At 43.8% G+C, this 72089-nt stretch overlaps 1 protein-coding gene across 1 annotated transcript; it reads left to right on the top strand.

Moving 5' to 3' along the window:
- The first annotated feature begins 30605 nt into the window (after positions 1-30605).
- Positions 30606-39775, top strand: LOC122022998. Its single transcript, XM_042581101.1, has 5 exons — positions 30606-31116; positions 34809-34936; positions 34997-37056; positions 37129-39505; positions 39611-39775. Exons 1-5 carry the CDS (start codon positions 30606-30608, stop codon positions 39773-39775), a joined length of 5241 nt encoding a protein of 1746 aa, XP_042437035.1.
- The last annotated feature ends 32314 nt before the right edge of the window (positions 39776-72089 follow it).

The following is a 72089-nucleotide window of genomic DNA, read 5'->3' as shown; positions in this document are numbered from 1 at the left end:
TGAAGAACCAATTACTAACCCAAATATAAGACCAACAAGAACAAGCACCAATCACCCATCTGACAAAATTTTGGGTGATCCATCTCTAGGAGTCAGAACTAGGCCATCTTATAGGAACCTAACCCAAATAGCCCTCATTTCTAAAATTAAACCCAAAATTATAGATGGAGCCCTAACAGACCCAGACTAGACCTTAGCAATGCAAGAAGAGTTAGCCCAATTTGAAAGAAATCAGGTCTGGGAATTAGTACCTAAACCCATTAACAAGACCGTAATTGATACTAAATGGGTTTTTAGAAACAAATTAGATGATCAAGGTGAAATATTTAGAAACAAAGCTAGGTTAGTAGCTAAAGGGTTCAATCAAGTAGAAGGGTTAGACTATGATGAGACCTATGCCCCTGTAGCCAGACTTGAATCCATTAGGATGCTGCTAGCCTATGCAGAACACAAGGGATTCAAGCTATACCAAATGGATGTAAAATCTGTATTTTTAAATGGATTTATTAAAGAAGAGGTATATGTAGGTCAACCCCCAGGATTTGAGGACTTAGAACATCCAAATCATGTCTTTAAACTAAAAAAAGACCCTATATAGACTAAAACAAGCACCTAGGGCATGTTATGAACACTTGTCTAATTATCTAATATCAAAAGGGTTCAACCAAGGTCAAATAGATCCAACCCTTTTTGTAAAAACCTTAGAAAAAGATATTTTTATAGCCCAAATTTACGTAGATGATATAATTTTTGGATCAACCAACTCTAAATTTTTAAAAGAATTTACCAAATTAATGAAAAATGAATTTGAAATGAGTCTGGTAGGTGAACTTAACTTTTTATTAGGTTTACAAATTAAACAAACCAAAGATGGAATGTACATTTATCAAACTAAATATGCTAAGGAATTAGTTAGAAAATTTGGAATGGAAAACTCAAAAAATATTAGTACACCAATGATCACTAATATTAAAATTGACTCAGACTTAGAAGGTAAACCAAGTAGACTTGAAATACTATCGAAGTGCAATAGGGAGTCTACTGTACCTAACTACGAGCCGACCAAACATTTTTTGTAATGACCCGACTCCTCGACCCCTTGGGCGGCCCAACTGGCGACCCCTTATGTCGTCGACCGACGATCCTCGGTCGTGTCGTTACTCACTAGGTCTTCCCACCCCTCTCCAGTGGATTTTTCTTTCCCCAGGATTCGAACTCTAGACTAAGTACTAGAGTTTATGAATCCTGTAGCCAAGTGAGCGCCACTCACTTGGCTACCAAGATTCATAAACTCTAGTACTTAGTCTGGAGGTCTAGAGTTCGAATCCTGGAGAAGGCAAACCTTTTTATTGTAACGACCCGACCCCTCGGCCCCTTGGGCAGCCCAACTGGCGGCCCAACTGGTGACCCCTTATGTCGTTGACCGATGACCCTCGGCCGTGCCATTACTCACTAGGTCTTCCCACCCCTAGCCAGTGGATTTTTGCCTTCCCCAGGATTCGAACTCTACTCCTCCAGGCTAAGTACTAGAGTTCATGAATCCTGGTAGCCAAGTGAGCGCCACTCACTTGGCTACTAGGATTCATAAACTCTGGTACTTAGCTTGGAGGTCTAGAGTTTGAATCTTGGGGAAGGCAAAAATTCACTGGCCAGGGGTGGGAAGACCTAGTACCAGTTAGGCCGCCCAAGGGACCGCCAAGGGGCCGAGGGGTCGGGTCGTTACATTTTTTTTACAGTAGGTATGTGTGCAAGATACCAATCTTGTGCAAAAGAGTCTCAGTTAACCTTTGTCATACTGAGGTATATTAAGGGGACCCTAAATGTAGGATTATGGTACCCTAGATCTTTCACCCTTGACCTAACCGGCTACTCTGACTCAGACTATGCCGGGTGCAAGCTAGATAGAAAAAGCACAAGTGGTAGCTGTCAATTTCTAGGTCAGTGCCTAGTAAGTTGGTCAAGTAGAAAGCAACACTGTGTTGCTTTATCTACCACTGAAACTAAATATATAGCCGTAGGTGAATGTGCATCTCAACTATTATGGATGATGCATACCCTAAAAGATTATCAACTAGAATATCAGAAAATAAAAATTTCAATTGATAATATAAGTTTAATTAATCTAACCAAAAATCCAATTCACCACTCAAGAACTAAACATATTGAAGTAAAGCACCACTTTGTAAGGGATCATGTGGCTAAGGGTGATATTGTACTTAACTATGTTGAGTCAAAATCAAATCTAGCTGACATATTCACAAAGCCCTTACCAGAACTTAAGTTTAGTTCACTTAGAAGACAAATATGGATGTGCTTAATAGAATAGAACTTAGTAAAATATTTTCTGCTTACTATCTTTTCTCAACATATTTTTAAATTTGGTTTTAAAATCCTAGGAAAAATATTTTTCAAAATTCCAACTTCTGTTAGTTATTTCAAAAATTTGGTTTAGCCTAGGAATTTACCCCTTAGATATCATGTACCCCTAGTTTCAGCCTGAGCATCTCACAAGCACACTAGACTTAACTTGTTTGTGTTTGAAACACTTAGAATGGGGTGAGATGCATAGGGTACAGTCTAAACTTCAGAATGCTTATTTCTGTGCATCGTAGTAAGTCTAGACAATAAATACCAAAATACATTAATCAAATTAAGTTATCCAGTTTTAGTTAAATCTAACTGGAATTCTAAACTTAACTTGACTAACCAAGTGAAAGTTGTTGTCCTCTAGGTAATTAGCTAGTAACTAATGGTTAGACATGTGACCAAGAAATTTAAGTAATTACCTTTCAGTTACTCATGCTTGGACTTTAGGAATATTTTTTGCTTGTTTTATTCTCCACAGTGAAAATGACCTTAGTTAAAATTTTACAAGTTTTTAAAGTTAAGCATTTTTCAAAATTATCTGAGTATTATTTTCTAAAGTTTTTTCCAAATTTGACTAAGTTTTTTTTAAGTGTTTAAAAGCTTCTCAAATATTAGCTAAGTTACTTTTCAAAGTCAAAATAATTCACTTAGCTAAAAGTGTTTCAAACTTAGCATTTAAAATGATTTCTAATAAGAAAATAAAAATTTTATGCTAACTGTCTTTCAAAAGCTTATTAAATTTGGCAAAGTACTTCCAGCTAAGTTACTTTTCAAAGTCAAAATAATTCACTTAGCTAAAAGTTGTACAAGAGAATTAAATATAAGTGTTTTTCAAAGTATGTTTAAACTTTTTAAAACCCTTATGTTTCTAAAAATTTCTTTCCCTCTTTAAAAGCAAAATATTTATTTAAACGCTCTATCTTTCTATCCTTTTGAATGACAAGGTAAATATTATTTCTAAAAATTAAGGTTTCGCAAATCTAGTTAAGGCCATTTTTAGCTTTCTTTACTCTCTTGGTTATTTTGATATATGGAAAAGGGGGAGAGTATAAGAAAAATCAAAGAAAACTCTAGAAATTTTAAAATTTTTATAGTCTAAAGGGGGAGCTTTGTATGTGCTAAATTTATGCTTATGTTAGTAATGCTTTGTATCTTTTCATTATTATCCTTTTGCTTAACTTTGAATTTCAGTTGCCATAATCAAAAAGGAGGAGATTGTTAATGCGGGAAGCATCCGACGATCGAACCTTAGTTTTGATCATGGAAAAAGGGATTCAAAGTTAAGGTTAATTGTTATCTAACGAGCTTAAATGAGGTTTCAGGAAAATCCTAACTGCGGTCGAAAATCCTAAGGGGCGGTAACCTTAGGTCCTAGGGGGTGATAACCCTAGGTGGAGGAAAACCCTAAGGGCGGCAACCTTAGGTCCTAGGGGATGGTAACCCTAGGTGGTGAAAAACCCTAGGGGGTGGTAACCCTAGGTGGAAAGTCCAGTCGGTCTGGAGGACTGGACTGGCAACAGGTATGCTCTCTTGAGTGGAGTAGGCGAGGATGCGTTCCTCAGAAGAACAAACAGTAGGCGTCGGTTCGATCTAGGGTTTTTGGTTGGAAATCCGAAGTCAGAACCAGACAGTCCAGTGACTGTCAAATACTTTGTTATGTGTATTATGTACTAACTTTGTGCTACAGGGTATTTTTGGGACTTACATATTTTGTAGGGACTAAAATACAAAGTTTACCTGGAATGAATAGTACCCGAGGTGCCCTCCATGGAGCTTGGAGGTGCCTCGGGTGCAAAGGTAGGCTGGCTGCGCAGCGCGCTTGGAGGCGCCCTCGAGGACAGCTAAGGCGCCCTTGACGCTAGCTTGAAGGCTCCTCAGTGGTTGATGGAGGCGCCTCCAGGCGGATAAGAGGCAGCGATGCGACTGCTTATCTCAGCGCAGGAAGCGGGATAGATTTTGGCGTTTGAGATGCCTCCATGGGGCATTGGAGGCACCCTCAATGGCCAATAAAAGCACATCTCGACCAACAGCTAGATGCATCTTCTTCCAAACGATCTTTCTACAACCAGCTGCTAACAAGAAGTTCCGACGAAGCAACAACTTGACACCGACGACCCAGAGCTCAGAATTTGCCATTTCTCTTGTCGTTGGTATATTTAATTACTGTATTTAATTGTACTTTAAATTGTAACACTTTAACGATATTATAGTTGTTGCCCACCAAAAGTGATCAATGATCGCGAGTCTTGGAGTAGGAGTCGCCCGAGGCTCCAAACCAAGTAAATCTTGGTGTCCTTGTCTACTGTGTGATTGTTTCTTTTATTATTTCCGCTGTGCTTAATTCTCGATCGTTTTACGAATCCAAAACGTGTGAAAGCCATGAGCGCTATTCACCCCCTCTAGCACGGTCTCGATCCAACAGCTAGCATTCTGACTAGTGGAGTGTTGAAAGTTCATGAGTCATGCTGACCCGACATAATAAGGAAATGGGTCAATCGGGCCCAAGCCATACATGATCATCCTGATTGACATATTTTGAAACTTTTTTTTGCTTATGGAGTTTTTCAATGTTATCCATTAAGGCTTCAAATCTCTTCATTAAAGTAAATCATTGCTCTATATTTATCATGAAAAAATTTTCAACCCTAGCATTTCATTGGTCAAATCCTCCCAATCTAAAAGGTGGAGGTGCTTGGATGTCATATTCGAACCTATCTTGAGAATCTATTTTCAAACTTGAGTTCCCTTGATGATTTATCCTTTGACTTTTGATAATTAGGGCTCAAACTTTCACTATCTTGCTTCTTCTTCTAGCTCTTGCTTCTTCCGACAGTTAGTCCGATGAAGGACGGCCTTGCTCTGATACCACTTGATGGGATTGATATGAGCTAGAGGGCGAGGGGGAGGATAGATTTGTTCATTTCTTTGAACTTGTTGTTGTAGCGGAAACTTGAAGCGAAGATTCCATAATGCTAATGCTTGGATTTTACTTGGTATCTACCTCCTTGAGATGACTAATTCAAAGATCCACTCCTTACACCCACAACTCCACTGTGAATGCCTCCTTATCAGAAACCTTCGGGAGGTAGAGAGACATCACACAAGCTTGATGTAACGCCCGAAAATTCTCAAAACTATTTTAGAAATATTCTATGATTTTTCTGGAATTATTAAATATTTTTCCGGAATTTTCCGAGTAGCGGAAGTAGCAAAAATTATTAGAAAAGTAAAATGACTTAAGCGGGAATCGAACCCGGGACCTCTCGGGTCCGCTAAACATTTAGTTAGCCTTAGTAACCGGTGAACCCAGCATGGCCGTGCTGAAAGGAAAGGGAATCAATTATATTTATAATTGGTTTAGCCGAATTAATTACTTAGTATAAATAGGAAATTTAAGTTGGTTTGGGTTATTTTGTGTTGGTTCGGCAACTTCTCCTTCACCCTAACCTCACCGACGCCACCTCTCCCTCTCCTCCCTCTCTCGGCGCAAACCACAAGGAGACCTAGGGTTCTCTCCCTCGGGCCCCAAGGACATCTTCCGGCGACGATTTCAGCACAAGGACGTTCCCCTCCGCGAGTAGAGCACGTGGACGCGAGCGAATCGTCGAGAAGTCGTCTCCACCGGAATTTCTAACGAATAGAATTGTAAGGAAATTAGCGTACCAGGTAAGAAACCCCTCACCTGCAGTATAAGTAGCTCTCGCGTGTTTTCTTTTATGCATTAGATTAGTTTTATTGAATTTTGTCAGCATATAGTGTGTATTTTAACTCTTCTCACAGATTTAGGGATTAGTGAGCATCTCAAGATGGGCCGAGCACGTGTATCCTCTGTAGATAGGGGTTTAGACGCTGCTGGGTGCCTAGAGGTGGTCGCCCTGATCGCGAGGAGAGTTAGAGAGCGCCAAATGCTCGACAAAATGCCTAGCACAGCCTTATGATACAGTGGGCATTTAGTAAATGCCATAGAACATGTTAATTAGCATGATCAGTTTTTATTTCAGCTTTTACGAGACTAGATGTCTAAATGGGTGGGCTCCCACAGTCGCCTCTAGGTTCCTACAACCTAGTTCTAGGTTCAGATAACCTAGATTCAGTAAAATAGTATTAGCTATTTCAGTATTTTACTTTTCAGTGGCACTGTACTGGATTAGATATCCATTGGGTTGGGCTCCCATAGTCGTCCCTAGGTTTAGCTAACCTAGTAAACCCTACTAGATTCGGAACTTGCAATCCCGGGTCTAGTCAGGGATGCGCGCACAGCAAGTACAGTTGCCTGGGCCCATCAGCAGCATGTTTAGTATTTTCACTTACTATATGTATATGGTTTTCAACCTTTCACAAATTAGTTCGTGAATTCAGTACAGTCCTAGCAGTAGCTCAGTTTTTAGTATCAGCTTAGTTCTTCATTGATACCATGTGATTGATATCATGTTCAGTTTTAGATATGCCATGATTGTATGCTTATATGCCATGCCATGTTTAGTTTATTCAGTATACTTAGCATATCCATTCAAATAGCATGATTTAAAATCATATTTGCATCGTATGCATGTTTTAGTGAGGTAGATGGTTTCTTACTAAGCTTTTTAGCTTACAGATACTATTTTCCTTATATTGCAGATACAGGTAAAAGGAAAATGGACTGGCAGAGGAAGCTGGAGGCCAATGCAGAGATGGTGTGTGTGGCAGGAACTGGAATAAAAGATTCTTAGGGGACTTAGCAAGTTTAAACCGTAGAACTCTTTAGTGTTTTACTTTCATGCACGTTTAGTTGTGTAATGCTATGAATCAGTGAACTATGTGTCATGTTAAGTTTAGAATACTAGTTTTATGTTATTAGAATGTCTCTCATGTAGTGTATAACTCATATGTGAGATTTTGGCACGCCCAAGTGCTGAAATCAGAGTTTCAGGCTGAAATCAGAACTCTGATCGGTCTACAGACCGATCAGGGAGTGGGTTGTGCCGCTGGATCGGTCAGCTGACCGATCCATGCGCGAACAGAGAGTTGGCCTCTGTTATGGATCGGTCAGCCGACCGATCCATTGTGCGAACAGAGAGCACCGACGCTCACTGATCGGTCAGCCGACCGATCAGTGAGCTACTGGATCGGTACTCCTGGATCGGTCGGTAGACCGATCCAGCCGCATACAGAGGCGAGGGAGCATATGGATCGGTCTGCCGACCGATCCAGAGAGTTTTTCCGTTCCAGTAACAAGCTGGATCGATCACGGGATCGATCCGACATCCCAATCGATCTATGGATCGATTGAAGTGCCTGATTACAGCTAGCAGGTCATCCGAGAGGCATAGATTATCTTCCCTAACATGTGTACAACTCCTAGGTACACCCAGAACACTAAGTTAAATTTTACAGCATTTAGTTCAGTAAAATTTTAAATTAGCCTGTTTTCATTCCGCATTAATAGTCCAGCACAGCATAATGTAGCGATCGGCTTCGCAGCCTAGCTAGTAGGAGGCGGGTCGTTACAGAGTGGTATCAGAGCAGTGTTCCATACTTCCTACACACACATCAGCATTGAACCTACAGCTTCCAAGTAAGAATACCTCTACTTTATGTATACTTTTTGTTTCCTTGTTTTGGATCGTGTTTATAGATAAACTGCTGCATGATAGTATGTGATAGTATATAACATGATAACGATAGTTATACAATTATGATTGTAATAGTTATTCATGTTCTGTCCTCTATGTCTTTAGTAATGGCACGAGGACGCCCAGCTAGAAGGGCACTAGCTACTGAGCCCCAACAAGAGGCAGGCAGTTCAGTGCCTCCCCCAGACCTTACAGCATTAGTGACAGTCACCCCGGAACCGAACCTGACGACTCCAGAAGTCTTAGAGGTTCCACCAGCCCAGCCTACAGCGCCAGCGCCAGCACCAGTACCAGCACCAGCAGTCCCAGCAGCTGAGCTAAGAAAGGAAGCTTATCTGATCCAGTTGCAGCGAGTCAAGCCAGAGAACTTCTCAGGCACTAGTGAACCATGGGATGCACAAGCCTGGTTCAAAACACTGGAGAGCACGATGGAGCTTCTGGACTGGCCAGAACACGAGAAGGTGAAGTGTGCCTCCTTCTGCTTGACAGGAGACGCACGCATATGGTGGGAAAGAATAAGAACAAAGGCCCCAGTGAACCAGATGTCATGAGCTGACTTCGAGAAGGAATTCTTCGAGGAGTTCTTTCACATACGGGTTACAAACCGCCACTATGACGAGTTCACTGAGTTTCGTCAGGGCAACCTTTCAGTTGAGGAAGCCGTGAAGAAATTCAACAGGTTGGCTCGTCTATGCCCAGAGCTAGTCAACACAGAGAAGGAACGAATCCGGTTGATGCTCAAGATGCTGAGGCCAGAGATAGCAGTGAATGTGGCTGGTGGCATACATAGGCCACAAACCACAGAGGAGTTAGTGAGCAGTGCCTTGACCACAGAGCATTACCAGAACAGCATAAAGCAGCAGAAGCAAGTCTCCTCAGAGTCCAAAGGCCAAGGAAACTCTCACACTCAAAAATAGCAATGCCACAGCTCTAACTGGAAAGGGAACTCCAACAGCAAGCGCAAATCAGGGAGTGACCCAAAAGGAGGACTATCTAGCAAGCGACCCAGTTATCCAAAGTGTGCTACTTGTGGGAAATTCCACCCAGGGGTTTGTCGCAAGGGCACACGAGGATGCTTTGAATGTGGACAAGAAGGGCACATGGCCAAGCAGTGCCCGAACAAGACCGGTCTTCCTCAGCCACATCAGTATGCAGGCCAGCCAGCTCAGTTATATCAGATGCAAGCCGCTCTAGAAGGTCCACTTATCAGCCAGGGCAGATTAGAAGCCCCTCCAGCTATGGCGAATGCGAGGATCTACTCACTCACCAGAGAGGACGTAGCCAATGCCTCGACAGTTGTCACAGGTCAGATTAGCATTTTACAGTATAGTGCTACTGTTCTATTTGATACTGGGGCAACCCATTCATATATAGCCAGGTTGTTCTCCGAAAAATTAGAAATACCCTCAGAGGTACTCAGTGGTCAGTTTTTGATGACACTACCTTCAGGAGAGATCATGGCATCCACGCACTGGCTCAGAGCAGTGCCGGTCATTATAGCAGACAGAGAGCTCTTTTGTGATCTGATAGTGCTAGAGATGACCGACTATGACGTTATCTTTGGAATGGACTTTCTGATCAGATACGGTGCTACCATAGAGTGCCGTAAACAGAAAGTCATCTTCCAACCTGAAGCGGCAGTGCAATTTGAATACAGCGGGGAACCAAAGAGAAAGGCCAAGAAGTTTCTCTCAGCTATGAAAGCACAGAAGCTACTGGATTCAGGATGTACAGGATTCCTAGCACACGTAGTCAACGCCAGCCAGGACAAGAACCAACAGCTAGCAGAGGTTCGAGTCGTATGTGACTACCCAGCAGTCTTCCCTGAAGAGTTACCAGGCTTAGCACCAGACAGGGAGATTGACTTTGAGATAGAGCTCATTCCTGGTACAAATCCTATCTCCAAAGCGCCTTATCGCATGGCTCCAGCAGAACTGAAGGAACTTCAGGAGCAACTACAGGAGCTGCTTGACAAGGGTTTCATACGCCCGAGTCACTCACCATGGGGAGCGCCTGTATTGTTCGTGAAGAAGAAGGATGGAAGCATGCGACTGTGCATAGACTACAGATCATTGAACCAAGTCACGATCAAGAACAGGTATCCCCTTCCCAGAATCGATGACCTGTTCGACCAGCTGAAGGGAGCAGCAGTGTTCTCTAAGATAGATCTCAGATCAGGTTATCATCAGGTGAAGGTTAAAGAAGGGGATATACCCAAGACAGCATTCAGAACCAGATACAGACACTACGAGTTCGTGGTCATGCCCTTTGGTGTGACCAATGCTCTAGCTACATTCATGGATCTCATGAACAGAGTATTCAAGGAGTATTTAGATAAGTTTGTTATTGTGTTTATCGATGACATTCTTATCTACTCAGGAACTCAGAAAGAACACTCAGAGCACCTGAAACTAGTATTGCAGACCCTTCAGCAGAACCAGCTATACGCCAAATTCACGAAATGTGAATTTTGGCTAGATCAGGTGTCCTTCCTGGGTCACATCATCTCAAAGGATGGTGTTATGGTAGATCCCAGCAAGATAGAAGCAGTAAGTAACTGGAAGAGACCTAAGAACGCCAGCGAAATCAGGAGCTTTCTGGGATTAGCAGGATATTACAGAAAGTTTGTAGAGGACTTCTCCAGGATAGCCTCCTCACTGACAGCTCTTACCAGAAAGAACAGGAAGTTTCAGGACGAGGAATGTGAGAAGCTTCAATGAGCTAAAAGGAGATTGACCGGTGCTCCCATTTTGGCTCTACCAGACAACACCAGCAGCTTTGACATCTATAGTGATGCCTCTAAGTTGGGACTAGGAGCGATCTGATGCAAAGCGGCAAGGTGATCGCCTATGCCTCGGACAACTCAAGGATTACGAGAAGAATTACCCTACTCATGACCTTGAGCTTGCAGCAGTAGTGTTCGCTCTCAAAATTTGGAGACATTACTTATATGGAGCTCAGTGCAGAGTGTATACAGATCATCAGAGTCTGAAGTACTTCTTCACTCAGAAGGATCTGAACATGCGACAGCGCAGATGGCTTGAGCTGGTCAAAGACTACGATATAGACATCCTCTACCATCCAGGGAAAGCCAATAAGGTAGCTGACGCACTTAGCAGAAAATGCTACCTTATTATCTCTTACAGCCATGTCACCGCCCCTACAGAAGGAGATTGTAGATTTCGGTCTCGAACTCATCGTTGGACAGCTCTCTACTATGACCTTAGAGTCTACCTTGCTTGGTGATATTCAGTCAGCTCAGGAGCAGGACCCTGAAATTCAGAAAATCAAGCAAGGGCTAGCAGAATCAGAGAGTAGAGAATTCAGAGTGTCCGATAGCGGGGTGTTGTATTTTGGTGACAGACTCTGTGTTCCAGATCAGGAGGAGCTACGGAGACAGATTTTAGATGAGGCTCACAAGACTCCCTATGCGATGCATCCAGGTTCCACCAAAATGTATCAAGACCTGAAGAAACGTTTTTGGTGGCCCGGGATGAAGCGAGACATCGCCAGATATGTTAGCATCTGCCTCACCTGTCAGAGGGTCAAGGCAGAACATCAGCGACCAGGAGGAGTTCTGCAGCCTATACAGATTCCAGAATGGAAGTGGGAGGATATCTCTATGGATTTCATAGTGGGACTGCCCAGAACCACGAATGGTTTTGACGCCATCTGGGTAATAGTCGACAGGTTGACTAAATCAGCCCACTTCTTAGCTATCAAGATATCCTACTCCATGGAGAAGCTAGCTCAGTTGTATCTCCAGGAGATCGTCAGACTACATGGAATCCCACGAACCATCATTTCAGACAGAGACAGCAGATTCACATCACACTTCTGGGAGTGTGTACAGTCAGCATTGGGCACTAAGTTAAAGTTCAGCATAGCATTCCATCCTCAGACAGATGGTCAGACGGAGCGATAAATCAGGTACTCGAAGATATGCTCCGAGCGTGTGCCCTAGACTTCAAGGGAAGTTGGTGCAAATATCTGAGCTTAGCAGAATTTGCATACAACAACAGCTATCAGGCCACTATCGGCAAGGCACCTTACGAGGCTCTCTATGGGAGGAGGTGTAGATCTCCAATCTGCTGGTATGAAAGTGGTGAACAAAAAGAGCTAGAACTTCAGACAGATCTAGTGGCAGATACCACAGCAGCTATATAGCATATCCGCCAGAGGATAGAGACAGCTCAGAGCCGCCAGAAAAGCTATGCTGATACACGGCGCAGACCATTAGAGTTTTCAGTCGGGGATACAGTGTTCCTCAGAGTAGCTCCCATGAAGGGAGTGATGCGTTTTGGGAAGAAGGGCAAACTTAGTCCCAGATATGTGGGGCCATACCTTATCAGCAGAAGAGTGGGCAAGGTAGCATATGAGCTAGAGCTACCCCAGGAAATGTCAGCTGTCCACAACGTATTTCATGTCTCTATGCTGAAGAAGCATACCCCAGATGCCACCCAGGTGATTGAGCCCCAGTCGGTACAGATCCGCGAAGACCTCAGCTATGATAGTCGGCCTATTCAGATAATAGACCGAGCAGTTAAGAAATTGCGGAACAAGAAAGTACCATTAGTCAAAGTCATTTGACACAGTCACACAGCAGAAGAGGCAACTTGGGAGACAGAAGCCAGCATGAGACAGAAGTACCCAAGTACGAACTTTTTATAAGGTATGGGGGATTGTAACGCCCGAAAATTCTCAAAACTATTTTAGAAATATTCTATGATTTTTCTGGAATTATTAGATATTTTTCCGGAATTTTCCGAGTAGCGGAAGTAGTAAAAATTATTAGAAAAGTAAAATGGCTTAAGCGGGAATCGAACCCGGGACCTCTCGGGTCCGCTAAACCTTTAGTTAGCCTTAGTAACCGGTGAACACAGCAGGGCCGTGCTGAAAGGAAAGGGAATCAATTATATTTATAATTGGTTTGGCCGAATTAATTACTTAGTATAAATAGGAAATTTAAGTTGGTTTGGGTTATTTTGTGTTGGTTCGGCAACTTCTCCTTCACCCTAACCTCACCGACGCCACCTCTCCCTCTCCTCCCTCTCTCGGCGCAAACCACAAGGAGACCTAGGGTTCTCTCCCTAGGGCCCCAAGGACATCTTCCGGCGACGATTTCAGCACAAGGACGTTCCCCTCCGCGAGTAGAGCACGTGGACGCGAGCGAATCGTCGAGAAGTCGTCTCCACCGGAATTTCTAACGAATAGAATTGTAAGGAAATTAGCGTACCAGGTAAGAAACCCCTCACCTGTAGTATAAGTAGCTCTCGCGTGTTTTCTTTTATGCATTAGATTAGTTTTATTGAATTTTGTCAGTATATAGTGTGTATTTTAACTCTTCTCACAGATTTAGGGATTAGTGAGCATCTCTAGATGGGCCGAGCACGTGTATCCTCTGTAGATAGGGGTTTAGACGCTGCTGGGTGCCTAGAGGTAGTCGCCCTGATCGCGAGGAGAGTTAGAGAGCGCCAAATGCTCGGCAAAATGCCTAGCTCAGCCTTATGATATAGTGGGCATTTAGTAAATGCCATAGAACATGTTAATTAGCATGATCAGTTTTTATTTCAGCTTTTACGAGACTAGATGTCCAAATGGGTGGGCTCCCACAGTCGTCTCTAAGTTTAGACAACCTAGTTCTAGGTTCAGATAACCTAGATTCAGCAAAATAATATTAGCTATTTCAGTATTTTACTTTTCAGTGGCACTGTACTGGATTAGATATCCATTGGGTTGGGCTCCCATAGTCGCCCCTAGGTTTAGCTAACCTAGTAAACCCTACTAGATTCGGAACTTGCAATCCCGGGTCTAGTCAGGGATGCGCGCACAGCAAGTACAGTTGCCAGGGCCCATCAGCAGCATGTTTAGTATTTTCACTTATTATATGTATATGGTTTTCAACCTTTCACAAATTAGTTCGTAAATTCAGTACAGTCCTAGCAGTAGCTCAGTTTTTAGTATCAGCTTAGTTCTTCATTGATACCATGTGATTGATATCATGTTCAGTTTTAGATATGCCATGATTGTATGCTTATATGCCATGCCATGTTTAGTTTATTCAGTATACTTAGCATATCCTTTCAAACAGCATGATTTAAAATCATATTTGCATCGTATGCATGTTTTAGTGAGGTAGATGGTTTCTTACTAAGCTTTTTAGCTTACAGATACTATTTTCCTTATACTGCAGATACAGGTAAAAGGAAAATGGACTAGCAGAGGAAGCTGGAGGCCAATGCAAAGATGGTGTGTGTGGCAGGAACTGGAATAAAAGATTCTTAGGGGACTTAGCAAGTTTAAACCGTAGAACTCTTTAGTGTTTTACTTTCATGCACGTTTAGTTGTGTAATGCTATGAATAAGTGAACTATGTGTCATGTTAAGTTTAGAATACTAGTTTTATGTTATTAAAATGTCTCTCATGTAGTGTATAACTCATATGTGAGATTTTGGCACGCCCAAGTGCTGAAATCAGAGTTTCAGGCTGAAATCAGAGTTTCAGGCTGAAATCAGATCGGTCTACGGACCGATCAGAGATGGGTTGTGCCACGGATCGGTCAGCCGACCGATCCATCGCGAACAGAGTTGGCCTCTGTTATGGATCGGTCAGCCGACCGATCCATTGTGCGAACAGAGAGCACCGACGCTCACTGATCGGTCAGCCGACCGATCAGTGAGCTACTGGATCGGTCAAGCCGACCGATCAGGGTACTCCTGGATCGGTCGGTAGACCGATCCAGCCGCATACAGAGGCGAGGGAGCATATGGATCGGTCTGCCGACCGATCCGGAGAGTTTTTTTGTGCCAGTAACAAGCTGGATCGATCACGGGATCGATCCGACAGCCCAATCGATCTATGGATCGATTGAAGTGCCTGATTACAGCTAGCAGGTCATCCGAGTGGCATAGATTATCTTCCCTAACATGTGTACAACTCCTAGGTACACCCAGAACACTAAGTTAAACCTTACAGCATTTAGTTCATTAAAATTTTAAATTAGCCAATTTTCATTCCGCATTAATAGTCCAGCACAGCATAATGTAGCGATCGGCTTCGCAGCCTAGCTAGTAGGAGGCGGGTCGTTACACTTGAACACTAGAATACAAACAAAAAATGCAAATACGATTACAAAGGAAATCGAAAAACAACTTTACAACATGAAGCTTTCTTTGCTTACTCTTTTCTTACTTTGGATTGCCTCTTGGTCTGTTGGAAATGCAGCAATACTTGTCTCCTAAACACCCAAGAACTGGCGACTCAAAAATATTATGAAACCCCCTTTTCTAGGGTTTTATCTCAGACTAGAAAATGCCTTCCAATTGATTGGTATTACCCCCAATTGATTGCCACGTCAAATTAATGGTTCAAAACTTGTAGGATGACTCTTTTTCATCTGGCCAATTGATTAGTGAGCTATATCAATCAATTGACAACTTCTAATCGATTACTCCAATCGATTCATAAGTTTTGTGTTCTTTGCGAAACCACTTCAATCGATTAGCTCAATTGATTGACTCATGTTGAATCGATTAGGCTAATCAATTCAACAACCTACTGTGCTTCACAAAAAATAACCTCTCAATCGATCATGTCAATCGATTGGTAATGATGAATCAATTGGATTAATCGATTCAACAAGCTTCTGTTCATGAATCAAACATTGCCTAATCAATTTCCCCAATTGATTGACATTGATTCCGACATCTTCTGTGCTCCACTAAAATTTCCCAATCAATTACACTAATAGATTACTTTGGGTCAATCGATTACACTAATTGATCGCCCAACCCTAAACTTTGAATTTGAGTTTAGGGATCGTTTGCCCAACCCTAAAATCATTTATGACTCATTGCGACATACCGTATCCTAGCATCTAGTCAACCTTGACTTGTTAGGGCTTCTTCACCAAGTATCTGATCAACCTTTGACTTTTCATTTCATGTCAAGTGTCCGGTCCTCCATGACCCACTTAGATATTTTCCTTGCTTAACCCTGCTAGGACTTCCATTGCCTAGTTCCCAACTAGGTCTTCCACTGCCTAGTTCCCAACTATAACTTTCATTGCTCAACTCCGCTAGGACTTCCATTGCTTGGTTTCCAATTAGGTCATCCACCGCCTACCCTCACTAGGACTTCCATTGCCTAGACCCACTAGAACTTTCTATTGCTTAACTTCCAATTAGGATCTTCCCTTATTTAGCCTCCAGTTAGTGTTGGTCCCGTGCAACCGACAAGAGGGAGGGGGGGGGGGGGTGAATTGGCTGAAATTACAAATGCACCCTTCTTAGAACTTTGGACTTTAATTAGAAACACTTGTTAGGAAAATAAAACTAAATTTCATAAAATGAAACGAGGCTAATGGATTTACTTTATTTGCAACTGGGGAGGTTGCTAATCAAAGACAAATGAAGTGAACTAGCATAACTCCTTTGAGCAAACTCTCAGAGGCAGAGAAGCCTCGTACAACGATTTACAGCTAACAACAATGAAAATAGAAAGAAATAATTCGAATGCAAGTGTTGTTTTTAAATCTCAAGCACCAGGGCTCCTTTTATAGGCTCACTGGTCGAAGTGTCCGTTTGATGATGTGGCACGATCCGGATGCCCCTAGCTAGTCACCTAGCTGGTTGTCACAATCCTCTTCACAACGGTAAAGGGATAAGTTTTATCCACTCACAAGCGCCCAGACCCACTTGGGCTCCCGAACCATTGCAGATGTGGACCTGAAGTTGATCCACTATGACGAGGTGCGCTTTCGACACCAAAGTAGTCTGGGCACCCAGACCATCTTGTCTGGGCGCTTGGATTAGTTAGCTATGTGTTGATCGTCTGACGCCTTCTCCAGTCACTGACTTCTCCGATCATTTGGGTGATCCTCTGGTCTTCCAAAGTTTAGCTCACCCGAACCCAACTTCGGCCTTTTTCTCAATCAATTTTTCGCTTCGGCTTCTCGTCCCTTGGAAGCACCATGCACGCCCTTTTTGCTCCACCGGTGGACTCTTCCTCAGCTCGTCGACTTGACTCCCGTGCCATCCTTCTCGTCTGTTGCATCTTTCACTCGATTTCTTGTGTTCCTAAATTCTAGCACACTTAGACACAAGGATTAAAATACCACAGGACCTAACTTAACCTGGTTGATCACATCAAAACTTAGTCGGGGTACTTACAATCTCTCCCTTTTTTTGAGGTGCATCAACCCTAGTTAAAGTTAGGGTAAAATAGATATATAAATTTATTTAACAAAAAAAAATTGACATGAATAAAGCAAGTTTAACTTAACATTTTACAAATAAGTTCTAACTTTGCCCCTCAAATTTCTCCCCATGTGATCATATTAAAAATAGGGGTAAACATAAAAAAAAAAAAAATTCTAAGAGATACATAAGTATTGACTAACACTTAGAAAAATTCTGGGAATTATTTTTCAAAAATCTGAATTTTTATGATTTAAAAAACCATTTTTTTGGAAAAATAATTTTTAATCTTTAAAAAATTATAATTTTTTTTATTACTGTTAAACAAAATAATCCAGAATTGTGATAAAATTTCATGAGTAAAAAAGATTAAAATAAGAAATTATAAATTATTTTATCTAGATAGATGTAATTTTCTAAAAAAATGTTTAAAAATAGATTTTGAACTTGAAAAATCTTGTTACTTTTTCTATGTATATAATATAGAGAATATATATATAGTAAAACAAAATTTTTAAAGATTAATCTTTTGAAAATTTTTAATATTAAAAATTAATATTTTGATTAAAAATTCATAGAAAATTAATTAATAGCCAAACATTTTTGAAAATTTTTTTATCACGCCCCGAGGGTAATGTTGTCCGATGAAAATCGGACAAAACCTCTCATGTAACAACGACAAATGAAACATGTATACAATGCCACAAGACTACTCACAAGTTATCAACAACCCACACTACTAAATATAAAATATAACCACGTAGTTATATATTAAGCAGCCTACATGGCTGTAGTAAAACACAGCGAAAGTCAAAAAATAATGAATACGAAACCACAATACAACTAACTACGAGCCAACCCGGCTTGATGCAACCATATCAAAATAATTATAAGAAGCCACAAAGCTAAACTCTATACAAAGGATATATATGCATGAAACAAATCCAAAGCTAATAATGTGAACAGAAGCAATAACAGAAGAAGTAGCTCAATGTGACATGAGACTAGCGGACAGGATCTCCAGGTGACTCCATAAATCCTTTACCTGCTACCTAACTAAAGAAAACCAATTCATGGGGTGGTGAGTGCTGAGACTGAGTGGGTAATAGATAGATAGTGCATAAACATAATAAAGAACTAGAGATAAAAAGGTATACAGTCTCATAGAGAAATAGCAGATAATACCATGATATCATAATAAATGTCCATACCGAAACTCATATCCTAGGCTAGTAATAGAAGGTCAGGAGTAGTAAAGATATGCTACAGTATATGCTATAGTACTGCTCATAACTACAAGGGTAACATGTAAGATATATGCATATTACCGATAAGTAAGCTAGTGTCTAAACACAAACAACAGGTATCATATGGATACAATAAAAACAACAGCATAAGCTAATATAATAACGAAAGCGTATACACGGATAGTTACCTTGCCCACCTCTCTACTCCACGACCCCTGTATGGTCGAGAGGCCGGATTAATGATAATTGTACAACACTCCAGCTGCCACTACTCTCGAGTGATCGAGTGGATAGGCGCATAGTAGATAACTAGCTACGTAGCAATGGAGGTCCCTGTTGCTCGCATCTCCAGCTGCCACTACCCATGAGTGACTGAGTGGAAGCACTACAGGATAAGTGGCATACTCCAACTACCATTACCCATGAGTGACCAAGTGTGCGGTCTTGACTGATGACTTTCTCACACCACAAGGGAGACAATTGTAACGACCCAACCCTTTGGCCTCTTTGGGCGGCCCTTGTGGCGGCCCAACTGACGGCCCTTATGTCGTCGGCCCATTTGGCGACCTCTCATGTCGTCGACCGACGACCCTTGGCCGTGCCGTTACTCACTAGGTCTTTCCACCCCTAGCCAGTGGATTTTTGCCTTCCCCAGGATTCGAACTCTAGACCTCCAGGCTTAAGTACTAGAGTTTATGAATCCTGGTAGTCAAGTGAGAGCCTCTCACTTGACTACCAGGATTCATAAACTCTAGTACTTAAGCCTGGAGGTCTAGAGTTCGAATCCTGGGGAAGGCAAAAATCCACTAGACAGGGGTGGAAAGACCTAGTGAGTAACGGCACGGCCATGGGTCGTCGGTCGACGACATGAGAGGTCGCCAAATGGGCCGACGACATAAGGACCGCCAGTTGGGCCGCTACAAGGGCCGCCCAAAGAGGCCAAAGGGCTGGGTCGTTACAATAAAAGGCGCCTTTTTATTGTAACGACCCGACCCTTTGGCCTCTTGGGCTGCCCTTGTGGCGGCCCGACTAGCGACCCCTTATGTCGTCGGCCCATTTGGCGACCTCTTATGTCTTTGACCGACGACCATCGGCCGTGCCGTTACTCACTAGGACTTTCCACCTTTGACCAGTGGATTTTTGCCTTCCCCAGGATTCGAAACTCTAGACCTCCAGGCTTAACTACTAGAGTTTATGAATCCTGGTAACCAAGTGAGCGCCGCTCACTTGGATACCAGGATTCATAAACTCTAGTAGTTAAGCCTGGAGGTCTAGAGTTCGAATCCTGGGGAAGGCAAAAATCCACTGGCCAGAGGTGGAAAGTCCTAGTAAGTAACGGCACGGCCGATGGTCGTCGGTCGACGACATAAGAGGTCGCCAAATGGGCCGACGACATAAGGGGTCGCTAGTCGGGCCGCCACAAGGGCAGCCCAAGAGGCCAAAGGGTCGGGTCGTTACAACAATGGTCGTTAGCATGCAAGCAATTATATGATGCATAAAATGTAACATTCATCATATATATATATAAATAGAAATTAGGTATGCTACAGTAAGTTAGCATGCTCAATAAGGTATGTGAATAAATAGTAAACAAAGTAAATAAGCATAGTATCTAATATTTGCTAAGTATCATAGATGACAATGAGAGACTGTATAGATATGGAATCAATCAGCTCAAAAATCAAGTGGATAAGTATAAGCACAGGAAAAATATGAGTGGAGTCAAGATAAATACAACATCTATCCGAATGTAAAGCTCATATACTAAGGTCAAAGTACTAAATAATCAAAATAAAAAGTACCCGCCTTAAATGTAGATCGTCCTGAACTATCTCCATGTCGGGATGTGTCTCCGACTAATATCCTGCAACATAAAATATATAGTACTGCTAAGTTCTATCATAAGCCAAATAGTTAATCCTTATCCTAATCCTAATCTGATTAGGCTTCCACATTTTAATTCTATTTAATGATCCAACACTTCCTTCATAGCTAATCTCTGTATGAATTAATCCAATTCAATTAGTTAACCCTTCTATATTAACATACTTCAATTATCCAACAATATATAAACTAGCAAACCAACTAATCCATTATCTCTTATCACCATAAATGATTATCCTACCAATAAGAATCAATCCACTATATAACTCAATTATATATCAATTAATCCTCAATTAGCACAATCATCCTTATGATCAATTTCTAACTAATCCATTAACTATTCAATATCCACAATTTACTACTCAATGATCAACACATCCATAACAATCACCACTGCATTGGATTCAATATCCCTAAGCATTCTACCATCAAAAATCAGGATATGCATAATTCACCTTCCAAAACTCACCCAAATCTAGGGACTCCTGAGTTGATCGATGTCGGAGGTACCCGCTGATAAGAATTCACGGCCGAAACTATAGTGAAGTTGTTGCCCCTTCATTTCCAACATCCCAATTCACAATTAATACAACCACATCTAAGAAATCGACCGAATTCTTAATTTACAACATTTAGCTAATAACTTACCCCCTAATTAATCCTTAAAATTTGCCAAAATAGTGTTGCTTGATCGGTACAAGGATTCTGGCCGAGAGCTTCACCTCAGAGCAGAGGGAAAGATCTGACACTAACCCTAGAGATAGAGGGTTAGTCAGAGGGGGTTCGAGGTCGGAGCCGCGGTGCATAGATGCAGCGATGACAGATTGACGGCTAGGGCATGGAAGATGGCTGCTGGATTGTGACGTCGAGTAGCTGGCATTGGGGCAGAGATGGTAGAGGAAGAAGGTGGCATCTATGTCAATCCCATGGCAAAGTGAAGGACACACTGAGCCGGCGATGGGATTCTGGTGACCGGTGATAGTAACGATGCTGGATTGCACAAGATTGTGTCACACTAGAGAGGGGAGATGCCTCCTTGCTCTTGGCTAAAGATAGCCAGCGTAGAGAAGGGTGGCTCCAAGATGATGGTGGCAGATCTGGAGGGGAGGAATGTGCCAGTGACGGTGAATTGGGGGAAGCGAAATCGCGAAGGAGGTGAAAAGGAAGTGTCGGCGACAATGAGAAGAGAAACTTAGGTTTAAGTATTTATAAGCTAGGTTTTAATTAATCAACTATATGTTAATTTAATTAATCAACTACTAACTAAATGAGTATTCCAAACAGACTTTCTCTTAGGCCTAATTGATTCATCCCTTTAAACGTGTCATACGAACTCCGTTTAGATCTCCAAAAATTTCTAGAAAAATCTAATAAGGTTATTTCTCTAATAACAATTATTATTTGATTGTCGAATCTTACATGCTCTCCCACTAATAAAAATTTAGTTCCCAAATTTCTTGCTCAACTCAGGGATTCTCATTGAGGGGTAACAACAAATATTTTCAAAAATATGAATTTTCATGATTTAAAAAAATAATTTTTTGAAAAAATAATTTTAAAATAATTTTTAATCTTTGAAAAATTCTAAAATTTGTTGTTATCACTATTAAGCACAATAATATAGAATTGTGATAAATTTATCATGAATAAACGAGATTAAAATCAGAAATTATAAATTATTTTATCCAGATAGATGTAATTTAAAAAAAATGTTTAAAAATAGATTTTGAACTCGAAAAATCTGGTAACTTTTTCTAAGTATATAAAATAGAGAGTATATCTATAGTAAAACAAAATTTTTGAAGATTAATCTTTTGAAAGTTTTTAATATTAAAAATTAACATTTTGATTAAAAATTAGAAAACTAATTAACGGCCAGAAATTTTTGAAAAAAATTTATTTTTCCAAAGAAAATAATATTTTATCATAAGAAATAAATTTTTTAAAGAATAAATCTAAAAATAAGATTTTTGTTAAAAATTTCATAAAAAAATATAGCGTTAAAAAATTTTATTTTATTTTTGTTAGTAGATAATATTTCCATTTTTAACCAAAAAAATTTTTGAACAAAATTATGACAAAAAAGTTTATGAAATAATTAATTTTACTAAAATATAATTAATTAAGTAAATTAATTTTTTAGTATGCATATGAAATTAATTTATTGAGCTAATCATGATTTTGATATTCAAAATAAATTATTTTCTACTGGATTAACCAAATATTTTCTTAGAATTAATTTTATTGAAACATTTACTGTAAGATATGCAAATTTATCTTAGGGCTATCGTGAAATAACCTTATGAAAATTTTAGGAAATTATAGAAATTTTTCTAGAGTTTTTCGGAGGTCGTATGACTAGTTTCGCGGGGATAGAAGTGGAGGTTCGGTTAGGTATACACGTGTGAGGGATTAATTGAGGAGTTACTTAGGGTTTGATTTCCTTAACCCTAAGTGGGTGCTATTAATAGGTTTCATTTCCCCACCCGAACCCTAAGCCCGACTCGATTTCTTTCTTTCCTCCTTCTCTCTCGTGCGACCTCCCCGACGCCGACGCCGGCCGCGACCATCGGCGATCTTCTCCTTCTTCTTCTCTCGGAGGCACCGGTGAGGAGGGATCCTGGAGTATTAAGGAGGAGGGGATACTATTCCGTTCTTTGACCCTTCCTTCTCCTCTGGACTCGGCGAACCGCGGCGACAGAGCTTTGATTTGGGGTTTTCGCCTACTGTCGGAAAGAGCTCGAGGGCACCGGCGTTGGATCTGGCCAGCATTGGCCGATTGGGTGAGGTAAGATCCACTGCCTTCTTCCCGATCTCTTTCTTGGTTCGTCGACAAGAGCAGATCGTGCCCTAGCCGCGACCGTGAGGTAGGTGTTTTGGTTTTTGGCCGTGGATTCGGACCTTTACTCTTCTCCTAGTATTGATTCAAGTGATCTTGATGAGGAACAATACCTGCGTTTAGGTTCCGGCCTCCAGCTCGATCGGATCATCTTCTTCATTCGGTTCTGTGATCATCTCCGACAATTAAAGGGGAAGCAGGTAACGAGAGCAACTGTTCTTACAGATCTTCTAGTTCTTTTCTGTTTCCTTTTGATCCGGTTGGGATTGATGCATTGGGTAGTTCACTGCGGGTAGGAAATTGATATCTGGTTAGTTCATGTTCTATCCCCTTAATCTGACAATAGTTGCAGTAGTTCTGTACATTCCTTTACCTGGATTATTGATGGAATCAGTGTGTTGTGGACTGTTCTGTTCGGTTGAGGGTAGGTTTCTGATGACAGGGGTAGGATACAATGCCTAATTCTTGTTCTTCTTCACCAACTAAGCGTTAGGTGCAATGTATGCTATTTAATGGGGTCGATGTTTTCCTTGATCCAAATCTGTGATGGAACAACAAGGGTTGTGAGTTGTTTGGATTAGTTTTAAGAGGGTTAAGAGTAGGCGGTTTTAATTGCTGTCAGTGTTGGGTTTCAAAATAAACTGTTGTGTGGTTTGTTATATCGGGTAATTAGAAGTTGAACATGTAAATTAACCTAATCTGAAATAGATTTAGTGGTGATTGGGTTCTTTTTCTTCCTGTTAGGGGTTTTAAGAAAGGGAGTAGTAATTGTATTAATTAGGATTTTTAAAGTTGGTTAATTGTTTATAGGTGATTCACTTATTTGTTTGTATACATATATTATATTTTATGGAATGTGTGATACAGGACCTTGATCTATACGGGCAGCGTGACGTGGGGTGGTTCTGTTGATACGAGTATCTCGAGGCGGGTATTTCTTCCCTTTTCTCCTACTTAGTTCTTTGAACTATAAAGCATGGTCGTTTTGTATGCTTAGGTTGCATTACCTTAAATCTGTATATTCGTTTTATTTCCTGCTTGACTCCTTCTATTTGAGCTTTGATATGATCATCTTTACTTCGATACAGTCTCACCCTTGGTATCAGAACTCTGTGCATGTGTATTGATAGAGTTAGTATCATAGAGTCGTCTGACTGGTACAATTAGCGTGTTTATCATGCATATTGATGTCGAGTGTGTATGGGACGGGTATGTGGTATGGGGGTTGTATACCTGGTTGACCACGTTGTGTGTTGGAGTAGGTGTATACGTTTGTGGTGGTTATTGGGGGTGTTGGGATACACTATGGATGATGGTATTTATATTGTGACTATTCACATCATGTCATCATTCATTGCATACTGACGACCGATGTCTTCCTTGTGGTGAGACGGTCGTCAGTTGTCTATAGCTGCCATTCAGCCACTTTTGGAGAGTGGTAGATAGGAGTGGAGCTAGTCCTGTCGCGCTTGCTCAGCCGTTCAGTGATTATACTCTGTCAGCCTCGACCACTCTGGAGTAGTGGGTCTTGAGGGTACAGTAGTCAGAGGGCTTGAGTTGTGAGTGGTCAGGGACCCTTAGCTGTGTAGTTATATAACTACTTAGCTGACCGTCCGCTTCGGCCGCATATAGCGGTGCTTGTACTGGAGGCTAGTACGGTATGTCACAGACCCAAGCCTCTCGGCCATACAGGGGTCGTGGTGTCTAGAGAGGTGGCGGGGGTGACCATGAGGCATGCATGCACTTTTGCATATGATGCGCGGTGCATCTGGGGAGATATTGTTGCATACATGCCTAGTAGATATTAGTGCATGTGATTGTGTGCTGTTGCATTTGTTTGCGCTATGTATGTTGCATTTGGGTGTCATACTGCATACATGTCATCTATTTTACATGTATATGCAGTTGTATCTATATTTGCACAGGTGTCTCTAGTTGATATGTTGCTAGTCTGGTGAGTTCCCTGATTTGGTATCATAGTTTTGCTACTAGTCGAGCATGTGTATCTACTGAGTCAGGTATGTTTATGTACAGTCCTTGTATTAGATATGTCTAGAGGCGTTATGTTCGATAGCATGATTCTATTCTTGTTATGGAGACTGTATCCTTTGATTCTTATGTTATGCACTTGCCATGCTTTATTCTGTCCTTACCGCTGAGTTCTTTGTACTCACCACCCCTTCTATACTGATATGTTTTCAGGTAGTAGGTAGTTGATTGGAGTTACTTGGAGTATGCTGCCAGCCGGTCCCACTTCCCGCGTTACATCCGAGGATTCTTACCGGGTTTTAGTCTTTTACTATTCGCATTCTACGTTTCATGGATTTGTTGTTGTCATTTTATACTATGACTTGATACGTGTATTGTGGACTTATACCTGTGGTGTGTCTTTTGTGGACTTCCGATTATGTGGGTTTCATATTCGTTTTCCGCTGAGTTTTTTTTGATATAGCCGTGTGGGCCACATATTCAACTGCGTGGTTGTGTTTATTTTCTGCATATATATCCCAGCCGCATGTGGCTGACGTATTTTTGCATGTATGAAAGTTTCAGATTGTCCCCGGTACAGGGGAGGTGCTGCCGAAATTTTTCGGGAGGTACTTCCCCGGGGCGTGACAATTTAGTGGTATCAGAGCATGGTTTTACGAGACCTATTTCGTCTGTTTTGGATTTTGAGGTTTTACGAGACCTATTTTGCATGTTTTGGATTTTGGGGGTTACGAGACGTAAAAGCGTTTTCGGGTTTTAAGGCTTGTGAAGTCTATCTTACGTGTTTCGGGTTTTGAGGTTACGAGGTCTATTTCTCGGGTCGTGGATTTTCCGAGGAATCCGAGATTTACGAGTTTCGCGAGGATTGCGATGTTTACGATGGTTTGCACTCGAGACTCGTATTTTTCCGATGTGACTGTTCGGACCCTGGGACCAGGCAGCGGCAGGATACCTCCAAGTTATAGGAAGTAAGTTAAATTACTGTCGTATTAAATTGTTGTAGACTTACCTTGTTGCTCATATCAGGGATGAAGCGCGGAGATACGACCCCTCGTCCGCGTCGTGGTCCGGGTCGACCCCGGAAACCACATATTGAGTCGGTAGAGGCTGAGCCAGTGGAGTACGAGGAGGATTCTGTTAGGGATCCTACAGAGGTTGAGATTGACAGCCGTGCATAGACTCCTCAGATTCCCACGAGAGATCCGGGTTTTCAGCCTCAGGCGGTTCCTCCCACCTTACCACCGGTAGCCCCTATTCCTACTTCTACTTCTTGGGCGAAGGACAGGGCTCGGATTCCGTTACTGGCCCGATCGGTGAAAGATCGTTTTACCCTATTCTATGGTGTTCCCGACCCCAGTGTCGCTCGTTCCTGGTTGGGAAATGTGGAGGATACCTTCGGATACTTATCATGTACAGAGGAAGAAAAAGCTGAACTAGCTGCATATCACCTCCGAGATCAGGCTGTTACTTGGTGGAAGATGCAGAAGTCACTCTTCGGGGATCAGAGTATTACCTGGGCTTTATTCAGAGATGCCTTCGAGAGACAGTATTTTCCTGCTCCGTACCGTATAGCCCGCCGACAGGAATTCTTAAGTCTTAAGCAAGGGGATAGATCGGTGATGGAGTATGAGGCAGAGTTTAACCGATTAGCTGAGTACTGCCCGCAGCTTGTCGCTCAGGACAGCGATCGGTTAGACCAGTTTACCCAGGGCCTTGCGGCGTATATTCGTATCAGGATGTCGGGTTTTACTCCCAGCACTTACCGAGAGGCATTGGACAGAGCATTGATGATCGAGATGACACAGCAGCAAGTTTCTCAGGAGCGGGGAAAGGATAAACAGAAGGCTCAGGATACAACTCCAAATCAAAGGCAACAGAATAAGGGTCAGAAAAAGCGGAAGAAATGGCAGGGATCCCAGACTGCTCCGGGGGAGTCTTATCGATCAGCGAAGACAGGACGGTCATCAGCTGGTTCATCTAAATCCTCTCAGAAGGATTCTTCCAGGGAGTATAGATGTTACAGGTGTGGCACTGAGGGGCATATTAAACCTAATTGTCCAATGGGTCAGGACGTATGCTACTATTGTAAACTTCCGGGTCATGTGAGTCGAGACTGCACACTGAAGGCACAGATGGAGGCAGCTAAGAGTACTCCACAGGGGAGCAGTACTACTCAGACGCGACGGTCGAAGAGCGCACAGAGGACACAGAGTGCTCCGTACCAGCAGCGTGTGCCACCTCCTCAGGCACAGGTATATCACATCCAGGGCCACGAGCACTCAGCGGTACCAGTTGCTATACATTATGCCTCTACGGGTTCTTCACATCAGACATATCCGGCACCGCAGACTCTTATGACGCCGCCTAGCTCTTTTCCAGTGGTACAGCCTCAGCAGTATGCTCCTACTCATCAGCCCCAGCAGTATACTACCACTCATCAGCCTCAGCAGTATACTACCACTCATCAGCCTCAGCAGTTCACCACTACTCCACCGGCACCGTTTCAGACTGCTACTGGAGTATCGCCGTCATGCCCTGATGTGGGACGAGTGTATGCTATTACTCGCGAGGAGGCACAGCGGGCCGAGGGATCGGTCTTTCGGGGTATGATTACTGTTTATTCATTTCCTGCTGAATTGTTGATTGATACTGGTAGTTCCCACTCTTTTATTTCCCGGGCATTTCTGAGTAAGATTTGTAGACTACCTGTTCGTCGGACTCACTCATTGGCGGTATCCTTACCCTCGGGAGAGATACTGGATATCAGTCAAGAGATTAAAGAATGTCCGTTGGATTTCGAGAGTCAGACCCTTACGGTGGACTTGCAGGTTCTGGATATGCTAGAATTTGACATCATTTTGGGTATGGACTGGTTGGCCAGACATTATGCTACCGTTGACTGCAGCGCTAGAATGGTTACATTTAGACCTCCGGGTCTACCATCCTGGGTATTCATGGGTACCAAGGATGAGGGGATTTCTATCATCTCGGCGATGCAAGCTCAGCGATTATTGTCTCAAGGATGTCGGGGGTATTTGTTATCTATGATTAAGATTGATCAGTATACTACCACACAGTTATCTGACATTCCTATAGTACAGGAGTACCCTGAGGTATTTCCAGAAGAATTACCCGGCTTGCCCCCGAAAAGGCAGGTGGAGTTCACGATTGAGTTGATTCCGGGGACAGCACCGGTGTCCAAGGCCCCATATCGCATGGCGCCTAAGGAGTTGGAGGAGCTAAAGGTACAGCTACAGGAGCTGCTGGATAGAGGGTTTATCCGTCCTAGTGTGTCTCCATGGGGAGCTCCGGTACTCTTTGTGAAGAAAAAGGACGGATCGATGAGATTATGCATCGACTATCGACAGCTGAACGCAGTGACTGTTAAGAATAAATATCCACTGCCGCGTATAGAGGATCTATTCGATCAGCTCAAGAATACCTGTGTGTATTCAAAGATTGATCTGCGCTCTGGCTATCATCAGCTCAGTGTGAGAGATTCAGATATACAGAAGACAACCTTCCGTACTCGATATGGACACTATGAGTTCTTGGTAATGCCATTTGGGCTTACCAATGCTCCGGCAGTTTTCATGGACCTGATGAATAGGGTATTTCTGGAGTTCCTGGATCAGTTTGTGATTGTGTTCATCGATGATATTTTGATATATTCTCGATCCGAGGAAGAGCATGGGCGACATCTTCGTATAGTATTGGAGACGCTCCGGCGAGAGCGTCTTTATGCAAAATTCAGCAAATGTGCATTCTGGTTATCTTCTGTGGGTTTTCTGGGACATATTGTTTCTAGCAGTGGTATTTCAGTGGACCCACAAAAGATAGAGGCGGTTACCAGTTGGGAGCAGCCAAAGTCTGTACAGGAGATTCGTAGCTTTCTTGGTCCGGTATTACCGCAGATTTGTAGAGGGCTTCTCTAGCATAGCTCTGCCGTTGACTCAGTTGACCAGGAAAGGGGTGAAGTTTTGCTGGACAAAGTCTTGCGAGACGAGTTTCCAGGAACTTAAGCGAAGACTCATTTCTGCACCGATACTGGTGCTTCCGTCCGGAGATGATGGTTTCGTGCTTTATACGGATGCATCATTGCAGGGGTTAGGCGCAGTACTTATGCAGCATGGACGGGTAGTTTCTTATGCCTCACGTCAGTTGAAAGAGCATGAGAAGAACTATCCGGTGCATGACCTGGAGTTAGCAGCTATTATATATGCGTTGAAAATATGGAGACATCATCTATATGGGATCACCTTCGAGATATTCACAGACCATAAGAGTCTTAAGTATCTAGCTACTCAGAAAGAATTGAATTTAAGACAGAGGAGATGGATGGAATTCTTGAAGGACTATGACTGTACGATCAACTACCACCCAGGGAAAGCCAACGTGGTAGCTGATGCGTTGAGTAGAAAATCCCGAGGAGTTCTAGCTTGTCACCGTGTGCTGGTTACTGAACTGGTTCAGAAATTTTCTGAGTTGGGATTGGTAGAGCAGGGTCAGACTGAGCGGGGTATCCTGTTATCTATGGTTGCCCAGTCACCCATGGTAGAGAGGATTAAAGAAGCCCAGGCTACAGATCAGCATCTACAGTTGTTGTGTAGCAAAATCACCCCAGGACAGCAGACGGGGTTCTCTTGCGATGACAGTGGGATTCTATACTTCCAGGGGAGGTTGTGTGTTCCTGAAGCACCTCCTGTGAAAGAAGACCTACTTCAGGAGGCACATCGGTCCAGATTTGCGATTCATCCTGGTGGTACCCGCATGTACAGGGATCTGAGGCGTTCTTATTGGTGGACTGGCATGAAGAAGGACATTGCAGATTTCGTGGCTCGATGCCTTGTATGTCAGCAGGTGAAGGCTGAACATCGAGACCCGCTGGTTTGCTACGAAGATTCAGCTACCAGAATGGAAATGGGAACACATCACGATGGATTTCGTCGTGGGACCGCCCAGAACCCGACAAGCACATGATACGATTTGGGTAATCGTTGATCGGTTAACCAAATCCGCTCATTTCCTTCCGATCCGTAGGACGGAGTCATTGGATCGATTAGCGGGGTTGTATTGTAGAGAGATTATCCGGCTCCATGGTGTACCTCTCAGTATTATTTCAGATAGAGATCCGCGATTTACTTCGCGATTCTGGCAGAGTTTACTGCAGGCTATGGGTACAGAGTTACGATTCAGTACTGCTTTCCACCCCCAGACAGACGGTCAGTCAGAGCGTACTATACAGACATTAGAGGATTTATTGCGATCATGCGTCATAGACTTCGGAGGTAGTTGGGAGGATCATTTACATTTAGCGGAATTCGCCTACAACAACAGTTATCATTCAGCGATACAGATGGCACCTTATGAGGCGTTGTATGGCAGAGCCTGTAGATCCCCCACCCTATGGGTGGAAGTTGGGGAATCCCAGATTTTGGGACCACAGAGCCTTCAGCGTGATGCAGAGATGGTTCGTACTATCAGGCGCAGACTGGCAGAGGCTCAGGATCGGCAGAAGAGTTATGCGGATCGTAGACGGAGACCGTTAGAGTTTGCTGTTGGTGATCATGTATTCTTACGGGTATCCCCTACGAAAGGAGTAAAAAGGTTTGGATTGAAGGGAAAATTAGCACCTCGCTATATTGGACCCTTCCAAATTCTCGAGAGGATAGGTGCGGTAGCGTATCGACTGGCGCTACCACCTTCACTTTCCGGGGTGCATGATGTTTTCCATGTATCTATGTTGAGGAGATATGTACCGCACCCTTCGCATGTTCTCACCGGTGTATCAGTTGTACTTCAGCCGGATATTTCTTATGAGGAGATTCCAGTTCGGATTTTGGACCGCAAAGAGCGCCGGTTGCGGAACAAGACGATTCGGCTGGTCAAGGTCGGATGGCGGCATCACTCAGAGGAAGAAGCCACCTGGGAGTTGGAAGATAAGATGCGGACCAGTTACCCCCACCTGTTTACTGGAGGTGAGTAAAGCTTATTTCAGTAATTAAAATAAAGTCATCTACTACTTCTTGCTGTCGGTTAGTAGTGGTAAATTTGGGGACCAAATTCTTATTAGTGGGGGAGAATGTAAGATATGCAAATTTATCTTAGGGCTATCGTGAAATAACCTTATGAAAATTTTAGGAAATTATAGAAATTTTTCTAGAGTTTTTCGGAGGTCGTATGACTAGTTTCGCGGGGATAGAAGTGGAGGTTCGGTTAGGTATACACGTGTGAGGGATTAATTGAGGAGTTACTTAGGGTTTGATTTCCTTAACCCTAAGTAGGTGCTATTAATAGGTTTCATTTCCCCACCCGAACCCTAAGCCCGACTCGATTTCTTTCTTTCCTCCTTCTCTCTCGTGCGACCTCCCCGACGCCGACGCCGGCCGCGACCATCGGCGATCTTCTCCTTCTTCTTCTCTCGGAGGCACCGGTGAGGAGGGATCCTGGAGTATTAAGGAGGAGGGGATACTATTCCGTTCTTTGACCCTTCCTTCTCCTCTGGACTCGGCGAACCGCGGCGACAGAGCTTTGATTTGGGGTTTTCGCCTACTGTCGGAAAGAGCTCGAGGGCACCGGCGTTGGATCTGGCCAGCATTGGCCGATTGGGTGAGGTAAGATCCACTGCCTTCTTCCCGATCTCTTTCTTGGTTCGTCGACAAGAGCAGATCGTGCCCTAGCCGCGACCGTGAGGTAGGTGTTTTGGTTTTTGGCCGTGGATTCGGACCTTTACTCTTCTCTAGTATTGATTCAAGTGATCTTGATGAGGAACAATACCTGCGTTTAGGTTCCGGCCTCCAGCTCGATCGGATCATCTTCTTCATTCGGTTCTGTGATCATCTCCGACAATTAAAGGGGAAGCAGGTAACGAGAGCAATTGTTCTTACAGATCTTCTAGTTCTTTTCTGTTTCCTTTTGATCCGGTTGGGATTGATGCATTGGGTAGTTCACTGCGGGTAGGAAATTGATATCTGGTTAGTTCATGTTCTATCCCCTTAATCTGACAATAGTTGCAGTAGTTCTGTACATTCCTTTACCTGGATTATTGATGGAAGCAGTGTGTTTTGGACTGTTCTGTTCGGTTGAGGGTAGGTTTCTGATGACAGGGGTAGGATACAATGCCTAATTCTTGTTCTTCTTCACCAACTAAGCGTTAGGTGCAATGTATGCTATTTAATGGGGTCGATGTTTTCCTTGATCCAAATCTGTGATGGAACAACAAGGGTTGTGAGTTGTTTGGATTAGTTTTAAGAGGGTTAAGAGTAGGCGGTTTTAATTGCTGTCAGTGTTGGGTTTCAAAATAAACTGTTGTGTGGTTTGTTATATCGGGTAATTAGAAGTTGAACATGTAAATTAACCTAATCTGAAATAGATTTAGTGGTGATTGGGTTCTTTTTCTTCCTGTTAGGGGTTTTAAGAAAGGGAGTAGTAATTGTATTAATTAGGATTTTTAAAGTTGGTTAATTGTTTATAGGTGATTCACTTATTTGTTTGTATACATATATTATATTTTATGGAATGTGTGATACAGGACCTTGATCTATACGGGCAGCGTGACGTGGGGTGGTTCTGTTGATACGAGTATCTCGAGGCGGGTATTTCTTCCCTTTTCTCCTACTTAGTTCTTTGAACTATAAAGCATGGTCGTTTTGTATGCTTAGGTTGCATTACCTTAAATCTGTATATTCGTTTTATTTCCTGCTTGACTCCTTCTATTTGAGCTTTGATATGATCATCTTTACTTCGATACAGTCTCACCCTTGGTATCAGAACTCTGTGCATGTGTATTGATAGAGTTAGTATCATAGAGTCGTCTGACTGGTACAATTAGCGTGTTTATCATGCATATTGATGTCGAGTGTGTATGGGACGGGTATGTGGTATGGGGGTTGTATACCTGGTTGACCACGTTGTGTGTTGGAGTAGGTGTATACGTTTGTGGTGGTTATTGGGGGTGTTGGGATACACTATGGATGATGGTATTTATATTGTGACTATTCACATCATGTCATCATTCATTGCATACTGACGACCGATGTCTTCCTTGTGGTGAGACGGTCGTCAGTTGTCTATAGCTGCCATTCACCCACTTTTGGAGAGTGGTAGATAGGAGTGGAGCTAGTCCTGTCGCGCTTGCTCAGCCGTTCGGTGATTATACTGTCAGCCTCGACCACTCTGGAGTAGTGGGTCTTGAGGGTCAGTGGTCGAGGGCTTGAGTTGTGAGTGGTCGGGGACCCTTAGCTGTAGTTATATAACTACTTAGCTGACCGTCCGCTTGACCGCATATAGCGGTGCTTGTACTGGAGGCTAGTACGGTATGTCACGGACCCAAGCCTCTCGGCCATACAGGGGTCGTGGTGTCTAGAGAGGTGGCGGGGGTGACCATGAGGCATGCATGCACTTTTGCATATGATGCGCGGTGCATCTGGGGAGATATTGTTGCATACATGCCTAGTAGATATTAGTGCATGTGATTGTGTGCTGTTGCATTTGTTTGCGCTATGTATGTTGCATTTGGGTGTCATACTGCATACATGTCATCTATTTTACATGTATATGCAGTTGTATCTATATTTGCACAGGTGTCTCTAGTTGATATGTTGCTAGTCTGGTGAGTTCCCTGATTTGGTATCATAGTTTTGCTACTAGTCGAGCATGTGTATCTACTGAGTCAGGTATGTTTATGTACAGTCCTTGTATTAGATATGTCTAGAGGCGTTATGTTCGATAGCATGATTCTATTCTTGTTATGGAGACTGTATCCTTTGATTCTTATGTTATGCACTTGCCATGCTTTATTCTGTCCTTACCGCTGAGTTCTTTGTACTCACCACCCCTTCTATACTGATATGTTTTCAGGTAGTAGGTAGTTGATTGGAGTTACTTGGAGTATGCTGCCAGCCGGTCCCACTTCCCGCGTTACATCCGAGGATTCTTACCGGGTTTTAGTCTTTTACTATTCGCATTCTACGTTTCATGGATTTGTTGTTGTCATTTTATACTATGACTTGATACGTGTATTGTGGACTTATACCTGTGGTGTGTCTTTTGTGGACTTCCGATTATGTGGGTTTCATATTCGTTTTCCGCTGAGTTTTTTTTGATATAGCCGTGTGGGCCACATATTCAACTGCGTGGTTGTGTTTATTTTCTGCATATATATCCCAGCCGCATGTGGCTGACGTATTTTTGCATGTATGAAAGTTTCAGATTGTCCCCGGTGCAGGGGAGGTCTCCGAAATTTTTCGGGAGGTACTTCCCAGGGGCGTGACAATTTAGTGGTATCAGAGCATGGTTTTTCGAGACCTATTTCGTCTGTTTTGGATTTTGAGGTTTTACGAGACCTATTTTGCATGTTTTGGATTTTGGGGGTTACGAGACGTAAAAGCGTTTTCGGGTTTTAAGGCTTGTGAAGTCTATCTTACGTGTTTCGGGTTTTGAGGTTACGAGGTCTATTTCTCGGGTCGTGGATTTTCCGAGGATTCCGAGATTTACGAGTTTCGCGAGGATTGCGATGTTTACGATGGTTTGCACTCGAGACTCGTATTTTTCCGATGTGACTGTTCGGACATTGGGACCAGGCAGCGGCAGGATACCTCCAAGTTATAGGAAGTAAGTTAAATTACTGTCGTATTAAATTGTTGTAGACTTACCTTGTTGCTCATATCAGGGATGAAGCGCGGAGATACGACCCCTCGTCCGCGTCGTGGTCCGGGTCGACCCCGGAAACCACATATTGAGTCGGTAGAGGCTGAGCCAGTGGAGTACGAGGAGGATTCTGTTAGGGATCCTACAGAGGTTGAGATTGACAGCCGTGCATAGACTCCTCAGATTCCCACGAGAGATCCGGGTTTTCAGCCTCAGGCGGTTCCTCCCACCTTACCACCGGTAGCCCCTATTCCTACTTCTACTTCTTGGGCGAAGGACAGGGCTCGGATTCCGTTACTGGCCCGATCGGTGAAAGATCGTTTTACCCTATTCTATGGTGTTCCCGACCCCAGTGTCGCTCGTTCCTGGTTGGGAAATGTGGAGGATACCTTCGGATACTTATCATGTACAGAGGAAGAAAAAGCTGAACTAGCTGCATATCACCTCCGAGATCAGGCTGTTACTTGGTGGAAGATGCAGAAGTCACTCTTCGGGGATCAGAGTATTACCTGGGCTTTATTCAGAGATGCCTTCGAGAGACAGTATTTTCCTGCTCCGTACCGTATAGCCCGCCGACAGGAATTCTTAAGTCTTAAGCAAGGGGATAGATCGGTGATGGAGTATGAGGCAGAGTTTAACCGATTAGCTGAGTACTGCCCGCAGCTTGTCGCTCAGGACAGCGATCGGTTAGACCAGTTTACCCAGGGCCTTGCGGCGTATATTCGTATCAGGATGTCGGGTTTTACTCCCAGCACTTACCGAGAGGCATTGGACAGAGCATTGATGATCGAGATGACACAGCAGCAAGTTTCTCAGGAGCGGGGAAAGGATAAACAGAAGGCTCAGGATACAACTCCAAATCAAAGGCAACAGAATAAGGGTCAGAAAAAGCGGAAGAAATGGCAGGGATCCCAGACTGCTCCGGGGGAGTCTTATCGATCAGCGAAGACAGGACGGTCATCAGCTGGTTCATCTAAATCCTCTCAGAAGGATTCTTCCAGGGAGTATAGATGTTACAGGTGTGGCACTGAGGGGCATATTAAACCTAATTGTCCAATGGGTCAGGACGTATGCTACTATTGTAAACTTCCGGGTCATGTGAGTCGAGACTGCACACTGAAGGCACAGATGGAGGCAGCTAAGAGTACTCCACAGGGGAGCAGTACTACTCAGACGCGACGGTCGAAGAGCGCACAGAGGACACAGAGTGCTCCGTACCAGCAGCGTGTGCCACCTCCTCAGGCACAGGTATATCACATCCAGGGCCACGAGCACTCAGCGGTACCAGTTGCTATACATTATGCCTCTACGGGTTCTTCACATCAGACATATCCGGCACCGCAGACTCTTATGACGCCGCCTAGCTCTTTTCCAGTGGTACAGCCTCAGCAGTATGCTCCTACTCATCAGCCCCAGCAGTATACTACCACTCATCAGCCTCAGCAGTATACTACCACTCATCAGCCTCAGCAGTTCACCACTACTCCACCGGCACCGTTTCAGACTGCTACTGGAGTATCGCCGTCATGCCCTGATGTGGGACGAGTGTATGCTATTACTCGCGAGGAGGCACAGCGGGCCGAGGGATCGGTCTTTCGGGGTATGATTACTGTTTATTCATTTCCTGCTGAATTGTTGATTGATACTGGTAGTTCCCACTCTTTTTTTTCCCGGGCATTTCTGAGTAAGATTTGTAGACTACCTGTTCGTCGGACTCACTCATTGGCGGTATCCTTACCCTCGGGAGAGATACTGGATATCAGTCAAGAGATTAAAGAATGTCCGTTGGATTTCGAGAGTCAGACCCTTACGGTGGACTTGCAGGTTCTGGATATGCTAGAATTTGACATCATTTTGGGTATGGACTGGTTGGCCAGACATTATGCTACCGTTGACTGCAGCGCTAGAATGGTTACATTTAGACCTCCGGGTCTACCATCCTGGGTATTCATGGGTACCAAGGATGAGGGGATTTCTATCATCTCGGCGATGCAAGCTCAGCGATTATTGTCTCAAGGATGTCGGGGGTATTTGTTATCTATGATTAAGATTGATCAGTATACTACCACACAGTTATCTGACATTCCTATAGTACAGGAGTACCCTGAGGTATTTCCAGAAGAATTACCCGGCTTGCCCCCGAAAAGGCAGGTGGAGTTCACGATTGAGTTGATTCCGGGGACAGCACCGGTGTCCAAGGCCCCATATCGCATGGCGCCTAAGGAGTTGGAGGAGCTAAAGGTACAGCTACAGGAGCTGCTGGATAGAGGGTTTATCCGTCCTAGTGTGTCTCCATGGGGAGCTCCGGTACTCTTTGTGAAGAAAAAGGACGGATCGATGAGATTATGCATCGACTATCGACAGCTGAACGCAGTGACTGTTAAGAATAAATATCCACTGCCGCGTATAGAGGATCTATTCGATCAGCTCAAGAATACCTGTGTGTATTCAAAGATTGATCTGCGCTCTGGCTATCATCAGCTCAGTGTGAGAGATTCAGATATACAGAAGACAGCCTTCCGTACTCGATATGGACACTATGAGTTCTTGGTAATGCCATTTGGGCTTACCAATGCTCCGGCAGTTTTCATGGACCTGATGAATAGGGTATTTCTGGAGTTCCTGGATCAGTTTGTGATTGTGTTCATCGATGATATTTTGATATATTCTCGATCCGAGGAAGAGCATGGGCGACATCTTCGTATAGTATTGGAGACGCTTCGGCGAGAGCGTCTTTATGCAAAATTCAGCAAATGTGCATTCTGGTTATCTTCTGTGGGTTTTCTGGGACATATTGTTTCTAGCAGTGGTATTTCAGTGGACCCACAAAAGATAGAGGCGGTTACCAGTTGGGAGCAGCCAAAGTCTGTACAGGAGATTCGTAGCTTTCTTGGTCTGGCAGGGTATTACCGCAGATTTGTAGAGGGCTTCTCTAGCATAGCTCTGCCGTTGACTCAGTTGACCAGGAAAGGGGTGAAGTTTTGCTGGACAAAGTCTTGCGAGACGAGTTTCCAGGAACTTAAGCGAAGACTCATTTCTGCACCGATACTGGTGCTTCCGTCCGGAGATGATGGTTTCGTGCTTTATACGGATGCATCATTGCAGGGGTTAGGCGCAGTACTTATGCAGCATGGACGGGTAGTTTCTTATGCCTCACGTCAGTTGAAAGAGCATGAGAAGAACTATCCGGTGCATGACCTGGAGTTAGCAGCTATTATATATGCGTTGAAAATATGGAGACATCATCTATATGGGATCACCTTCGAGATATTCACAGACCATAAGAGTCTTAAGTATCTTGCTACTCAGAAAGAATTGAATTTAAGACACAGTAGATGGATGGAATTCTTGAAGGACTATGACTGTACGATCAACTACCACCCAGGGAAAGCCAACGTGGTAGCTGATGCGTTGAGTAGAAAATCCCGAGGAGTTCTAGCTTGTCACCGTGTGCTGGTTACTGAACTGGTTCAGAAATTTTCTGAGTTGGGATTGGTAGAGCAGGGTCAGACTGAGCGGGGTATCCTGTTATCTATGGTTGCCCAGTCACCCATGGTAGAGAGGATTAAAGAAGCCCAGGCTACAGATCAGCATCTACAGTTGTTGTGTAGCAAAATCACCCCAGGACAGCAGACGGGGTTCTCTTGCGATGACAGTGGGATTCTATACTTCCAGGGGAGGTTGTGTGTTCCTGAAGCACCTCCTGTGAAAGAAGACCTACTTCAGGAGGCACATCGGTCCAGATTTGCGATTCATCCTGGTGGTACCCGCATGTACAGGGATCTGAGGCGTTCTTATTGGTGGACTGGCATGAAGAAGGACATTGCAGATTTCGTGGCTCGATGCCTTGTATGTCAGCAGGTGAAGGCTGAACATCAGAGACCCGCTGGTTTGCTACAGAAGATTCAGCTACCTGAATGGAAATGGGAACACATCACGATGGATTTCGTCGTGGGACTGCCCAGAACCCGACGAGCACATGACACGATTTGGGTAATCGTTGATCGGTTAACCAAATCCGCTCATTTCCTTCCGATCCGTAGGACGGAGTCATTGGATCGATTAGCGGGGTTGTATTGTAGAGAGATTATCCGGCTCCATGGTGTACCTCTCAGTATTATTTCAGATAGAGATCCGCGATTTACTTCGCGATTCTGGCAGAGTTTACTGCAGGCTATGGGTACAGAGTTACGATTCAGTACTGCTTTCCACCCCCAGACAGACGGTCAGTCAGAGCGTACTATACAGACATTAGAGGATTTATTGCGATCATGCGTCATAGACTTCGGAGGTAGTTGGGAGGATCATTTACATTTAGCGGAATTCGCCTACAACAACAGTTATCATTCAGCGATACAGATGGCACCTTATGAGGCGTTGTATGGCAGAGCCTGTAGATCCCCCACCCTATGGGTGGAAGTTGGGGAATCCCAGATTTTGGGACCACAGAGCCTTCAGCGTGATGCAGAGATGGTTCGTACTATCAGGCGCAGACTGTCAGAGGCTCAGGATCGGCAGAAGAGTTATGCGGATCGTAGACGGAGACCGTTAGAGTTTGCTGTTGGTGATCATGTATTCTTACGGGTATCCCCTACGAAAGGAGTAAAAAGGTTTGGATTGAAGGGAAAATTAGCACCTCGCTATATTGGACCCTTCCAAATTCTCGAGAGGATAGGTGCGGTAGCGTATCGACTGGCGCTACCACCTTCACTTTCCGGGGTGCATGATGTTTTCCATGTATCTATGTTGAGGAGATATGTACCGCACCCTTCGCATGTTCTCACCGGTGTATCAGTTGTACTTCAGCCGGATATTTCTTATGAGGAGATTCCAGTTCGGATTTTGGACCGCAAAGAGCGCCGGTTGCGGAACAAGACGATTCGGCTGGTCAAGGTCGGATGGCGGCATCACTCAGAGGAAGAAGCCACCTGGGAGTTGGAAGATAAGATGCGGACCAGTTACCCCCACCTGTTTACTGGAGGTGAGTAAAGCTTATTTCAGTAATTAAAATAAAGTCATCTACTACTTCTTGCTGTCGGTTAGTAGTGGTAAATTTGGGGACCAAATTCTTATTAGTGGGGGAGAATGTAAGATATGCAAATTTATCTTAGGGCTATCGTGAAATAACCTTATGAAAATTTTAGGAAATTATAGAAATTTTTCTAGAGTTTTTCGGAGGTCGTATGACTAGTTTCGCGGGGATAGAAGTGGAGGTTCGGTTAGGTATACACGTGTGAGGGATTAATTGAGGAGTTACTTAGGGTTTGATTTCCTTAACCCTAAGTAGGTGCTATTAATAGGTTTCATTTCCCCACCCGAACCCTAAGCCCGACTCGATTTCTTTCTTTCCTCCTTCTCTCTCGTGCGACCTCCCCGACGCCGACGCCGGCCGCGACCATCGGCGATCTTCTCCTTCTTCTTCTCTCGGAGGCACCGGTGAGGAGGGATCCTGGAGTATTAAGGAGGAGGGGATACTATTCCGTTCTTTGACCCTTCCTTCTCCTCTGGACTCGGCGAACCGCGGCGACAGAGCTTTGATTTGGGGTTTTCGCCTACTGTCGGAAAGAGCTCGAGGGCACCGGCGTTGGATCTGGCCAGCATTGGCCGATTGGGTGAGGTAAGATCCACTGCCTTCTTCCCGATCTCTTTCTTGGTTCGTCGACAAGAGCAGATCGTGCCCTAGCCGCGACCGTGAGGTAGGTGTTTTGGTTTTTGGCCGTGGATTCGGACCTTTACTCTTCTCCTAGTATTGATTCAAGTGATCTTGATGAGGAACAATACCTGCGTTTAGGTTCCGGCCTCCAGCTCGATCGGATCATCTTCTTCATTCGGTTCTGTGATCATCTCCGACAATTAAAGGGGAAGCAGGTAACGAGAGCAATTGTTCTTACAGATCTTCTAGTTCTTTTCTGTTTCCTTTTGATCCGGTTGGGATTGATGCATTGGGTAGTTCACTGCGGGTAGGAAATTGATATCTGGTTAGTTCATGTTCTATCCCCTTAATCTGACAATAGTTGCAGTAGTTCTGTACATTCCTTTACCTGGATTATTGATGGAAGCAGTGTGTTTTGGACTGTTCTGTTCGGTTGAGGGTAGGTTTCTGATGACAGGGGTAGGATACAATGCCTAATTCTTGTTCTTCTTCACCAACTAAGCGTTAGGTGCAATGTATGCTATTTAATGGGGTCGATGTTTTCCTTGATCCAAATCTGTGATGGAACAACAAGGGTTGTGAGTTGTTTGGATTAGTTTTAAGAGGGTTAAGAGTAGGCGGTTTTAATTGCTGTCAGTGTTGGGTTTCAAAATAAACTGTTGTGTGGTTTGTTATATCGGGTAATTAGAAGTTGAACATGTAAATTAACCTAATCTGAAATAGATTTAGTGGTGATTGGGTTCTTTTTCTTCCTGTTAGGGGTTTTAAGAAAGGGAGTAGTAATTGTATTAATTAGGATTTTTAAAGTTGGTTAATTGTTTATAGGTGATTCACTTATTTGTTTGTATACATATATTATATTTTATGGAATGTGGTATACAGGACCTTGATCGATACGAGCGGCGTGACGTGGGGTGGTTCTGTTGATACGAGTATCTAGGCGGGTATTTCTTCCCTTTTCTCCTACTTAGTTCTTTGAACTATAAAGCATGGTCGTTTTGTATGCTTAGGTTGCATTACCTTAAATCTGTATATTCGTTTTATTTCCTGCTTGACTCCTTCTATTTGAGCTTTGATATGATCATCTTTACTTCGATACAGTCTCACCCTTGGTATCAGAACTCTGTGCATGTGTATTGATAGAGTTAGTATCATAGAGTCGTCTGACTGGTACAATTAGCGTGTTTATCATGTATATTGATGTCGAGTGTGTATGGGACGGGTATGTGGTATGGGGGTTGTATACCTGGTTGACCACGTTGTGTGTTGGAGTAGGTGTATACGTTTGTGGTGGTTATTGGGGGTGTTGGGATACACTATGGATGATGGTATTTATATTGTGACTATTCACATCATGTCATCATTCATTGCATACTGACGACCGATGTCTTCCTTGTGGTGAGACGGTCGTCAGTTGTCTATAGCTGCCATTCAGCCACTTTTGGAGAGTGGTAGATAGGAGTGGAGCTAGTCCTGTCGCGCTTGCTCAGCCGTTCGGTGATTATACTCTGTCAGCCTCGACCACTCTGGAGTAGTGGGTCTTGAGGGTACAGTAGTCAGAGGGCTTGAGTTGTGAGTGGTCAGGGACCCTTAGCTGTGTAGTTATATAACTACTTAGCTGACCGTCCGCTTCGGCCTCCTATAGCGGTGCATGTACTGGAGGCTAGTACGGTTTGTCACGGACCCAAGCCTATCGGCCATACAGGGGTCGTGGTGTCTAGAGAGGTGGTGGGGGTGACCATGGAGCATGCATGCACTTTTGCATATGATGCGCGGTGCATCTGGGGAGATATTGTTGCATACATGCCTAGTAGATATTAGTGCATGTGATTGTGTGCTGTTGCATTTGTTTGCGCTATGTATGTTGCATTTGGGTGTCATACTGCATACATGTCATCTATTTTACATGTATATGCAGTTGTATCTATATTTGCACAGGTGTCTCTAGTTGATATGTTGCTAGTCTGGTGAGTTCCCTGATTTGGTATCATAGTTTTGCTACTAGTCGAGCATGTGTATCTACTGAGTCAGGTATGTTTATGTACAGTCCTTGTATTAGATATGTCTAGAGGCGTTATGTTCGATAGCATGATTCTATTCTTGTTATGGAGACTGTATCCTTTGATTCTTATGTTATGCACTTGCCATGCTTTATTCTGTCCTTACCGCTGAGTTCTTTGTACTCACCACCCCTTCTATACTGATATGTTTTCAGGTAGTAGGTAGTTGATTGGAGTTACTTGGAGTATGCTGCCAGCCGGTCCCACTTCCCGCGTTACATCCGAGGATTCTTACCGGGTTTTAGTCTTTTACTATTCGCATTCTACGTTTCATGGATTTGTTGTTGTCATTTTATACTATGACTTGATACGTGTATTGTGGACTTATACCTGTGGTGTGTCTTTTGTGGACTTCCGATTATGTGGGTTTCATATTCGTTTTCCGCTGAGTTTTTTTTGATATAGCCGTGTGGGCCACATATTCAACTGCGTGGTTGTGTTTATTTTCTGCATATATATCCCAGCCGCATGTGGCTGACGTATTTTTGCATGTATGAAAGTTTCAGATTGTCCCCGGTACAGGGGAGGTGCTGCCGAAATTTTTCGGGAGGTACTTCCCCGGGGCGTGACATTTACAATTTGACTTTTATAGTATCTAAGGTACCAATTAAGTTTCCCATAATTCCTAAACTTTAAATTTTGAAAAGAACTTAGATTTAGGCATGCATCATTCCTTTTCAATAATTCTATTTGTTTATTTTTTTAATTTTTTATTTTCAATTTTTAACTTGTCAAAATATTCTAATTGACAAGATTTTACTAAAGTTCCTTTTAATTCTACATTTTTATTTTTTTAATTTATTATTCTTTGTTTTTAATTGATAGAAATTTTTAGAAAGCATCTTAACAAATTTGTATAATTTGTCGAGAGGTAGAGATCGTACCTTACTTACCTTGTCGATTTTGTTGTCCAACACTCCCCCTTCATTACTGCTTCTTTCTGAAGTAGCTCCCCCTTCGTCGATACTCTCCTCGAAAGTGGTTTCATCTTCAAGTAGGTATTCGACTACTAGTACTGTGTCGGTGATCTATTCAATCTCGGATTCATCTGATGACGAGGTGATGTCCATCGAAGAGTCATATTCTTCTTTTCTTAGTTCTTTGTAGAGTTGTAAGTGTAAGTATCCCGGGTAGTTTTGATATGGTCAACTAAGTTCAGTTAGGTCCTATTGTGTTTAATCTTTATGTCTAAGTGTGCAGAAGCTTAAGAATATAGGAAGTTGAGCGGGAGATGTAGCTAGTGAGAAGGATGGCACGGGAAAGGAGCCGACGAGCTCGGTGCATTTGAGGGACGAGGTGCTACAGAAGAGTGCACTGATGGATGAGAAGGACATGCACAAATTTTGAGGGACAAGAAGCGAAGGTGGAAGCCTTCTTGAGAAGAAGGTCGGAAAATGGGTTTGGGTGAACCCTATTCTGGATGGCTGAAATCACCCAAGTGGGTGGAGCAGCGAAAGAGCCAAAGGAGAAGTTTGGAGCTTGGAAGCAGCTGTTGAAGGCGCCTTCAATGGTATTGAAGGCACCTTCAACTCTTGAAGGCACCTTCGAGCCTCTATGGAAGGTGCCTTCAACCCCTTGAAGGTGCCTTCAAACAGTGACCATTGTGAAGATAAACTATATCTTCATATGGATAGGATTTGCCACGCTAGAGGCACCTTCCACCCTATTGATGGTGCCTTCCAGCCTCGGATAAGTTCTTTCAGGGGTTATAAAAAGACCCCTGGGCCTAGGAAAGATATAACAACTTTTGTATTAACTTCCTAGCAACTTTCTAAGCTTTTCAAAAAATGCAAGAGGCTTCTCCACCTTCATCAAAGGAGACATTTCTAGTAGAGCTTTGCAACTATCTTGGATTAATAACCACCTAGGTTGTAACCAAGTAAAAATCATAGTCTCTTACTTATTTTTCTTTTAAGTTGTTATTTTGTCTATTGTTGTTGCTTAATTAGAATTATGCTACTAATACAAGACAAAAGAACGGGAAGGAGTTTTGTTTTCTTCTTACAGGCAATTCACCCCCTCTTGCTGACCAACTTGGTCTAAGAAGTGGTATCAGAACTAGAACATCTCAAAAGGACTAACCGCCGATTAAAGTACCAAGACGATGGCCGAACCGAGCATCTACCCGTCGAAGTTTGATGGAGAATTCGCGTTATGGAAGAAACACATGGAGGTATTTTTTAAAACTGATTTTAAAATTCTTTTGATACTTAAATATGATTTTGTAGCTCCCAAAGACCCACAAGAAAATGGAAAGAAAGAATACCAATGGACCAAGAAGGAGCAAGCAGATTTCATAGCAAATGGATGAGCCAAGTTCCACCTACTAAGCGTACTTCTACATCAGGAAGTAAATCGGATCGGAGATTACAAATCAACAAAGGAACTTTGGGAGAAGTTCTTGGAGCTTCATGAAGGAACTTCCAAAGCAATGATTGCGAGACAGGACCTACTCCGGAACCAACTGACGAACCTCCAGATGGAAGAAAGAGAAACAGTTGCACATTTGCATTCAAGGATCAAAGAACTCATCACCAGATTTACGAATCTTGAAGAAAAGGTAATGAACTGGGATTCATTAAGGTACACTTTAAATGCATTTCCTAGAACACCCGAGTGGACCTCTATAGTCGACTCATTTTATATATCTAAAGACCTCGAAGTTAGTTCATTAGAAAATCTTTTTCCCACCTTTAAACATCATGAATCTAGATGTGCAGAGATGAAAAGAGAGCTTAGTCAGAACATTACCCTGAAGGTTGGAACAGACGATCTAGACTTCGAAGTGTCAATTGATGAACACGATGCAGCTGTAATGGTAAGAAAATTTAGAGAATTCATTAAATCTAATAAATTTAATAAGTCACAGGCAAAGAAGGACTTTCAGAGCAAAAGAAAGGTCTGATTCTACAAGTGCCAAGGAGAAGGGTACATCAAAGATGACTGGCCAGAACCAAATAAAAAGGAGAAGGACAAGGGTAAAAGACCAACAAAATCGAAGCTCAAAACCCTGAAGGCGACGTGAGATGAATTGTCATCATCAGAATATGAATTTGAAGCTTATGCATGACTAGCCCTAATGGCAGACCATCATGTCACGCCCCAGGTAGTCCCTGTCCGAAGAAATTTCGGCAGCATCTCCCCTGTACGGCGGACAATATGAATCTCAGTATACATATATCTATACCTCGGCCACACTCGGCCGGAACAATACAGTACAAATAAGAAACAAACCACGCAGTTTATATCAATATTCCACACAGCTCAACATATACTCAATCCACGCAGTTTAATAAGGAAGAACGATATAAAACCAACAAAGATATACGTACACATCCTACTCCACTACAACGAAGAAAACAAATCCACGAAGTAGTGTGAAAATCTGCAGCGGAAAACAAAAGCAGCAAACCCAAAGGTTCGACATAAAGTCCACAATACAACCCACAATACAAGTATATAAGATGCAAAAGCAAAATATAATCCGACAAAGAAAATCCTCGCGCTAATGGGGCTAGCGACTGGAATATCTCCCGACGGCCTCAACCTGAAAAATAGTAACAACGGGGTGAGTTCAAAGAACTCCGCAGGTAAACCAATAGACATGTACAGCAATATATATATCCACCAGTAATAGCCTAAGGTACAGTCTCCTAAACCATGGGATCAAGAGTACAGTTCTCTAACCATACAATCTACGGTATAGTCTCCTAACAGAATAACAGATATGCATAGCTGAAATAAACTGTAGTAACCAGCAATAGGCATAAAGTACAGTCTATAGAAAGAATAATAAGAAAATGCATAACTGTAATAAACTGTACTCACCTGCGAGCCTTGTGCAACTGACTGTAAACATACAGAGATAAAAATAGTCAGAGCAAAAGCATGTATCCTGTATGCATGTCAATCATATGCAATCACCAAAATGCATCAATCATAACGAATGCAATCCGTGCATATGATGCAATATGACATGGTCACCTCTGTCAACCAGTCAGCCATCTCACACAATGGTGAGACCAGAGTGGGTAGAGGCTGTGACACGCACTCTGCCATCACGCACGAAGAGTGACCGAGTGGGCGGGATCTTTGTCGGTACACCTATCCTCCTACCTCAAACATAGTGAGGGAGATTTCAACTCCCGGTACGCGATGACGGGAGGGATCCATGTCTGCTACCAGCTGCATCACTACCCATGAGCGGACCCGGGGCACACTGAGCTCTGCCATACACACACCCTTGCATGTGTGCCACTACCCATGCGTGAACACGTTGTGTGCGAGCCTATGTGGCCGACAGAGCTCAACAATAATGGAGTCGTCAATCGCCCGGCATGCAATCATGCGATATGGTGCATGCGGCTACAATATGACATACCTGAACAAAGCCTCCTCCATATATATGCGTGTCAAAAAGGTAAACACATATAACTATAAACATGATATAAACAGCGTAAATCCAAAGACATCACATATACAATGATGTAAGTATCATGAATCCAAGAGCATGTATCACACATGTAAAGCAACTAATCCAGTAGAGTAGAGCGCTATAGATATGCACCTCTATGAACATATATACACATGGCAAGAGATAAAATATCCAATCCTGAAGTAAAGCAACTAGCAGATGAAGTATGTGATAGGTATCAACTAACCCTAAATCCAGGGGAAGTGTTGAACTACCAATCACTAGTAACCGTCTACAAGTATCGAATAACCTATAACCAGGGAAGTGCTAAATCTACCAATCACTAGCAAGTATATATAAACTGCACATATCAAAAGACACTATCAAGAGATAAGTCAAAGGGTACCCGCCTCAAATAGAAGGTACAATCCAAATCCGAAGTCAACGTCGAGACGCCTGTCTCAAATCAGACTCCTGCGTCAAACAACATATATATTTTATTTAGCTAAATCCACATGAATAGCTAAATAAAATCTCTAACACTAAATTAGGGTAAAACCCTAATCCACAATCTCAACTTACCGATTTAAATCTAATGGTCGATTAGAGTTAGTTATCTAATCCCTAATCACCAATAGATTAGAAATCTAAACTTAGATTAAATCTAATAGTTGACTAGGGTTAAGTGTCTTAACCCTAATTATTCCATTAGATTAATCTAAGCAATTTAATCTAATCACAATCAACATAACCTTAATTCTAATCTACACATCATGTATCAACTAATGATATACCTAAATTAACTAACCTACAACAAGATCAAAAACCTTACACCATACCTCAAGCTCACAGCCCCTGTTGATGCTGGATCAAGAACACCACAGCATAGCGAGAGGAATTCTTCCTTGCTGGATGAGAGGAATCACAGCTAGCCCTACTGGAATTCTTCCCCACTTCAACTGATGCCTCAATCACAGCAAGAAGAAGACGTCCAAGACAACAAGTAATTAGATCCGACCTCTCCCTCCTTGTTCAGGACCGAAAGAAAACCACCACAACCTAGATCAGAGCCTCACCACCTGATCGGATCAAGACTGGAATCAAGCACAAGACCACCAATCCAAACACCAATCGAATCAACCACCTAACCTTACCTGAGATTGCCGACAGTCAAAGAGAAAGGTAAGAATCAAGGAAGAAGTCTCGAAGCTAGTCACAAACCGAAGAACAGAACAGAGAAAGAATCGATCACTTACCCTCGGAGCCCTAAACGCCTCTTCCTGCCGGCAAATCGGTGGATCTGGCTTGATCCAGCGGCGTCGATCGGAGAATAAAAGGGTCGGCACGCGCAGGGAGAAGGGCTCGGGAAGGGTTTAGAAGAGATCCAGATGATCCAAGCCTCCTGGTTCGATCTCCGGCGATGTACTCCTCAGGCGACGACCATGATTGCCGAAGGTTCGCCGGCTTCGGTTCGTCCGCGAGAGAGAACGAGAGGAAGAAGGGAAAAAGGATCGGGATCGGCGATGGGTTAGGGGAGGAAATAAGAAAAGAAAAAGGAAGAAGGGATTTATAATTAGAAACATTTTCTCACTTAAATGGGTATCCCAAATAGGCTTTAATCATATCCGTAATTGATCCCCTCAAACCCATCGTACGAGCTCCGAAAAATTCCCAGAAAATTCCTAAAATTCCGGAAAAATTTTATAAGGCTATTTCTGCAATAACCCTATTTATTTAAATTTTCCGAGATCTCACATCCTCCCCTACTAATAAAAATTTGGTCCCCAAATTTCGCTATAACCACTAGCAAACACTGAAATATAACCATGCAGTATAAATGCTGAAGATACTCTAACCCACATACCTCAAGTAAAAAGATGGGGGTATCGAGCTCGGATCGTATCCTCCAGCTCCCACGTAACCTCCTCGTCAGAATGATGTTGTCATCCGACTTTAACCAGTCGGACCGTCTTGTTCCGCAGCTGACGCTCTCTACGGTCCAGAATCCGTACCGGAACCTCCTCGTAAGTAACGTCCGCCTGAATAGGAACTGCTATATCCGGCAGAACATGTGCCGGATCTGATACGTATCTCCTCAGCATAGATACATGGAATACATCATGAATGCCAGCTAGAGATGGTGGTAGCGCCAGACGGTAAGCTACTGCTCCAATCCTCTCCAAGATCTGGAATGACCCAATATATCGTGGAGCTAACTTACCTCGAGACCAAATCTCTTCACCCCTTCCGTGGGTGAAACTCTTAAAAATACAAGATCACCAATGGAGAACTCCAGGGGTCTCCGTGTCTAATCAGCATAACTCTTCATACGGTCCTGAGCCTCAGACATCCTCCGCCTAATAGTGCGAACTAACTCTGCATCCTGCTGAGCTCTCTGAGGTCCTATCAACTGGGCCTCCCCAACCTCTTCCCGGAGGGTGGGTGTCCGACAAGGCCTACCATAGCACAAGCGGTGCCATCCGGATAGCCGAATGATAGGCTGTTGTTGTGGCGAACTCCACTAATGGCGGTGGTCCTCCCAGCGCCTCAAAATCCATGATGAAGACCTCGTAAGTCCTCCAAAGTGCAGATGGTCGCTCGCGCCCATCATGCGGATGGAATCAAATCTTGAAGCAGTGTGTGCCCAAGGCTGCTGCGGACTGCGCGAATCGGGACGTGAACCGTGGGTCTCTATCTGATATGATGCTCAAAGGCACACCATGTAATCTAATAATCTCACGACAATATAACTCAGCTAATCGATCCAGAGAATCAGTCTTCCGGATCGCTACAAAGTGTGCGGATTTGGTTAATCGGTCAACGATTACCCAAATCGCATCATGGCCTCGTCGAGTCCTAGGCAGTCCTACCACAAAATCCATAGTAATATGCTCCCACTTCCACTCTGGAATAGGGATCCTCTGAAGTAACCCAGCAGGTCTCTGGTGCTCCGCCTTCACCTGCTGACAGATAAGACATCTAGCAACAAACTCTGCGATGCCCTTCTTCATACCGTTCCACCAATAGGAACGCCTCAAATCCCGGTACATACGGGTCCCACCTGGGTGGATAGCAAATCTAGAACGATGAGCCTCCTGAAGTAACTCCTCTATGACCGGGTGAGACTGAGGTACACATAATCTACCTCGGAAATAAACAATCCCCTCATCATCTCGTGTAAACTCGGTCTGCTGTCCGGAAGCTATCTGGCTGCTAATGAACTGTAAGTACTGATCTCCGGCCTGGGCCTCTCGAATCCTCATCCTGATCGACGACTGAGCAACCATGGTAACAAGAATACCCTGCTCTGTCCGTCCCTGCTCCTCAAGGCCCAACTCGGAGAATCCGTGACTAAAACTCGGTGGCAAGCTAAAGTCCCTCTGGACTTCCTGCTAAGTGCATCAGCAACCACATTAGCTTTACCCGGATGGTAGCTAATAGTACAATCATAGTCCTTTAGGAACTCCATCCATCTCCTCTGTCGGAGATTGAGTTCCTTCTGTGTGAAAATATATTTGAGACTCTTATGATCAGTAAGAATCTCAAAAGTAATACCATAAAGATGATGTCGCCAAATCTTCAAAGCAAAGATAATAACGGCTAGCTCTAAATCATGTTCTGGGTAGTTCTTCTCATGCTCCTTCAGCAGAAGCATAGAAGACTACCCTACCATCTTGCATCAAGCGATGCCCAAGCCACGAAGAGATGCGTGCGTAAAATCTGAATTCGTCATCACGGAAGGTAAAACCAAGGCGGTGCGATACTAATCTCGCTTGACTCTGGATGGTCTCACAAGCCTCGACCACGTGAACATCACGCCTTTCCGGTCGGCGTGTCAATGACAATCTGGAGGAACCCTCAGCAGAGAAACTACGAATCTCCTGGACTGACTTTGGCTGCTCCCAGGTGGTGATAGCCTCGATCTTCCGAGGATCTCTTGAAATACCTCGGCTAGACACAACATGTCCTAGAAAACCAACCGAGGATAGCCAAAATGCACCTTTGCTGAACATCGCATACAGATGATGTCGTCGAAGAGTCTCCAAGACTATGCGAAGGTGCTGCGCATGTTCCTCCTCGGAGCGTGAATAGATCAATATGTCATCGATAAACACAATCACAAACTGATCTAAATACTCCAAAAGATCTTCATCAAATCCATAAGTCGGGCATTGGTAGCTCAAATGACATTACCAAAAAACCAGTATAAAGTGCTGAAGAACATCTTACAATATCGAATCTTTAACTCTCGATGATATCCGGATCGCGGATCAATCTTAGAATACAGCGATGTATCTCTGGTGATCAATTAAATCCTCGATCCGTGGCAAGGTACTTATTTACGATAGTCAACGCATTCATTGCTGTAATCGATGCACAACCTCAGTACCATCCTTCTTCTTGGACGAATAGTGGAGAACACACTAAGGCGGAATCTGGTGGGGTTCTCTACAAGGACCTGGAATGCTCTGCCGTGCATGCCATCGGCCATGGTGGCTACGGATGTCCTCTGTGTGCGAGAAGATTGGGCTTCGGCCCACCTCAGAGTCCGTTGACCATGGTTTCAAGAGCAATCACGGAAGCTACATTGAGAGCCTGCAGCGAACAGTCTCGGCTCACGTGCCTAGGCAGTTTACAATAATAGCAAACTGACTGTCCCAGGCTGAATGCAGAGATGATGTGATCTCAGGACCCACATCGGGTGCAGTGAGAATCATCGGTGGACAGTTTCCGGTTTTGCTGAGAAGACCGGGAACGTCCTGATGAAGATCATCCTGACTTCTGGGGTCGGCCAGATGACCCAGAAATACCCTGACCTGTTTGAGTGCGACTGCTCTGCTGTTGTCCCGTAGTCTGTGGCTGCTGGCTCTGTCCGGAAGTCCGATTAGATTACTTCCTCTTCTTATCTGCATTCACTCTCCGATGAGTGGACTCAATCATGAGAGCTCTATCCAGTGTCTCGGTGAATGAGGAAGTACTAAAACCAGAAATCTTCAGCTGGAGATGCCCTTCCAGTCCCTGGATAAACTGAAGCATAGGAGATTTATCCTCGGCAACTAACTCAGGATAGAATCTGGGCAACCGATTAAATTCGGCATCATACTCCATCACTGAACGGTTATTCTGCCGAAGACTCAGAAAATCCTGCCGACGTGTCATCTGATACGCCCGGGGAAAACACTGACTCTCGAATGCCTCTCTAAATCTCGTCCAGGTAATATGATGATCGCCTATGATGGAGCGCTGTGTGTCCCACCAGATCTCTGCCCCATCTCGCTGGTGGTAAGCAGCTAGCTCGGCCTTCTCCCACTCGGAGCAGGCCATGTAAAAGAATGTCCGCTCCATAGTCTCAATCCAGGACTGAGCTATGCTCGGATCAGTCTCCCCGCGGAATAATGTGAATCGACTCTTCATCGACTCGGCTAAGGCTGGGATCCGTGCTCGTGCTTAACTATACCGATGGGATCATTGCGGAACTAGGTAGAAATGGGCTGATCCTATGGGTGGTCTTGAGGATAGGCGGAAGAGGTACCACAGTGCGGTCGTATAACTGGGATGGAGTCTTCTTGGTGGGCTGAGTAGGCATAAGTAGGGCGGCGGAGATACGGTGGGCGATCTGGATAAGGAGTAGCAGCCTGCTGGCAGTGCGTCTGGGTGTCGATGTGGCGCAGTATCTGGGGTGCCAAGTGCGTGTGTGCAGCTGGAGGGATCTTTGGGTATCTGCGGTACTACTGTGGGAGGTCTGAATATGCGACGGTGGTACCTTGGTGGTACAGTCGAGTGGGTACCTCGGAGTCGGAGCTATCGAGGTCGATAAGCACCGTACCTAATGACACAGGAGTCAGCGGACAGGCTCAACCCTGACAGACCTCTCTGAAGACTCTGTCTCAGGAGAATCTAACGGCCTCTTACGTGGCCGCCCACGTCTCGGTGCCGATACACGTGTAGGTGGCATATCTGTAAAGAAATGTTACCCAAATATCACTAAAGGTATAAGAACTGAAAAATTTTACCTAATTTACCAAACTGCCGTCTGGAGATATCCTGTCGCTGCTTAGCCCCAAATAGATCCAATAAAACTTCGTCAAAATACCTCGGAATTCCGAAACGATAAAATCGACGAAAATCCGTACAATCCGAAATACCAAAATATCCAAGCTAAATCAAAAATTTAGCTCTGATACCAAATAAATTGTCACGCCCCAGGTAGTCCCTGTCCGAAGAAATTTCGGCAGCATCTCCCCTGTACGGCGGACAATATGAATCTCAGTATACATATATCTATACCTCGGCCACACTCGGCCGGAACAATACAGTACAAATAAGAAACAAACCACGCAGTTTATATCAATATTCCACACAGCTCAACATATACTCAATCCACGCAGTTTAATAAGGAAGAACGATATAAAACCAACAAAGATATACGTACACATCCTACTCCACTACAACGAAGAAAACAAATCCACGAAGTAGTGTGAAAATCTGCAGCGGAAAACAAAAGCAGCAAACCCAAAGGTTCAACATAAAGTCCACAATACAACCCACAATACAAGTATATAAGATGCAAAAGCAAAATATAATCCGACAAAGAAAATGGAATATCTCCGACGGCCTCAACCTAAAAAATAGTAATAATGGGGTGAGTTCAAAGAACTCAGCAGTAAACCAATAGACATGTACAGCAATATATATATCCACCAGTAATAGCCTAAGGTACAGTCTCCTAAACCATGGGATCAAGAGTACAGTTCTCTAACCATACAACCTACAGTATAGTCTCCTAACAATATAGATATGCATAGCTGAAATAAACTGTAATAACCAATAGGCATAAAGTAGAGTCTATAGCAAGAATAATAAAAATGCATAACGAAATAAAGCATACTCCTGCGAGGCTTGGGCAGTTGTCAACATCTGAGAGATAAAAATAGTCGAGCAAAGCATGTATCCTGTATGCATGTCAATCATATGCAATCACCAAAATGCATCAATCATAATGAATGCAATCTGCGTATGATGCAATATGACATGGTCACCCTGTCAACCAATCGACCATCTCACACACAATGGTGAGGCCGAGTGGGTGCTGTGACACGTGCACTCTGCCATCACGCTCCTGAAGAGTGACCGAGTGGACGGGATTTTGTCGGAGTACACCTATCCTCCTACCTCAAACATAGTGAGGGGGCGCAATGCTCAACTCCCGGTACGCGATGACGGGAGGGATCACTGTCCTGCTACCGTTGCGTCACACTACCCATGGCGGACCGGCGGAGCACTCTGAGCTACCTACACACCCTGCGTGTTGTGCCACTACCCATGCAGTGAACACGTTGTGTGCAGGCCTATGTAGCCGGCCGACGAGCTCAACAATAATGGAGTCGTCAATCGCCCAGCATGCAATCATGCGATATGGTGCATGCGGCTACAATATGACATACCTGAACAAAGCCTCCTCCATATATGTGCGTGTCAAAAAGGTAAACACATATAACTATAAACATGATATAAACAGCGTAAATCCAAAGACATCACATATACAATGATGTAAGTATCATGAATCCAAGAGCATGTATCACACATGTAAAGCAACTAATCCAGTAGAGTAGAGCGCTATAGATATGCACCTCTATGAACATATATACACATGGCAAGAGATAAAATATCCAATCCTGAAGTAAAGCAACTAGCAGATGAAGTATGTGATAGGTATCAACTAACCCTAAATCCAGGGGAAGTGTTGAACTACCAATCACTAGTAACCGTCTACAAGTATCGAATAACCTATAACCAGGGAAGTGCTAAATCTACCAATCACTAGCAAGTATATAAACTGCACATATCAAAAGACACTATCAAGAGATAAGTCAAAGGGTACCCGCCTCAAATAGAAGGTACAATCCAAATCCGAAGTCAACGTCGAGACGCCTGTCTCAAATCAGACTCCTGCGTCAAACAACATATATATTTTATTTAGCTAAATCCACATGAATAGCTAAATAAAATCTCTAACACTAAATTAGGGTAAAACCCTAATCCACAATCTCAACTTACCGATTTAAATCTAATGGTCGATTAGAGTTAGTTATCTAATCCCTAATCACCAATAGATTAGAAATCTAAACTTAGATTAAATCTAATAGTTGACTAGGGTTAAGTGTCTTAACCCTAATTATTCCATTAGATTAATCTAAGCAATTTAATCTAATCACAATCAACATAACCTTAATTCTAATCTACACATCATGTATCAACTAATGATATACCTAAATTAACTAACCTACAACAAGATCAAAAACCTTACACCATACCTCAAGCTCACAGCCCCTGTTGATGCTGGATCAAGAACACCACAGCATAGCGAGAGGAATTCTTCCTTGCTGGATGAGAGGAATCACAGCTAGCCCTACTGGAATTCTTCCCCACTTCAACTGATGCCTCAATCACAGCAAGAAGAAGACGTCCAAGACAACAAGTAATTAGATCCGACCTCTCCCTCCTTGTTCAGGACCGAAAGAAAACCACCACAACCTAGATCAGAGCCTCACCACCTGATCGGATCAAGACTGGAATCAAGCACAAGACCACCAATCCAAACACCAATCGAATCAACCACCTAACCTTACCTGAGATTGCCGACAGTCAAAGAGAAAGGTAAGAATCAAGGAAGAAGTCTCGAAGCTAGTCACAAACCGAAGAACAGAACAGAGAAAGAATCGATCACTTACCCTCGGAGGCCTAAACGCCTCTTCCTGCCGGCAAATCGGTGGATCTGGCTTGATCCAGCGGCGTCGATCGGAGAATAAAAGGGTCGGCACGCGCAGGGAGAAGGGCTCGGGAAGGGTTTAGAAGAGATCCAGATGATCCAAGCCTCCTGGTTCGATCTCCGGCGATGTACTCCTCAGGCGACGACCACGATTGCCGAAGGTTCGCCGGCTTCGGTTCGTCCGCGAGAGAGAACGAGAGGAAGAAGGGAAAAAGGATCGGGATCGGCGATGGGTTAGGGGAGGAAATAAGAAAAGAAAAAGGAAGAAGGGATTTATAATTAGAAACATTTTCTCACTTAAATGGGTATCCCAAACAGGCTTTAATCATATCCGTAATTGATCCCCTCAAACCCATCGTACGAGCTTCGAAAAATTTCCATAAAATTTCCTAAAATTTCGGGAAAATTTTATAAGGCTATTTCTGCAATAACCCTATTTATTTAAATTTTCCGAGATCTCACATCCTCCCCTACTAATAAAAATTTGGTCCCCAAATTTCGCTATAACCACTAGCAAACACTAAAATATAACCATGCAGTATAAATGCTGAAGATACTCTAACCCACATACCTCAAGTAAAAAGATGGGGGTATCGAGCTCGGATCGTATCCTCCAGCTCCCACGTAACCTCCTCGTCAGAATGATGCTGTCATCCGACTTTAACCAGTCGGACCGTCTTGTTCCGCAGCTGACGCTCTCTACGGTCCAGAATCCGTACCGGAACCTCCTCGTAAGTAACGTCCGCCTGAATAGGAACTGCTATATCCGGCAGAACATGTGCCGGATCTGATACGTATCTCCTCAGCATAGATACATGGAATACATCATGAATGCCAGCTAGAGATGGTGGTAGCGCCAGACGGTAAGCTACTGCTCCAATCCTCTCCAAGATCTGGAATGACCCAATATATCGTGGAGCTAACTTACCTCGAGACCAAATCTCTTCACCCCTTCCGTGGGTGAAACTCTTAAAAATACAAGATCACCAATGGAGAACTCCAGGGGTCTCCGTGTCTAATCAGCATAACTCTTCATACGGTCCTGAGCCTCAGACATCCTCCGCCTAATAGTGCGAACTAACTCTGCATCCTGCTGAGCTCTCTGAGGTCCTATCAACTGGGCCTCCCCAACCTCTTCCCAGAGGGTGGGTGTCCGACAAGGCCTACCATACAACGCCACAAACGGTGCCATCTGGATAGCCGAATGATAGCTGTTGTTGTAGGCGAACTCCACTAATGGCAGGTGGTCCTCCCAACTGCCTCAAAATCCTGCTAAGACCTCGCAAGTCCTCCAAAGTCTGAATGGTCCCCTCACTACCCCATCTGCGGATGGAATGCGTCTTGAAGTGTGTGCCCCAAGGCTGCTGCGGACTCTGCGAGAATGGGCGTGAACCGTGGGTCTCTATCGATATGATGCTCAAAGGCACACCATGTAATCTAATAATCTCACGACAATATAACTCAGCTAATCGATCCAGAATCGGTCTTACGGATCGCTACAGTGTCTGGATTTGGTTAATCGGTCAACGATTACCCAAATCGCATCATAGCCTCGTCGAGTCTAAGCGGTCCTACCACAAAATCCATAGTAATATGCTCCCACTTCCACTCTGGAATAGGGATCCTCTGAAGTAACCCACGGTCTCGGTGCTCGCCTTCACTGGCAGCGGATAAGACATCTAGCAACAAACTCTGCGATGCCCTTCTTCATATCGTTCCACCAATAGGAACGCCTCAAATCCCGGTACATACGGGTCCCACCTGGGTGGATAGCAAATCTAGAACGATGAGCCTCCTGAAGTAACTCCTCTATGACCGGGTGAGACTGAGGTACACATAATCTACCTCGGAAATAAACAATCCCCTCATCATCTCGTGTAAACTCGGTCTGCTGTCCGGAAGCTATCTGGCTGCTAATGAACTGTAAGTACTGATCTCCGGCCTGGGCCTCTCGAATCCTCATCCTGATCGACGACTGAGCAACCATGGTAACAAGAATACCCTGCTCTGTCCGTCCCTGCTCCTCAAGGCCCAACTCGGAGAATCCCTGAATCAAGTCCGTGACTAAAACTCGGTGGCAAGCTAAAGTCCCTCTGGACTTCCTGCTAAGTGCATCAGCAACCACATTAGCTTTACCCGGATGGTAGCTAATAGTACAATCATAGTCCTTTAGGAACTCCATCCATCTCCTCTGTCGGAGATTGAGTTCCTTCTGTGTGAAAATATATTTGAGACTCTTATGATCAGTAAGAATCTCAAAAGTAATACCATAAAGATGATGTCGCCAAATCTTCACAGCAAAGATAATAACGGCTAGCTCTAAATCATGTACTGGGTAGTTCTTCTCATGCTCCTTCAACTGACGAGAAGCATAGAAGACTACCCTACCATGCTGCATCAAAACAGTGCCCAAGCCCTGAAGAGATGCGTCTGTGTAAAGTACGAATTCGTCATCACCAGAAGGTAAAACCAAGACTGGTGCTGATACTAATCTCCGCTTCAGCTCCTGGAAGCTGGTCTCACAAGCCTCTGACCACGTGAACATCACGCCTTTCCGGGTCAGACGTGTCAATGACATAGCAATACTGGAGGAACCCTCAACGAATCGTCTGTAATATCCAGCCAAGGCCAAGAAACTGCGAATCTCCTGGACTGACTTTGGCTGCTCCCAGCTGGTGATAGCCTCGATCTTCTGAGGATCTACTGAAATACCTCGGCTAGACACCACATGTCCTAGAAAACCAACTGAGGATAGCCAAAATGCACATTTGCTGAACTTCGCATACAGATGATGTCGAAAAATGGATAAAGTAAAACCATACCACGGAAAATGGATCCGTCGACCCGCTGTGCATCCTCTCTGATGACCGCATCAAATCATCCAGTATCTGGCGGGGGTAGAGCTGGTAGCATTACCAAAAACTACTGAGTCTGAGCCTGAGCCTGCCACTGAATCGGTACTGGAGACTGAGATAGAGATGGGCATGTCGATTGTAGTAGGTACTGAACCGATGTCTGGAGCTGCAATTAATCCTGTACCAATGGCAAAGGGTGCAACTAATACTGCACCAGTGGCTGAGGTTGCAACTGATACTACCCCTGTGTCAGATACTGAGGACACAAAATAGAACTCTGGGTTCTCTACAAGGACACTGGAATGCTCCTGCCCGTGCATGCCATACGCAGCTGCTACAGGGGAAGCTGTCCTCTGCTGACGATGCGAAGATTGGGCTTTCGGCCCACCTCACTGAGTCCCGGACAGACCAAACTATCTTCCAAGAACAGAAATCCTGGAAGCTACATGCTGAGCCTGCAGCGAACAGTCTCGGCTCACGTGCCTAGGCAGTTTACAATAATAGCAAACTGACTGTCCCAGGCTGAATGCAGAGATGATGTGATCTCAGGACCCACATCGGGTGCAGTGAGAATCATCGGTGGACAGTTTCCGGTTCTGCTGAGAAGACCGGGAACGTCCTGATGAAGATCATCCTGACTTCTGGGGTCGGCCAGATGACCCAGAAATACCCTGACCTGTTTGAGTGCGACTGCTCTGCTGTTGTCCCGTAGTCTGTGGCTGCTGGCTCTGTCCGGAAGTCCGATTAGACTACTTCCTCTTCTTATCTGCATTCACTCTCCGATGAGTGGACTCAATCATGAGAGCTCTATCCAGTGTCTCGGTGAATGAGGAAGTACTAAAACCAGAAATCTTCAGCTGGAGATGCCCTTCCAGTCCCTGGATAAACTGAAGCATAGGAGATTTATCCTCGTCAACTAACTCAGGATAGAATCTGGGCAACCGATTAAATTCGGCATCATACTCCATCACTGAACGGTTATTCTGCCGAAGACTCAGAAAATCCTGCCGACGTGTCATCTGATACGCCCGGGGAAAACACTGACTCTCGAATGCCTCTCTAAATCTCGTCCAGGTAATATGCTGATCGCCTATGATGGAGCGCTGTGTGTCCCACCAGATCTCTGCCCCATCTCGCAGGTGGTAAGCAGCTAGCTCGGCCTTCTCCCACTCGGAGCAGGCCATGTAAAAGAATGTCCGCTCCATAGTCTCAATCCAGGACTGAGCTATGCTCGGATCAGTCTCCCCGCAGAATAATGTGAATCGACTCTTCATCGACTCGGCTAAGGCTGGGATCCGTGCTCGTGCCGCAACTATACCAGAGGGATTGCGGAACTAGGTAGAGCCCTTGGGCGATCCTATGGGTGGTCTTGAGGATAGCGGAAGAGGTACCCTGATCTTTGTCGTATAACCGGGATGGGTACTGGTGGGCTGCCGAGTAGGCATAAGTAGGAGCGGCTTGGAGATACGGTGGGGCGTCTGGGATAAGGAGTAACTCTCATGCTTGGTGCTGGGGTGTCCGATGGTAGGCATGCGGTATCTGGGGTGCCAAGTGCGTAGTAGCGGGCCGCGGCTAGAGGGCTCTGGGTATCTGCGGTACTATTTGGGAGGTCTGAATATCGCGGTGGTACCCGGTGAGTGGGTCGAGTAGGTACCTCGGAAGTCGGAGCTATCGGGGTCTGATAAGCACCCGTACCCACAATGACCTGAGGAGTCTGCCCCTGACGGACAGGCTCAACCCTGACAGACCTCTCTGAAGACTCTGTCTCAGGAGAATCTAACGGCCTCTTACGTGGCCGCCCACGTCTCGGTGCCGATACACGTGTAGGTGGCATATCTGTAAAGAAATGTTACCCAAATATCACTACAGGTATAAGAACTGAAAAATTTTACCTAATTTACCAAATTGCCGTCTGGAGATATCCTGTCGCTGCTTAGCCCCAAATAGATCCAATAAAACTTCGTCAAAATACCTCGGAATTCCGAAACGATAAAATCGACGAAAATCCGTACAATCCGAAATACCAAAATATCCAAGCTAAATCAAAAATTTAGCTCTGATACCAAATAAATTGTCACGCCCCAGGTAGTCCCTGTCCGAAGAAATTTCGGCAGCATCTCCCCTGTACGGCGGACAATATGAATCTCAGTATACATATATCTATACCTCGGCCACACTCGGCCGGAACAATACAGTACAAATAAAAAACAAACCACGCAGTTTATATCAATATTCCACACAGCTCAACATAAACTCAATCCACGCAGTTTAATAAGGAAGAACGATATAAAACCAACAAAGATATACGTACACATCCTACTCCACTACAACGAAGAAAACAAATCCACGAAGTAGTGTGAAAATCTGCAGCGGAAAACAAAAGCAGCAAACCCAAAGGTTTGACATAAAGTCCACAATACAACCCACAATACAAGTATATAAGATGCAAAAGCAAAATATAATCCGACAAAGAAAATCCTCGCGCTAATGGGGCTAGCGACTGGAATATCTCCCGACGGCCTCAACCTAAAAAAATAGCAAGGGTGAGTTCAAAGAACTCCGCAGTAAACTAATAGACATGTACAGAAATATATATCCACCAGTAATAGCCTAAGGTACAGTCTCCTAAACCATGGGATCAAGAGTACAGTTCTCTAACCATACAACCTACGGTATAGTCTCCTAACAGAATAACAGATATGCATAGCTGAAATAAACTGTAATAACCAGCAATAGGCATAAAGTACAGTCTATAGCAAGAATAATAAGAAATGCATAACTGAAATAAACTGTACTCACCTGCGAGGCTTGGGCAACTGACTGTCAACATACAGAGATAAAAATAGTCGAGCAAAAGCATGTCTGACATGCATGTCAATCATATGCAATCACCAAAATGCATCAATCATAAGAATGCAATCCGTGCATATGATGCAATATGACATGGTCACCCCTGTCAGCCATCTCACACAATGGTGAGACCGAGTGGGTAGGTGTGACACGTGCACTCGCCATCACACGAAGAGTGACCGAGTGGGCGGGATCTTGTCGGGTACACCTATCCTCCTACCTCAAACATAGTGAGGGCGCAATGCTCTCAACTCCGATGCGATGACGGGAGGGATCCTGTCTGCTACCGCAACACACTACCCATGAGCGGACCGGAGCACTCTGAGCTACCGCCCATACACACCCTCCATGTGCCACTACCCATGCGGTGAACACGTTGTGCTATGTAGCCGGCCGACGAGCTCAACAATAATGGAGTCGTCAATTGCCCAGCATGCAATCATGCGATATGGTGCATGCGGCTACAATATGACATACCTGAACAAAGCCTCCTCCATATATGTGCGTGTCAAAAAGGTAAACACATATAACTATAAACATGATATAAACAGCGTAAATCCAAAGACATCACATATACAATGATGTAAGTATCATGAATCCAAGAGCATGTCTCACACATGTAAAGCAACTAATCCAGTAGAGTAGAGCGCTATAGATATGCACCTCTATGAACATATATACACATGGCAAGAGATAAAATATCCAATCCTGAAGTAAAGCAACTAGCAGATGAAGTATGTGATAGGTATCAACTAACCCTAAATCCAGGGGAAGTGTTGAACTACCAATCACTAGTAACCGTCTACAAGTATCGAATAACCTATAACCAGGGAAGTGCTAAATCTACCAATCACTAGCAAGTATATATAAACTGCACATATCAAAAGACACTATCAAGAGATAAGTCAAAGGGTACCCGCCTCAAATAGAAGGTACAATCCAAATCCGAAGTCAACGTCGAGACGCCTGTCTCAAATCAGACTCCTGCGTCAAACAACATATATATTTTATTTAGCTAAATCCACATGAATAGCTAAATAAAATCTCTAACACTAAATTAGGGTAAAACCCTAATCCACAATCTCAACTTACCGATTTAAATCTAATGGTCGATTAGAGTTAGTTATCTAATCCCTAATCACCAATAGATTAGAAATCTAAACTTAGATTAAATCTAATAGTTGACTAGGGTTAAGTGTCTTAACCCTAATTATTCCATTAGATTAATCTAAGCAATTTAATCTAATCACAATCAACATAACCTTAATTCTAATCTACACATCATGTATCAACTAATGATATACCTAAATTAACTAACCTACAACAAGATCAAAAACCTTACACCATACCTCAAGCTCACAGCCCCTGTTGATGCTGGATCAAGAACACCACAGCATAGCGAGAGGAATTCTTCCTTGCTGGATGAGAGGAATCACAGCTAGCCCTACTGGAATTCTTCCCCACTTCAACTGATGCCTCAATCACAGCAAGAAGAAGACGTCCAAGACAACAAGTAATTAGATCCGACCTCTCCCTCCTTGTTCAGGACCGAAAGAAAACCACCACAACCTAGATCAGAGCCTCACCACCTGATCGGATCAAGACTGGAATCAAGCACAAGACCACCAATCCAAACACCAATCGAACCAACCACCTAACCTTACCTGAGATTGCCGACAGTCAAAGAGAAAGGTAAGAATCAAGGAAGAAGTCTCGAAGCTAGTCACAAACCGAAGAACAGAACAGAGAAAGAATCGATCACTTACCCTCGGAGCCCTAAACGCCTCTTCCTGCCGGCAAATCGGTGGATCTGGCTTGATCCAGCGGCGTCGATCGGAGAATAAAAGGGTCGGCATGCGCAGGGAGAAGGGCTCGGGAAGGGTTTAGAAGAGATTCAGATGATCCAAGCCTCCTGGTTCGATCTCCGGCGATGTACTCCTCAGGCGACGACCACGATTGCCGAAGGTTCGCCGGCTTCGGTTCGTCCGCGAGAGAGAACGAGAGGAAGAAGGGAAAAAGGATCGGGATCGGCGATGGGTTAGGGGAGGAAATAAGAAAAGAAAAAGGAAGAAGGGATTTATAATTAGAAACATTTTCTCACTTAAATGGGTATCCCAAACAGGCTTTAATCATATCCGTAATTGATCCCCTCAAACCCATCGTACGAGCTCCGAAAAATTCCCAGAAAATTCCTAAAATTCCGGAAAAATTTTATAAGGCTATTTCTGCAATAACCCTATTTATTTAAATTTTCCGAGATCTCACACATCAAAAGGAAGATGAAAGCAGCTCAGAGATGAGCATTGATGAAGGAAGAGGATCATAAGAGGAAAGCTACGATGAAGGGGGAGTATCAAAATATGAGTTAAGTGAAGTACATGCACTATCTCCCAAGCAATCTTTTGAATTTATCAAAATGCTTTCTAAAAATATGTGTAAATTAGAAAAAGAAATTTTTTATTTGAAAAGACAATTAGCCCATGCATGCCCACTAGAATTATTTAATAATTTGAAATTAGAAAATAAAAAAATTAAAAACATAAATAGAGAGATTGCAAGATAATTATGCATGTTTTAATTACTATAAAAAACCAAGATTTATAAATAATGGTAAAATCAATTAGTACATTAGAAATCACCAGGGCCAAATTAAAAAAATATCATAGAAATATATCCCTAAAAAAATTTTAATTAACTCAGTAGGTAGGAACTTATATTGGGTTCTAAAAACATGCTTAGATTAAAGTGTTATGTTTGAAAGATAGACCTAGAATGTTCAGGAAGAAAATTAAATATTTAATTTCTTTAAAAGGCTTTGTCTAGAAGTGGTTGTTGTTCCAATATCCAAGAAGGCCTAGTGCCTCGTTATAGCTTGGAAGCTAATTATTGAAATAAATGTTTAATTAACTAACTAAAATAGAATTTTTTTTTAGTTTTATTCTTTGCTTAAAATAATTTTAATATTGTTTAAATTTTTTTATGACGAGTCAACTGGTATAAAAATTCTCAGATTTTTTAAAAAAAAATAAAAATTTCTTGATTTTTTTTCTTTCTCTTAGACTTCTACTTAAAATTATTTCTAGTTATTTGCTTAGTCAACTAGTATAAAGTTTATTTTATTTTTCCCAAATTTTTTTTGATGTTATTAAAGGGGGAGAAATAGGTACAAGTTCGGGGGGAGGTAGAATTTAAATTTTTTGATTATTTGTTTGCAAGCATTTTTTTTTACTTATTGTGCAAATCAATTTGTTATCTACTTTTATGTTATTACATTTTTAACCCTAACTTGAACTTGGATTGATGCACATAAAAAAGGAGGAGATTGTAAGTGTCCAGGGTAGTTTTGATGTGGTCAACCAAGATTAGTTAGATACTATTGTGTTTAATCCTTGTGTTTAAGTGTGCAGGAGCTTAGGAACATAAGAAGTCGAGCGGAAGATGCAGCTAGCGAGAAGGATGATACGGGAAAGGAGCCGATGAGTTTAGTGCATCTGAGGGATGAGGTGTTGCAGAAGAGTACACTAGTGGATGAGAAGGACGTACACCATGTTTGAGGGATGAGAAACTGGGGAGGAAGCCTACTCAAGGAGAAGGTTGGAAAATGAATTCGGGTGAGCCCTATTTCGGATGGCCGAAATCACCCAAGCGAGTATAGCAGCGGAAGAGCCAAAGGAGAAATTTGGAGCTCGGTAGCAGCTGCTGAAGGTGCCTTCAATGGTATTGAAGGCACCCTCACACCTTTCGGGAGGAAGGCACCTTCAACTCTTGAAGGCACCTTCGAGCCTCTATGGAAGACACCTTCAACCCCTTGAAGGAGGCTTCAAATAGTGGCCGTTGCGAAGATAAACTTTATCTTCATATGGATAGGATTTACCATGCTGGAGGCGCCTTCCACCCTATTGAAGGCCCTTCCAAACTTGGATAAGTTTTTTAAAGGACTATAAAAAGACCCCTGGACCTTGGAAAAATATAACAACTTCTATATTAACTTCCTAGCAACTTTCTTAGCTTTTCAAAGAGTACAAGGCTTCTCCGCCTTCATCAAAGGAGATATTTTTAGTAGAGCTTTGTAACTGCCTTGGATTAACAACCACCTAGGTTATAACCAAGTAAAAATCATAGTCTCTTACTTATTTTCCTTTTAAGTTGTTATTTCATCTATTGTTGTTGCTTAATTAGAATTGTGCTACTAATACAAGACAAAAGAACGGGAAGGGGTTTTGTTTTCTTCTTACAGGCAGTTCACCCCCTCTTGCCGACCAACTTGGTCCAATAGTAAGAACTTTTCCCAAAGTCCTTTTGCGCATTTGCAGACACCAATTCTTCTGAGTTCTTGAACAGGTAGTACACTCAGAAGATGGAACTCGACCTTACCATTTCCCTCAAATTCATCTTGATGTTTTTTAGTCTGGCGGTGTTCTTCAAGTTCTTCTCCATTCTTGTCCTTGGGTGTTTTAAAATCATATTTAACTGTTAATAAAATATTAAAATCATTTTTAAAGAATACCTCCATGCGTCTCTTACAAAACGTGAACTCCCCCTCGAATGATGGTGGGTAGATGCTTGGTCTGACCATTTCTTGTGCGCTTTGGTTGGTGGTTAGTCCTTTTAAAGTGCCCTCACTTTGATGCCAATTGTTGGTCCCGTGTGGTAGGCAAGAGGGGGAGGGGTGGGGGTGGGTCAATTGCTTGAAATTACAAATGCACCCTTCTTAGAATTTTGGACTTTAATTAGAAACACTTTAATTAGAGAAATAAAAATAAATTGCATAAAATGAAATGAGGCTACCAAATTTACTTGGGTTGTAAGCGAGGAGGTTGCTAATTTAAGACAAATGATGTGCACTAGCAGAACTCCTTCTTCGAGAAAACTCTCAGAGGTGGAGAAGCCTTATATAGCGATTTGCAGCTCAGAACAATGAAAACTGAAAGAAATGATTCGAATAGAAGTTTTATTTTTAAATCTCGAGGACCAGGGCTCCTTTTATAGGCTCATTGGTCGAAGTGACCATTTGATAACGTGACATGATCTGGGCACCCAGACCCCATTCGGGTGTCCCCAGTTGGTTGCCTAGCTAATCGTCTCAATCCTCTTCGCAATGGTAAGGGGATAAGTATTCATTCACTCTCGGGCGCCCGGACCGCTACTAACGTGGACCCGAAGTTGATCCACTACAATGAGGCACCCTTCGGCACTAAAGTGGTCTGAGCACCCGGACCATCTTGTCTAGCTGCCAAGATCAATCAGCTACGCGTTAACTATCCGGCGCCTTCTCCAGTTTCTGGCTTCTTCTCTAATCACTTGGGTGATCCTTCGACTTTCCAGAGTTGAGATCACCCAAACCCAACTCCAGCCTTCTCCTCGAGTAGTCTTCTGCTCCATCTTCTCATTCCTTGGAAGCGTTGCACGTGTCCTTCTCACTCCATCGGTGTACTATTCTGTATCTTCTTGTCCCTCGGATGTACCAAGCCCATCGACTTGATTCTGTGCCATCCTTCTCGTCCGTTGCATCTTCCTCTCAACTTCTTGTGTTCCTAAGTTCCTACACACTTAGACACAAGGATCAAAACACCATAGAACCTAACTTAACCTAGTTGTTTCACATCAAAACTTACCTGGAGTACTTATTGTCACGCCCCAGAGGAGTCCCTGTCCGAAGAATTTTCGGCAGCATCTCCCCTGTACGGCGGACAATCTGAAACTTTCTACATCTCCAAATACCTCAGCCACATGCGGCTGGAATAATAACAGAAATAAAATATAATACACAGACATTCCACGCAGTTTATATAACAAGTAAACGGAAGAATAATACTCTGACTCGAAATCAACCCTACTCCACTACACCCATAAAGCACAAATCCGATTTACTCACCTCTTCTGCCGTCCAGGCAGGCATGTAGTAAAACATATCGAAATAAAATCCATCGACACATACAATTCATACCAGATCCATAGTATCAAAAATCCATAGTATCAAAAACAGAATAAGTCTGAACATAGACTAATAAAGAAGAAAACCAAAAGATTACTAAGCGCTCGTGGTCAGCAGGGGACTAGCAACTGGAACTCTCTCCTGACAGCATCAACCTGAAAAATAACAACAATGGAGGCGGGGTGAGTCCAACACTCAGCAGGTACAACTGATATACAAAGTATGGAATAACACCAAGCACTAATCATGCGTACAGTCTCCTGATATAAGAAAGATAAAAATACATCTGAAGTAAACAGGAGAGAAACTGTACTAACCAGGACCTGGGTATAAAGACAAACAGTCCGAGTGATATGGAAATCCTGTATGCATGTAAAACATAGGTATCCAAACAATATGCAGCATATCAATGCAGCAAACACAAACACAAGCAATAAATGCATCATGCATATGATGCTAATGATGCGTCCTGGTCACCCCTGACGCCAGTCAACCATCTCACACAAAAGTGAGGCCGAGTGGGTAGGGCTGTGACAACTGTGCACTCTGTCATCACTACTCCTGATGAGTGACCAAGTGGACGGGATGCTGTCAGAGTACACCTATCCTCCTACCCCAAATCATAAATGGGGGACCGCAATGCTCTCAACACCCAGTAAACGATGACAGGGAGGAATCCCTGCCGGCTAACACGTTGCATCACGCTACCCATGAGCGGACCAACGGTGCCTAACAGAGTCCCTGCTGCAACACACTCTGCCTGAATCGACCACTAACCCATGAATGGTGGTGTGTGCAGATCCATGTAACTGGCGATGTGCTCAACAATAATGGAGCGGACTATCGCACAGCATGCAATCATGCAAATGGTGCATGGAACTAACCACAAAATATCCTGACCTAATCCATATATATATAAAAGTGCATCATAGGTCAACGAATCAAATCAAATCAAAGGTACACAGAAGGTATAAAACCTAGGTCCTGAACATGGTGAAGCATGGTATATCACTACCCCTATAAGCATGTATCAACAGGTAAGGAATACATGAGATGTAAAACAAGCAATCAATCAATCATGTAACAAGTATCGGGTAGTGATTAACCGGAACAAATAAGAAACATAATTAATGCAACTTGTTATATTCACTACTATGTATATCAAATGACATAAGTCAAAAGTACCCGCCTCCAATCGAATTGTCCAATCTGGTCCAAATACGACGTCGAGATGCTCGTCTCGCGTCAAAGTCCTGTGGCATCAAACAAAAGGTCCAGTTTAGCTAATTCTATCATACAACAATTAGCCAATTAAACTCCAAATCCAATTAAGAAATTCTAAATTGGATCCAACTAATCAACACAACACAATTAACGAACCCTAATTAAATTGAACTAAAAAAAATCAATTAGGATTAGCTCCATTAACCTTAACCTTTCACTATTCGATTTTTCAATTAAACCTACACATGAATCCAAGTTAACCTTCAATCCTTACCTCAAACTCATAGTCGTTACAAGAACCAATAGCCACTGAATGGAGTGACTGTCCAACCCCAGCACAACCCCACAGCAAGTTCTATTGCACCTCACGATCACAATTACAGCCTTGATCGCTAATCCACAGCATAAAGCTTCACCTCACAGCGGGGATCACTGCTGGAATCAAAATGCTGCAAGATGGGTTTGCTACCGGAAAATAGAAACACCCCACAAAACACAAAAAAAAACTCACCAATCTGTGACCTCCAAGATCACACAGGGAATCGACTGGAGATTAGGGCAGAAGCAAGGAATCGGCTGTGTCGTGAGCCCACAAGAGGAGGAGTCGCGGTGACCGACGTTAGAGCACAAGGATGGCGGCGGTGGCGTCGGAGCCGGCTAGGGCACAGAGTGGCCAACGATGCTGAGTGAGTCTAGGGCAGAGGATGGGTCGCCGGCACTACTCGGCGTCGGCGGAGATGCTAGGGCTCGGCGGTGGGCCGACGCTAGGGCAGAGAGGGCTCGACTCGGCTGTGCTCGCGCGTCGCCGGTGCTTGGAAAGGGAGGAAGAAGAAGAAGAAGAAGGCGTGCGCGCTGTCGTCGGGTGTGCGGATCGGGAGGAAAACAAAAATGGAGAAGAAGAAGAGAGGGCTTGGCGGAGGGGTTGTATGCTCGAGGAGGAGTAACCGCCGCCTGCGGTTAGGGCTCTGGTTCGCGCGGGGAAGAAGGCTCGGGCACGGGGTGTTTCGGTGAGGCAGAGAAAAAAAACAAATAAAGAAAATAAAATAAAAAGGAAATGTAAATATAAATATTTCCTCACTTAAATGGGGTAGCCTAAACAGGATTTTCCGGGTTCCGTTTTTATCCCCGTTAACTTGTCCGTACGAGCTCCGAAAAATTTCTAAAAATTCTGGAAAACTCCCTTACGATTATTCGCCTATTTTGGGTATTTTACATTCTCCCCCACTAATAAAAATTTGGTCCCCAAATTTTGTTATCTACCATCAGCAAGTACTAACAACAGATATAGAGTATAAATGCTGAATGGTAAATAAATCACATACCTCAAGTGAAAAGATGGGGATATCGAGCTCGGATAGTATCCTCGAGCTCCCAAGTAGCCTCCTCGTCCGAATGATGCTGCCATCCGACTTTAACCAGCCGGATAGTCTTGTTCCGCAACTGACGCTCTTTCCGGTCGAGAATCCGTACCGAAACCTCCTCATAAGTAATGTCAGGTTGAACTGGAACTGGAATATCTGCCAGCACATGCGTCGGGTCGGGCACGTATCTCCTCAGCATCGATACGTGAAATACATCGTGAACGCCTAACAGAGACGGTGGTAGTGCTAACCGGTAAGCTACCGCCCCGATCCTCTCCAAGATCTCAAAAGGGCCAATGTACCGCGGAGCTAGCTTACCTCTGAGGTCAAATCTCTTCGCCCCTTTCGTGGGTGAAACTCACAGAAATACATAGTCGCCAACAGAGAACTCTAGCGGTCTGCGTCTCCGATCAGCATAACTCTTCTGGCGATCCTGCACCTCTGACATCCTCCGTCTGATAGTACAGACCAACTCTGCATCCTGCTGAACCCTATGAGGTCCCAACAACTGGGCCTCTCCAACCTCATCCCAGAGGACGGGTGTCCGACAAGGCCTACCATACAACGCCTCAAACGGTGCCATCTAAATAGCCGAATGAAAGTTGTTGTTGTAAGTAAACTCTACCAACGATAGATGGTCCTCCCAATTACCTCTGAAATCCATAACACATGACCTCAGCAGGTCCTCTAAAGTCTGAATGGTCCGCTCCGACTGTCCATCAGTCTGTGGATGGAAGGCTGTACTGAAACGGAGCTGTGTGCTCAAGGCCTGCTGCAGACTCTGCCAGAAACGAAACGTGAACCGTGGATCTCTATCCGAAATGATACTCAACGGAACACCATGTAGTCTGATGATCTCCCGACAATACAGATCTGCCAATCGATCCAGGGGATCATTCCTCCGAATCGCTAAAAAGTGCGCTGATTTGGTTAATCGATCAACGATTACCCAAATCGCGTCATGACCTCGTCGTGTCCTCGGCAACCCTACCACAAAGTCCATGGTAATGTGATCCCACTTCCACTCAGGAATAGGAATTCGCTGAAGTAATCCTGCAGGTCTCTGGTGCTCAGCCTTCACCTGCTGACAAACAAGACATCTAGCTACGAAATCCGCGATGTCTTTCTTCATGCCGTTCCACCAGTAGGAACGCCTCAAGTCTTGATACATACGGGTCCCGCCTGGATGGATCGCAAATCGAGAACGATGAGCCTCCTGAAGTAGCTCCTGTAAGACCGGATGAGACTGAGGTACGCATAATCTGCCTCGGAAGTATATAATACCCTCCTCGTCTCGTGTAAACTCGGTCTGCTGCCCGGAAGCTATCTGACTACTAATGAACTGCAAATGCTGGTCACCAGCCTGGGCCTCTCGGATCCTCGTCCTAATCGACGACTGAGCAACCATGGTAACCAACATCCTTTAGGTCAACTTGACCTGGTTGACCACAACTCGGTGGCAAGCCAAAGTCCCTCTGGACCTCCTGCTGAGTGCATCTGCAACCACAATAGCTTTCCCGGGTGGTAGCTAATGGTACAATCGTAGTCCTTCAGGAACTCCATCTCCTCTGTCGGAGATTAAGCTCCTTCTCGGTGAAAATATATTTGAGACTCTTATGATCGTGGGAATCTCAAATGTATCCATATAGATGATGGCCAAGATCTTGAAAGCATATATGATGGTTAACTCCGGTCATGAGTGGGTAGTTCTTCTCATGCTCTTTCAGACGCGAAGCATAAGAGACTACTCTGCCGTCGCATCGAGCAGACCCAAACCCACAGAGAAGCGTCGGTGAGGAGTACAAATCCATCCTCTCCAGAAGGTAAAACGAAAACTGGAGCCGCCACTAATCTCCGCTTCAGCTCCTGAAAGCTGGTCTCGCAATCCTCGGACCACGTGAACTTCACGCCTTTCCTGGTAAGACGTGTCAACGGCATAGCAATACACGAGAAACCCTCGACAAAACATCGGTAATATCCGGCCAATCCCAGAAAACTGCGGATCTCCTGAACTGACTTCGACTGCTCCCAACTGGTGACAGCCTCGATCTTCTGAGGATCAACTGAAATATCTCTGATAGAAACCATGTGTCCCAGAAAACCTACTGAGGATAACCAGGATGCACACTTGCTGAACTTCGCGTACAACTGATGCCGTCTAAGAGTCTCCAAGACTATACG

The sequence above is a fragment of the Zingiber officinale genome, chromosome 9B (assembly GCF_018446385.1).
Source record: "Zingiber officinale cultivar Zhangliang chromosome 9B, Zo_v1.1, whole genome shotgun sequence".
In the NCBI taxonomy this organism is placed as follows: domain Eukaryota; kingdom Viridiplantae; phylum Streptophyta; class Magnoliopsida; order Zingiberales; family Zingiberaceae; genus Zingiber; species Zingiber officinale.
Note: the sequence above shows the minus strand (reverse complement) of the source record. Positions and strands in the feature narration are given on the sequence as shown.

What these genes read in the sequence shown, in the direction of transcription:
- LOC122022998 (XM_042581101.1), top strand. Translation starts at nt 30,606, where the DNA reads ATGGTTCGTACTATCAGGCGCAGACTGGCAGAGGCTCAGGATCGGCAG. An exon ending in CTGTTAGGGATCCTACAGAG is followed by an intron (nt 34,937 to 34,996) that starts GTTGAGATTGAC and finishes CCGGGTTTTCAG; the next exon opens with CCTCAGGCGGTTCCTCCCAC. An exon ending in CAGGAGCTGCTGGATAGAGG is followed by an intron (nt 37,057 to 37,128) that starts GTTTATCCGTCC and finishes CGGATCGATGAG; the next exon opens with ATTATGCATCGACTATCGAC.